The sequence below is a fragment of the Micromys minutus genome (assembly GCF_963924665.1).
Source record: "Micromys minutus genome assembly, chromosome: X".
Classification (NCBI taxonomy): Eukaryota; Metazoa; Chordata; class Mammalia; order Rodentia; family Muridae; genus Micromys; species Micromys minutus.
In genome coordinates, this window is record NC_137970.1 from 49,282,587 (window position 1) to 49,354,675 (window position 72,089).

Here is a 72,089-nt window from a genome sequence, read left to right on the forward strand (position 1 = left end):
CTGTGTAGCCCTGACTGTCCTGGAACTCTCTCTGTAGATAAGGCTGGCCTCAAACTCACTGCCTCTGCCTCCTGAGTGTTAGGATTAAAGAGGAAAAGAAAGGTCTTGTTGGACTTATACTTCTAGGTCACAATTTGTCATGTTGTATTGAAAGACCCCCGGAGGGTATCTTCCGCCTGAGGAGACCCCTCCCAAGGAGCAGCGAGACCACGCAGTTCGGATGCAAACAGCAAGAGGTTTATTTACACAGGTACCTGTGGGCACACAGTCTCTCGGAGGACTTGTGCGCTGGACAAAGGGGCAGTCCCCTTTTTATAGGGCTTGGGGGCAGAAGCAAGGTACAGAAGCAGAAGCATAGCAACAGGGTTCTAATTGGTTAGTTTAAATGAAACCAGGGTGAACTGGGGACAAGCCCCAAGTTTTTGGAAAGGGCGGCCTTGGCCCCTCCTCTGGGACAGGGTGTTGTTTTTCGTCCTTGCCTCAGCATGTATGGCAAAATATTGTGTCTTTAAAATATTGTGTCTTTACCCCGGTCCAGGTGGTCAACTACAGACATCTTGTTTAGCAAGGACTGTGCTATTTCTTGGCTGACTCTCAGTTTAGTATTTTTTTATCCCTGTCTAATTTAAGCCTTATACAAAATGGCGTTACTGCAGCTAAGGCAGACGAGGGGTCTTTCAGTATAATAAAGTTAATTTATATTAATTTTACACAAATTTAGACCTTATGAAACTATCACTATGATGGTGATCATCAAATGTATTCTCAACCCCCTTTGGTAACAATCTAACACCATCATAACTCAACAAGCCAGGTATAGAGGCACAGACCTCTAATCCCAGCACTTGAAAGCCTGAAGCAGGAAGACTGGTAAACTCAAGGCCAGCATGGTCTACATAGCAAGTTCCAGGCCAGCTGGGGCTAATAAACAGGCCTGAAACTACTGATAACAATACTAAATTGAAAGACCCCCGCTTAGCAACAGTAAATGCCATTTCTGTAAGGCTGTGCACACACGGGGCAGGCTAGGTCAGGGTCCCAGGTGGCCAAGCAAGATACCGGTGGGCAGCCAGCTTGCAATAGACAAAGAAAGGGAGACACTCAGACAAGCCCAGCTTTCAGATAAGCTGCAGCCCCCGACTGGTACCAAGAGTTGTGTCCTTGGAGCCATATTTCTGCCACAGTCCCTGCCAAACAAGATGTCTGTAGTTGACCACCTGGACCTGGGTAAAGACACAATATTTTGTCATACATGCTGAGACAAGGACGAAAAACAGCACCCTGTCCCAGAGGAGGGGCCAAGGCCACCCTTTCCGAAGAACTTGAGGCTTGTCCCCAGTTCACCCTGGTTTCATTTAAACTAACCAATTAAAACCCTGTTGCTATGCTTCTGCTTCTGTACCTTGCTTCTGCCCCCTAAGCCCTATAAAAAGGGGACTGCCCCTTTGTCCGGTGCACAAGTCCTCTGAGAGACTGTGTGCCCACAGGTACCTGTGTAAATAAACCTCTTGCTACTTGCATCCGAAGTGAGTGGTCTCGCTGCTCCTTGGGAGGGGTCTCTTCAGACGGAAGATACCCTCTGGGGTCTTTCATTTGGTGCGTTGGCCGGGAAACTGAGACCCCCTACCCAGGGACCACCGACCCACTATCGGGAGGTAAGCTGGCCAGCCCTTGTTTGTGTTTGTGTCTGATTGTTTGTCTAACTGTCTGCCGCGCAGGGAACTCTGTATTTTCGGTACTTGGCGCCAAGTAATCAGGTAATCAGTATTAGTATCTGAATCAGTATCTGTATCTGGCGGACTTGGAAGGAGCTGACGAGCTTGGACTTCCCCTCCGCAGCCCTGGAAGACGTTCCATGGGCATCTGTCTGGTTCCACTGTACGTGGAACTTCTGGGAGAGGAGGGATCCAGATCTGGACCCTCATCTGTATGGTCTCCGTCTGATGCTGTGCGCTCTGTGTTGATCTGTCTTTGTCTCTTATTCGTTTGTTCTGTGTTTGCCGTTGCCTTGTTTAAAGCCATAGGACAACTCGCCCTTGCCTTACCCTCCCAGTCCTCCCTTTATCCCGCTGTAACCCGAGGTCCCCAAACAGGAACAAAAGAGAAGCCACCCAGAGATAATTTATTGATTGACCTCCTGACAGAAAAACCCCCGCCCTATCCAGAGGAGGGGGCACCCGGGGAGGCTGACCCAGCACCTGTGGCACTTCCGCTGGCGGCCCCGGCCGAACTGGCTCCATCCCCAGTGGCCGGACGCCTCTGTGGAAGAATAGAGCCAGCCCTAGACCCTACGTCTCAGGCTTTCCCCTTACGACCGGGGCCAAACGGTCGCCTGCAATACTGGCCCTTCTCGGCTTCTGATCTGTACAACTAAAAAAAAAACAACAACCCCCCCTTTCTCTAAAGACTTCTGTATGCTAACCTCTTTGATTGAGTCTATTCTAGTTACCCATCAGCCCACCTGGGAAGATTGCCAACAGCTGCTGCAGGCACTCCTAACCTCTGATGAGAGCCTACCTAGAAGCCCGGAAAAACGTTCCTAGAGAAGATGGGTGCCCCACTCAGCTACCCAATAAAATTGATGCTGCCTTTCCCCTTACCAGACCAGACTGGGACTTCACCACGGTTAGAGGGCAGTAAAGGCCTTTGTCTTACAGGAAGGACCTGGATCGCACCCTGGAGGAGTTCAGCGGGAGGAGGCTTGCATGCAGAGCAGAGGCTGCACGGGGAGGGAATGAGTGCAGGGAGCGGTAAGACCGGCCTGGGGCAGAGACAGAGCCCGAAAAGGTTGGTGGCTGTAGCAAAAAAAAAAAAAAAAAAAAAAAAAAATTGCACAGTGAGACGGTGGGGAGTCTGCCGGCAGTTGCTAAGCTGCAGTGACCATATATGTAGTGATGGTGTAGCTGAGACAGCAGGCGGGAAAAGAGGCCAGCATGGCCCATGCCTCCGGAGCAGCTAGGTGCTATGGCTCACTGAGGGGCGTCACCACTGGCCCCCAACACCCCGAGAGGCCACTCCCACCAGGGCGGCCTGAGTAGTGCTAAATGAGTTCAGGGCACCCGCCAAAAAGGTGGCGCTGCTAGAGCAGAGCCGCGGGTACATTGAGGAGCTGGAGCTGAAGGCAAAAGAGCGACTGCCCGTTAAGCCAGAGACTCCTCGGATTGCAGGCTGGGGTGCACGGAGGTGGCAATGGTAGTGGGGGAGGGCTACGTGGCTGGCAGGCTTGGGGCTGGTCCAATTGAGTCCGCTTGGAGGCAGGAGGAAGGGAGTGACTGACAGTCTGTTGCTGGGCTCTCTGGCAGCAGGTCTTAAAGGGACCGAGATTTGGCTTAAATAAGAAAAACTGGGAGAGAGAGAAAAAAAAATACGTGTCTGGTCATAGAGATAAAAAAAAAGACTTAGTGTACAAAGAAAAATAGACAAATAAGAGGGGCAGAGAAAGTGATTAGACAGCAGCAGTCAGGTAGGGAGAGGGACTGAGAAAAGTGACATAAGCAAAGGAGAGAGAGATAGACAGAGACAAAGAGAAAAAAAAGCGAGAAGCAGAGAAAAGAAAAGATAGAGAGATCATAGACAAGAGAGAAATTTGACTGAGATTCTGGGCACAGTGATAAAAATTAAGTCTGGCACTAAGAGGGAGCCTCTTGACAAAGATCATTCTGCTTACTGTAAATTGTCCCAACAAGAAGAAAAGGGGACACCAGCAACAGGAGCCCTGGACATGTGGCTCCAAAGTTTTAAATATTTATGGACTACCCGAAGATCTGTGGATCTCGGAGTGGGCTGGGTATCCCACTTATTCATAGTAATGCCAGACTGTCCCTGCCCCCTGTTGAGGAGAGACCTCCTGACTAAGATGGGGCACAGATTCACTTCCACTCTGATAGACCACAGGTTAGAAGACCAGAAGGGGAGCCTGTGCAGGTTCTAACCATCCAGTTAGAGGACGAGTACCACCTCTAAACAGCCTGCCTCAGATCAGACTGACTGGTGGCTGCAGGCATATCCACAGGCCGGGTCAGAGACTGCAGAAATGAGAGAGGCTAAGAACCAGCCCCCACCCAAATGGAGCTGAAAGTCCAGGCCAGCAGTGCGTTAGTACCCCATGTCAAAAAAGGCACGAGACGGGATCAAGACACTCATCATTCGGTTACTCCAACAACTTCGTAAGTGTCCATCAGCTTAAAGTGTGCCTCTCCTACTGGTGCGGAAACATGGAACCAATGACTGCTAGACAGTTCAAGATCTCTGAGAGGTAAACAAATTGGTGGCAGAACTCCACCTCACAGTACTTAACCCTATAACCTGTTGAGCTCATTGCCCTATCCAGGACCTGGTGTACAGTACTGGACTTAAAAAAATGCATCAATGGACTCATCTAGAGGTAGACAAACTTGTAAAGACTGTCTTGAGGTCAAATTCTTTTGTGCCAGATTTAAATAGATAACTGTGTGCCATGCCAGAAAGCAAATATATGTAAAAGGCCGAGAAAAAAAAAAAAAGATAAAACTGAGGTTTACTAGAAAGTAGATTTTACAGAAACTGAGCCAAGAAAATATAGATATAAATATCAGTCTTTTTAGATACCTTTTCTGGGCGGGTAAATCCTCCCCACAAAGAGAAACAGCAGTGTTCATAGCTAAGAAGATTCCAGCAAAAATTTTCCTTAGGTTTGGCACCCCTAAGATAATTAGATCAGATGATGGGCCATCTGTGTTGCCCAGGTAAGTTAGATATTAGCTTATTTATTAGAGACCAATTAAAAATTACATTGTGCTTACCCTAAAAGAGACCAAAATTGGCCTTAGAGACCAGCAAGAGTAACTGGACAGCCCTCTTTATCCTCCACTGCCTTCAATCATAAAAAGGTTCAAAAAAAAAAACTGGTTTCTTTAACTCTAGCCCTACTTCTTAGAGAGATAACTATGAGAGGCATTGCTGCCGGGGTAGGCACAGGAACCACTGACCTAATCAATCTAAATCATATAGGGCAACTACAGGCAGCCATACATAATGATATTAAAGCTCTTAAAAAAAAAAAATCAGTGACAGCACTAGAACAGAGTCTTACTTCCTTGTCAGAGGTAGTCTTGCAGAATAAAAAAAGACTAGAGATATTTTGTTCCTCCAAGAGAGAGGTTTGTGTGCCGCTCTAAAAAAATGTTGTTTTTATGCAGACAAGACAGGATTGGTCCTAGATAACATGGCCAAACTCAGGGAACGACTAGCCCAGAGGCAAAAACTGTTTAAGAGCAATCAGGGGTGGTTCAAAAGTTGGTTTTCTAAGTCTCCCTGGTTGACCACCCTGCTCTCCTCCCCGATGAGACCCATAGAGATCTTACTCATGATTCTGACATTTGGGCCCTGCATCATCAACAGACTCCTGCAATTTGTCAGAGAAAAAATTTCTGTTGTCCAGGCACTGGCCCTGACTGAATAGCACTACCAAAGATTACAACAGCAGGATACAGAGGTACCCTGATGCAAATAAGTGAAAGATTTCCCTTAATGCAGAAGAGAAAATGGGGGAATGAAAGACCCCCGCTTAGCAACAGTAAATGCCATTTCTGTAAGGCTGTGCACACACGGGGCAGGCTAGGTCAGGGTCCCAGGTGGCCAAGCAAGATACCGGTGGGCAGCCAGCTTGCAATAGACAAAGAAAGGGAGACACTCAGACAAGCCCAGCTTTCAGATAAGCTGCAGCCCCCGACTGGTACCAAGAGTTGTGTCCTTGGAGCCATATTTCTGCCACAGTCCCTGCCAAACAAGATGTCTGTAGTTGACCACCTGGACCTGGGTAAAGACACAATATTTTGTCATACATGCTGAGACAAGGACGAAAAACAGCACCCTGTCCCAGAGGAGGGGCCAAGGCCACCCTTTCCGAAGAACTTGAGGCTTGTCCCCAGTTCACCCTGGTTTCATTTAAACTAACCAATTAAAACCCTGTTGCTATGCTTCTGCTTCTGTACCTTGCTTCTGCCCCCTAAGCCCTATAAAAAGGGGACTGCCCCTTTGTCCGGTGCACAAGTCCTCTGAGAGACTGTGTGCCCACAGGTACCTGTGTAAATAAACCTCTTGCTACTTGCATCCGAAGTGAGTGGTCTCGCTGCTCCTTGGGAGGGGTCTCTTCAGACGGAAGATACCCTCTGGGGTCTTTCAAAATCACTTTGTAGAGATCATTATTACTTGAGGCTTCCTTTTAATGGCAATACTTTGCATATTTCCTTTCCACCCATTGGGTAGTATTGTGTCTTACTCTATAACTAATTTATGCCATATACTGGCTTTGGGAACCTTCATTATACCCAGTATTTGACATATGGCTAAGTAGAAAGCTGTTTTTGAATGACCTTACTAAACATAAATATTTAAGCAAGGAGTGTGGAAATATGAAGGCACTTAGCAAGTCCTGAGTCTTACCAGCAAGTTACTCCTTATCAGCATCTTCTACTTAAGTTGTGTTCAGGTGGTTAATATCTAGCCATACTAGATTTTTTAAACTGCCTTTGCAAAATTCATCAAAAGTAGCAAAGTAAGGGTTAGAAAGATGGCTTAGTAATTCAGAGCTCAGCTTTCCAGCCTCCATAGGTACACATGAACTCTCAAAAGAACACACACAGCACATAAAAATAAATATGTCTAGTTCGGTCGATGGCAGTTGTTGACAATGACAGCTTTTAGATGAAAATAGCAAGTTGAAAAGCTCAGCAGTGGTGGTGCACGCCTTTAATCCCTGCACTCAGGAGGCAGAGGCAGGAGGATCTCTTGAATTAGAGGCCAGCCTGCTCTACAGAGTGAGTACTAAGACAGCCAGGGCTACACAGAGATCCTCTCCAAAGAAAGAAAACACATACAATTTGTAACACAATAGAAACAAATCCATTGGAAACAGTCTAGAAAAGTTGGTGTGAATGACTTTCAAGGGCTTATGTCCGCCTCACAGTATAACAAAACCCTAAAATAATGGAGCCCAACTGATTAAAACTTGCCCAGGAACCACATGCTGGTGGAGGAAGAGATTTCCCACTGTTCTAACAGCTTACCTCCGAGTCAGGTTAACATATGCATATTTGCTGCTTTCTGTTCACCATTTCTATCAAAGTTTAAAGCAGCTGTAAGGTAGATAGGGTTGGTAGCCTTGACCTTATTGAGGATGGACCTTTTGGGCGTGGTCAGCTTTTCGCCTGTACTCCCATTGCCTGACCTTTACAATTTACAGCTACCCACCCTCCTTACAATTTACAGCTCCCTTGCCCAGGTGGAGATTTCCTTTAAGTGAAAGCTAAACTTCCTCCAGGTGGATTCCGAGCTCGGCCTCCGGCTCTAGGTGTAAACTGACATTCTGATCAGTCCAAAGATTAGAAAACCGCTTATTAGTGTCCCCACCCTCAAGAGTTAACCCAGGGCTGGAGAGGTGGTTGAGGGTTTATTGCTCTTGGAAAAGACTCATATTCAGTTCTCAGCCCCCACATCAAGTGTCTCCCATCACCTGTAACTCAGGGTCCAGGTAATCCAATATGCTCTACTCCCCAGGGGCATGGGGTGTACACACAAGAAGTTAATAATTTTTTTAAAACAAGTTAATCCAGGTGGGCCTGGAGACCATCCCACAAATTCTTGTCGACTTGCCATCTTAGCTTCGACCCTAACTCAAAAAGCCAAGGCTTCCTCTTTCCTCCCTCCCTCCTCCTGGCAACTGCTGAGATTGACAGTTTACATCCTGTGTGTTTTTGCTTATCTCCCCCCCCCAATTCTAGTAAAATGGTCCATGAGGCTAGTCTGTGGTGGGTTATTGTCTGTTGTTTGAATTTTTTTTTATTTTTGGTCTGTCTTTTTGAGGGAGAAGAGGTGAAAGGAACATCGACTCACTATATGCTCCTGTGTGGCCTGAAACTCCCTATGTAGACCAGGCTGGCCTCACAGAGATAAATCTACCTACCTCTGGCTGCCAGGTGCTGGGATTCAGGGCGTGCACCACCACGCCTGGCTGTGAATCTTTTACTAAATTCTTTTGTTAACAAGATTGATTCCATACTGAGAACCCTGAATTTCCATGACACTGCTACAAGAAAGAGACAATGAGTCTTTCTTTCCCTTCCTTGTCCAGATTATAATTGAATCCATTTTCCTTTGCCAATTTCCATTCTCAATTCCTTTTGAAATAAAGAGAAAAAGTCACAGCCTAAGTTTTTAATTTTGGGAATCTTTTGGGACTTTTTGGTTTTGGGTGTCCCCTCTTCTTGGGTTTTTGTTGTTGTTGTTTTTGTTTGTTTGTTTTTTACTTCTTTTAAAGGTGGCCAGAGCACAGTCACACACAGGGTAGCTTGAAACCCACCAGGCTAGCTCCAAACTCACATGCAGGGTTCTGCTTCAACCCCCAACTTACTTGGATCACAGGAAGGCGCCATGCACCATTCCCGTGGCTGCCATTCTCTGTGCCTGGGTGCTGGGTAGCAATAAATGCTTAAAGTCTTAACTGTTTCAGTATTGCTCAAAAGTCCAGTCCAAAGTCTTCTAAAAACACAGCTGTACCTCTTAAGCAATGCACCCCTATAAAACATCAAAAACAAGTTGCATACTGCCAGAACACAATGGGACAGTAAGCATTCCTGTTCCAAAAAAGAAAAGCGGGGGAACAAGGAATTGAATCAAAACTGGGATCGATATAAGGGTTTATTTAAGATTAGTGTTAATCTCAAACATGGGAGGAGAGAGGCCACCGACTCAAATCATCAGAGCCAAATTAATTAAAGCAAACAAGCAAGCTTTTTTCATTTATATATACAAGGTGCCTCCCTGTCCTAAGGCAGGGTTGGAGAGGTCAGAGTTGGATATGAAGAAGACAAGGTTTTTACAGTTTTAGGGACACAGGGTTTCCAAATAAGGAATTTGGAGGACAAAAGACAGAATTACAGGAACAGAATATAAGCATATCAAGTTAGTCCCTTGAAACAGAAAAGGTTGCAAGGTGGGCAGAACAAAGGAGTCATAACAAGGTAGTCATAGGCAGTCAGATAATTTTTTGAAACAAAGTTAGGGTTGCAAGATAGTTACAACCTTTGAAACAGACATGATTCCTGGATCAGGCAGTACAGAACCATTTGTAGTTAAGGTTGCAGATGGGGCACAGCCCAACCCTTAAGAAACAGATGTTTAATGTAAACTTGAATGAACCTAGTTTGTCTTTACTATAAAATGGCTTTTAAGCCTAAAACGGAGAGACTGGTTCTTTGCTTACAACGCTCAGGTCACAGTCATCACTGAGGGAAGTCAGAGCAGGGTACTGAGACAGAAACTGAAGCAGAAGCCTTGGAGGCTGTTTAGTGGTTTGCTCAGCTTACTTTCTTATACAGTCTTACATTACCTGACCACAGTGAGCTGGGCCCTCCTTTTTTATTTTTTACTTATTCACAGTCTCCATACCTGGTCACCCCCTCCCACAATCCTTCCCCCATCTTCCCTTCTCTGAGCCAGTGGGGGTGTCCCTGGTATCCCCCCAACCTGGCACATCAAGTCTCTGTGAGGCTAGGTGCATTCTCTCCTGCTGAGGCCGGACAAGGCAGCCCAGCTAGAAGAACATATTCCACAGACAAACAACACCTTTTGGGATAGGCCCTGCTCCAGTTGTTCAGGACCCACATGAAGACCAAGCTGCACATCTGCTACATATGAGCAGGAGGCCTAGGTCCAGCCTGTGCATGTTCTTTGGTTGGTTATTCAGACCCTGTGAGCCCCAGGGGTTCAGTTAGTTGACTCTGTTGGTCTTCCTATCCCTTCTGGGACCCACAATCCTTCATCCTATTCTTCCATAAGAGTCCCCAAGCTCTATCCACTGTTTGGCTGTGGGTGTCTGCAACTGTCTGAGTCAGCTGCTGGGTAGATCCTCGTAGAGGACAACATGCTAGACTCCTGTCTGCAAGCATAACAGAGTATCATTAATAGTGTCCGAAATTGGTGCTTGCTAAGGTCACCCCCATTGATTCTTGGGCACCTCCCTTATCCCAGGTCTCTGTCATGCCCCAAGATGCCCCCACCTCCTCACCCCTGTCAGTTGCAGATTTCCATTCTCATGGCCATCTGTCCACCTCTCCTGTCCCTCCCCACACAGAGCCTGAACCCTTCCCATCTCCTCTCCCAGCCAGTTCCCTCCCTTCCTCTATCTGCCTCTTCTGTTTTATTTCCCCCTTATAAATGAGATTCAAGCATCCTTGCTTGTGTATTCCTTCTTGTTTAGCTTCTTTGGCAAAAGACAAACAAGGACATTAGGCATCCTTACATGATTTAGTGGTATACTAGACTGAGCCTTTATGAAAACCAACGTTCAAACCTTGTTTTTCTGTCTACTAGCTATGATGTATTAAACAGTGTGAGCTTCCGTTTCTATACTGTCAAGTGAGCAGTTTCACGACTCTTACTGTCTTCCCAGGCCTCCATTTTTAAGCACACATCATTTAACATTGTAAGGGTAACACTGCATCTTTACTGATTCTTTTTTTTTTTTTGTTTTGTTTTTAAATTTTATTTATTTATTTATTTATTTATTATATATAAGTATACTGTAGTTGTCTTCAGACACATCAGAAGAGGACATCAGATCTCACTAGAGATGGTTGTGAACCACCATGTGGGTGCTGGGAATTGAACTCAGGACCTCTGGAAGAGCAGACAATGCTCTTAACCACTGAGCCATCTCTCCAGCCCTTACTGATTCTTTAAGTAGCCTAGATACAAAGCTCATCTGTTAACCATTACGGGAATCAGAAAGGTCGTCTTGCTTCTTCTTTCATCCTAGTCACACATTGTACAACTGTCAAATCTGTGCAGGCAGATAGAGCTCTGTGAACATAGAGTGGATGTTCTGGAGACTCAGACAGGAACTATGTGGAAAGATGAAGTATATATGACCTCAGTATACTGTTCTCTGATAAGATCTAGCATTGTTTTGCATCCGTGAACTGATGTAGCCCTTATAAGTAAAAATACTTCTGGCATGTCCACATCAAGTCACATTGTCTGCTGCCTCTTTTGTTACCTAATTAGCAATCTCGTATGGTATATGCTATTTCTGCAAATGTGTTTCCTATTATAACCATCCAGGGTTTTTTTCTTTTTTAATTACAGTACACACTGGGGCTGTTATTCAAGTGACTGTTTTACCACCACAACTAAAACATTATCACAAGACCAAAAAAAAAAAAAAAAAAATGGGAGCTGGAGAGATGGCTCAGTGGGTAAGAGCACTGACTGCTCTTCCAGAGGACCTGAGTTCAAATCCCAGCAACCACATGGTGGCTCACAACCATCTGTAATGGGATCTGATGTCCTCTTCTGGTGTGTCTGAAGACAGCAACAGTGTACTTATACATAATAAATAAAACTTTTAAAAAAGGACAAAAAAAACATGTTGTAGATTTCTCTGTTTATATAAGTATAGCACATAAGATAACATAGTGAGTTTTAATCAAGCAAAATTATCAGCAGTTGGATTAGGAATAGGTTAATTAAATTTAAAGACTTTCCAAACAGGAGCAGGCCTCCTAGGTGTGTGGCATGTGACAAGAGTGCTTGAGTTCACAAAAGCCACCCTGCCAAGGCATTTTATGTATAATTATTAGGGGCACACAACACACTGAGGAAATGCTTTGGGATCCCATTTGCTTACATGCCCTTCAGTCCCTCACACCTCAGCCCAGTCACATTTTACATAGCTATAGGGCTTTTAAAATTCCCACAGCTTTCTGCTTTCTCTCAAAAATGCTCACTCTCCAAAAGCTCGGGTTTTATAAGTAGGCATACAGATCTCTAACTTGAAGATATAGAACTCCTTACTGAGGGGGAAAATTAACTTCCCAACTGCTTGCTTTGTCTTAAAGCTCACTTCATCCTTTTTGAAAGCTTATTCTAAGCTATCCATTCTCTATCTGCCCCATTTTCTAGACTCCGAAGCTCTGACAGTCACAAAGCAGCCATGTGCTTAGCACAGTACTTAAGAGCATTTAGAGTTCATCTATGCCCATTTTCAGGTTGGGTAACCAGGGAGGCTAAGGCTTAAACCAATGCAAAAAAAAAAAAAAAAAAAAAAAAAAAAAAAAAAAAAAAAAAAAAACTTCAAATGGCCACTAATCTTTTTTTAAGATTTATTTTTATTTATGAGTGTGTGTGTGTGTGTGTGTGTGCATATGAACATATGTGCAAGAGTTCAGTGCCCACAGAAGTCAAAAGAGGGCATCAAGCCCCTAGAACTGGAGTTACAGGTAGTTGTGAGAAGCTCAACATGGGTATTAGGAGCACAACTCCAGTCCTTTGGAAGAGTGGCAAGTGTTCTTAACCACTAAGCCATCCATCCCTCCAGCCAGGCTGCAGCTTAGGCAAATCGACTTGTCAAATGCTAAACATAAATTAAATGACCACTAATCTTTTAATATAATGTGTTCATCAATTATTTGAAATTTTTTATACAGTGTTCTTTGCTCATACTACTCCCTACTCCTCTTTTCAACTCCTCCCAGACCTACCCCTAACCTCTTTATCCCTTCCCAACATTGAGTTCTCTTTTAAATAGATAGACAGACAAACCACAAGTCCAGTTTGTGCTGGTCAAATATTCCTGGGTATGGGCCCATTCACTACCCAGGGTGATACTCTTAAAGAAAGTTGAATTTCCCTATGCCAACAGCTGCTATCAACTGTCAATCCCTCCTTGGGTAGGGGTAGGGTGAGGATTCAGAGCCCCTCTTCCTGCTGCCACTAATACTTTAAATACCTATCAACAGATCTTGAACTGCCTACTTAGCTGTTTTGCTCTTCTTTGCCTGTCTCCACTTGCCCGCCATCTTTGCTAAGAAATCTGTTTTCAGACTTTTTGGGCTCTAATACTGACATGACTAAAATTCAGATCCAATAAAGTAAACCTCATATCACTGGTCAACGTTCTATCATTTTCCAGCCAAAGAAATACAGAGAAGCAAGAGACCAAGGGGAAGAGAAGAAACTGGGAAACTCTAGCTTGTGTGTATTCAAAACGGATTTACCAATGAGTGGAAAGAGATCTTGGGTATGTTTCAGTTCCTCATACAGAATCTGGAACTTGAAAGGGCTGCAAAGGATCAGCAAAGGGCCTGGAATGAGAAATGACAAAATGCATGTAGTGCCATTAGGTGAGCTGCTCAGGGGCACTCTTGATTTTCAAGCCTTTGACATATAGCATTATACAAGATTGAAGAACTACAAAGATATGAAGAAATCGAACATATTTTTCTTTTTTAAAAGGAGGGTATGGCTACACAGAACTTTAATCCCAGCACTAATGAGACACAGGCATTCAGATCTCGGTGAGTTTCAGGGTAGCCTAGTATAAACAGCATGTTCCAGAACCAGAGTTAGACGGTGAGATCTCGTCTCAGAAGGGGGGAGCAGACTACATAGAAAGTGAATTGCAAATTGGGAGCTTTTGTGAAGGTAAAATTGTGCGACCTGAGTGATGAATAACAGGAAGTAAAATGGAGAGCCGGAGAAAAACTTCCCTGTTACCCTCCCCCTTCCTGCTTTTTCTCCGGATCCTCTTTTTTTCCATAATTTTCATTCTTTGTGAATTTCACTTCATGCACCACAATCCCACTTGTCTCCCCGTCCCTCGATATCAAGCCTCCACTCTTGCAACCTCCCTTGACACCCCCCAAAACAAAAAAATATTTTAAAGATTTATTTTACACTGTCAATGTCTTCAGACGCATCAGAAGAGGGCATTGGACCCCATGACAGATGGTTGTGAGCCACCATGTGGTTGCTGGGAATTGAACTTAGGACCTCTGGAAGAACAGACAATGCTCTTAACCGCTGAGCCATCTATCTCTCCAGCCCCAACAAAAAATATTTTAAAAATTAAAAAAAAAAAATGTTGCTGTGGAAGCTGCAGTGTGTCACAGTGTGTCCCATACTATACCCTTTTGTTCACACATCTTTGCTTATAAATGTTTATTGCAGTGAGTCACTGGTCTGGCTGAGGCATCTGGCTTCTGCTACACTATCAATACCAGACCCTCAAGGAGACTTCTCTAGGATATCCTGCTGTTGCCCTGTGTCACAAAGACTCTGCAGTTTTGGTTCTGCAGAACCAGCCCCTTCACACGCTGCAGCAGATAATAGATGGGGTAGCTGTTGGGATGGGCCTCAGTGGTAGCTGAGTTGGTCGGCCCACCAAACCTCCCTCACTGCTAAGGCAAGGGGCGGGGCCACCTCCCCCAAGTAGCAAAGGGCGAGGCCAGCTCTCCCGGGTGCCTCAGCGAGCAAGGGGTGGAGCCAGCTCTCCCAGGTGCCTCAGCGAGCAATGGGTGGGGCTCCCAGGTGCCTCAGCGAGCAAGGGGTGGAGTCAGCTCTCCCAGGTGCCTCAGCGAGCAAGGGGTGGGGCCAGCCATCCTGCACTGCCTCACACTGGGGTGAGGTGAGCAAGGGGTGGGGCCAGCTCTCCCAGGTGCCTCAGCGAGCAAGGGGTGGGGCCAGCCATCCTGCATTGCCACACTGGGGCGAGGCATGCTCTCCCAAGTGCCTCAGCAAGCAAGGGGCGGGGCCGGCTAGAGACAGCCCTCAAACATCATTTCCTCAGATGGCATCGCAGACCATGGACGCCAGTGTGGCCTTTGTTGGTAATATGAGCCATGGTCAGTGACACTGATGCCTGTTGCAATAGGGCCACATAAGCAGACATGGCCCTTGGCGGCAGCACAAGCCCAGACATCATCATGGCCTCAGGTGGTTGTGCAAGCCTCTCAGATCAGGCTGTTCCTCATATTTCCGTTTCTCTTCATAGTGCAGAAACTCTCCTGCTTCTCCCTGTCTTCCATCTTTTCACCACATACTTGCTCATATATCCCAGGCTGGCCTTGAACTCACTATATAGCTGGATTTCTGATCCTCCTGCCTCTAGCTGGGATTACAGTTGTACACTATCAAAGCCAGTATTGGCACAGTTGATCTATATAAACTTGGTTTTCCAGGTTATCAAATGTGAGAGTGGGCTTAAATGAACAAGCACTCTACCAACTATGCTATACCCAACTCACTTCCACCATTTCATCTAGTCTATAATCTGTCCCCAAAGCTTCTTTTGTGAATCTTCTTGAACAGAGTTTATTTATCTTTAAAACTGCCTCTCCCCAAAGGGCCAACTGATAGACTCCTATAGAGTTCAGTGTTCTCATCCCCAACTTGTGAGATCTAATTGGGGAAAGTAATAAACTTAGGTATTTGAGACCTATCCCAAAACAGAATATGATGTAGTGATCAGGCATCTGTTTTTTTTAGCCCTTCCCCCTTTCCCACCCCGACCAGGTAATTCTGACGTACAGGTTAACTGATTTTTTTTCCAACACCCCAATGTGCTAGGTAAGAAAACTAGCTGATGCCTAGTAAGGGGGCAGAGTTCAAACCTAGAATGACAGTGTCTGTAGTGAATGGAGTAGTATCAGAATCCCTTAGCCCGTTTGTGTCAATCTATTTTGTGCTGTTATAACTGTTAACACAAAATATCACTCTCGCCTCAAAGAAAATAAGACAGAGCTTTTTCTGGAGCCAAGTATAAATGATTGCAGCCCAGGAAGAAAAAAGTCACAAATCAAAGCACTTTTAAACACATTGGTGAGGATAACAGGTTAAAGACAGTGAAGAAATCTAAGCTATAAGCCTCAAATGTTATTTGATGTTTTGGTTCAATCATTTTGCCTTACAGAAATCGAGGGTTTGTATTCTAAATGGGTTTTTATCTGACAGTCACAAGGATATTGGATCAGAAACTGAAGTGGGTAAGAAATAACTATTAAGGAAGCTAAATATATATCAGGCTGGAGAGCTGGCTTAATATTTAAGAGCCTTGAATTTCAGAGGAGCTGGGTTCCATTCCCAGCACCCACTGGGTAGCTCACAACCAACTGTCACTCCAGTTCTAGGGGATCTGATGTTTTTTTCTGACTTCCTCAAACACCAAGAAATCATATGGTACATAGACATACATGAAGGCAAAATACATAAAATAAAATGAATAAATCTGTTTTTAAAGAAAAGCTTTTTCAAGGAGGCTAAATAGAGCCCGAGCTAACCAAATTAAACTATGAGCCAACAGCTTTCCAACTTCTCCATAATACTTGAAATTCTAATCAGTTAATCAGCCTTGAAGAAGTTTCAATGGAAGGTGCAGTTTCTTTCTAGTAACTTTCATTTATAGTTCCTCCTATAAGTCTAGCATCACATTTTGTGCATATGGGGGGGCAAATATTAATATTCCATTGTTATGAAGACTTGTATATGAGTCTGAGATGCAGTTAGGAAGATAGTCTTTGAGAAAGGAATAGTTGAGAAAGCCATTAAGGAAGGTGCCCCTAGGTAATGTTATCAAACCCTGCTAGTCATTAAGATCCCGGTAAATAAAAGGTCAAGACCTGTTAGGAATCAACATTTTGCCTTACAGAAATAACCACATCTTATCTTTTTATCTTAGTAGTCAGAAGGAGAAAAGAAACTCTTGTAGGAATGATTATGACATTGCCCAGTTACTTTTTCTAAAGCAAAATATGCATATTGCTTAACAAATTTTTGTAATTCCACCTAATTATACCCTAATACACCTTAAATACTCATGTGTATTTGACTCTGTTAAACATTTGAGCATGGTACATAGGACTTTTTAGAGTGTTTAATTCATCGTTTCTTTTTAAGATTTACTTTATGTATATGAGTCCATTGTAGCTGATTTCAGAAACATCTGAAGAGAGCAAAGGATCTCATTACAGTTGGTTGCTGGGAATTGAACTCGGGGCCACTGGAAAAATAGACAGTGCTCTTCTTAACCACTGAGCCATTTCTCCACCTCATTAAAATACTTCTTAAAAAGTATCTCTATCATTTGAAACTAGATATGTTCATTCCTAATGAATTTAGTGGGAGAACTGTGTCTTCGACTTCCAAGACATGTTGTACAAGAAACATAATGGGGCTCAAGACACTGGATGATCAATTTTTATGAAAGTCTTGTTAGGTGAGCCAATAAAGTTCCATTCAACTCACCATCACAGTATTGATGAGTTTCAGGGATTTTTGTGGTTGATGCTAGTGGCCTTACCAAACTCTAGGTAAATCTTTGGCCAGGAAGACATAAGCAAAATGTTCTGGTTACAGCAGACCACAATGGGCTGGGCTCTCCTGCATAACAGTTAATAACAGTCAAGATAATTCCTGGTAGACATACCCAGAGGCCAATCGGATCTTGACAGTCCCTCAATTGAAAATCCCTTGACAGAGACAACTAAAACACTCTAATCCTTGTCAATTTGACATGTGAATCTAACTCTTTTGTTTGTTTTTGTGACAGATTCTCTCTATAACGCCTTGGATGGCCTGGAACTTGCTATGTAGACTATACTAGCCTCAAATTCACAGACAACCACCTGCCTCTGCCTCCCAAGCACTAATATTAAACATGTACAACACCATGTCTAGTTCAAATACATCACTTTAAAACTGTAACCCTCCATTCTTTTGTTCTAAAGAATTCATGTTAATATCATGATATAAAATACAGTCCAGTGTTTTTTAATGCTCACATTCTTTTTTTTAATCCAACATTTACTGGGCAATGGTGGGACACATCTGTAATTCAAGCACTTGGGAAGCAGAGGCAGGAGGATCTCTATGACTTCTAGGCCAGCCTGGTCTACAAAGCGAGTTTCAGGACAACCAGGGCTACACAGAGAAAACCTGTCTTGAAAAACAAAAAACAAAAAGGAAAGAAGAAGAAAACAAAGGACCCAGACAGGTGTCTCAGTGGTTAAGGATACTGGTTGTTCTTCCAAAGGTTCTGGGTACAATTCCCAGCATCCACATAGCAGCTCACAACTGTCTGTAATTCCAGTTCCACTGGATCTGAAACCCTCACAAAGACATACTTGGAGACAAAACAATATACATAAAATAAAAAATTAAAAAAGTAAAAGAAAACAAAATAATCAAACTAAACCAAAATCTAGCGGTATAGATCTAAATCCTGTGGCCCAATGAGATTCAATCATTGTGTCTCTAAAAGGTTTGGTCAGTGCTTAGGAACTTGGACAGTTCCCTGACAGGCAGATACATAGGCAAAGAGGCCACATAGATCAGTAATAAAGATGGCAAATTTCTAGCTTTTTCCACACCCACCTGATCTAAGACAAAGACCTGGTGGGTTTTTCTCCTGATAGTAGGGACTCCTTTCCCACTAACTAGAACAGACTGGCCAAATAATGTTCAATAGCCTTTAATATGTTTACCTGAAGCTCTGGACTTATTACCTCCCCTTTCTTTGTCTAAGTTAAACAACCCAAAAATAGGGGAGGGAGACCTACCCTATATTATCATAAATTCATGTTTATCTGCAGCTGTGGTCAGGGACCCCATCTCGGGTCACTTAAAACCTCCAGCCCATCATCAGATCCTACTACAAAAACCTATACTCAACAAAACTGGAAGATCTGGAGGAAATGGATGAATTCCTAGGCAGATACCAGATACCAAAGTTAAACCAGAACCATATAAATCATCTAAATAATCCCATAACACCTCAAGAAATAGAAGTAGTTATCAAAAGCCTCCCAAAAAAAAAGAAAAGAAAAGAAAAGAAAAAAAGCCCAGAATAAGATGGTTCAGTGCAGAATTCTATCAGACATTTATTGACGACATAATACCAATACTCTCCAAACTATTCCACAAAATAGAGTCAGATGGAACACTACCTAACTCATTCGTCAAAACCACAATAACCCTCATTCCTAAACCACACAAAGACCCTACAAGGAAAACGAACTTCAGACCAATCTCCCTTACAAACACTGATGCAAAAATACTCAACAAAATTCTTGCAAAGCGAATCCAAGAACACATCAAAATGATCATTCACCATGATCAACTGGCTTCATCCCTGGGATGCAGGGATGGTTTAATACACAGAAAGCCATCAACTTAATCCACCATATAAACAAACTCAAAGAAAAAAACCACATGGTCATCTCACTAGATGCTGAGAAAGCATTTGATAAAGTTCAACACCCCTTCATGTTAAAAGTCTTGGAAAGAATGGGATCCAAGGCCCATACCTAAACATAATAAAAGCAATATACAGCAAACCAACAGCCAAGATCAAACTTAATGGTGAGAAACTTGAAGCAATCCCACTAAAATCAGGGACTAGACAAGGCTGCCCACTCTCCCCCTATCTATTCAACATAGTACTGGAAGTCCTGGCCAGAGCAATTAGATAGCAAAAGAAAATCAAAGGGCTACAAATAGGAAAGGAAGAAGTAAAAATATCACTATTTGCAGATGACATGATAGTGTACTTAAGTGACCCCACAAATTCCACCAAAGAACTTTTACAGATGATAAATAACTTCAGCAAAGTGGCCGGATATAAAATTAACTCAAACAAATCAGTAGTCTTCCTCTACTCAAAGGACAAACGTGCTGAGAAAAAAATTAGGGAAAAGATACCCTTCACAATAGTCACAAACAATATGAAATACCTTGGTGTGATTCTAACTAAGCAAGTAAAGAACCTGTATGACAAGAACTTCAAATCTCTGAAGAAGAAAATCAAGGAAGATCTCAGAAAATGGAAAGGTCTCCCATGCTCATGGATTGGAAGGATCAACATTGTAAAAATGGTCATTTTACCAAAAGCAATCTACAGATTCAATGCAATCCCAATCAAAATTCCAACTCAATTCTTCATAGAGTTGGAAAGAGCAATTTGCAAATTCATCTGGAATAACAAAAAACGTAAAATATCTAAATCCATCCTCAACAACAAGAAAACATCTGCAGGAATCACCATCCCTGACCTCAAGCTATATTACAAGGCAATTGTGTTAAAAACTGCATGGTACTGGTACAGAGATTGGCAGGTAGATCAATGGAACAGAATAGAAGATCCAGAAATGAACCCTCACACATATGGTCACTTGATTTTTGACAAACGAGCTGTGCACATTCAATTGAAAAAGGACAGCCTCTTCAACAAATGGTGCTGGTTCAACTGGCAGTCAGCATGCAGAAGAATGAAAATAGACCCTTTCTTATCTCCTTGTACAAAGCTCAGGTGCAAGTAGATCAAAGATGTCCACATTAAACCAGGTACACTGAAACTATTAGAAGAGAAAGTAGGGAAAACCTTAGAACACATAGGCACAGGAGAAAATTCCCTGAACAGAACATCAATGGCTTGTGCCCTAATACCAAGAATTGAGAAATGGGACTTAATGAGATTGCAGTTTCTAAAGGCTAAAGACACTGTCAAGAAAACAAAACGGCAGCCAACAGATTGGAAAAAGATCTTTACCAATCCCACATCTGATAGAGGTCTAATATCTAATATATACAAAGAACTCAAGAAGTTAGACTCCAGAGAATCAAACAATCCTATTAAAATGGGGTATAGAGCTAAACAAAAAATTCTCAATTGAGGAATATTGAATGGCTGAGAAGCAACTAAGGAAATGTTCAACATCCCTAGTCATCAGGGAAATGCAAATCAAAACAACCCTGAGATTTCACCTCACACCAGTCAGAATGGCTAAGATCAAAAACTCGGATGACAGCAGATGCTGGCAAGGATGTGGAGAAAGAGGAACACTTCTCCACTGTTGGTGGGGTTATAAACTGGTACAAGCACTCTACAAATTAGTCTGGTGGTTCCTCAGAAAATTGGATGTAGTCCTACCTGAAGACCCAGTTATTTCACTTCTGGGTATATACCCCAGAGATGGTCCAACATACAATAAGGGCACATGCACCACAATGTTCATAGCAGCCCTATTTATAGTAGCCAGTAGCTGGAAAGAACCCAGATGTCCTTCAGTAGATTAATGGATACAAAAATTCTGGTATATCTACACAATAGAGTACTACTCAGCTATTAGGAACAATGACTTTACGAAATTCCTAGGAAAATGGGTGCATCTAGAGAATATCATCCTGAGTGAGGTAACCCAGTCACAAAAGAACAGACATAATATGCAGTCACTGATAATTGGATACTAACCCTAGAAAGCTCTGAACACCCCAGAAACAACTCACAGGCCATATGAAGCTCAGCAATAACAAAGGCCAAAAAGTGAAAACCTCAGTCCTTCTTAGGAAAAAATAAATGTAAGCACCATTTCAGAGTGTGGTACACCTGGACCTTAAATCATTAATAATTCAAGAGCTAAGAATATAGCCTTGTGGCAATTTTTGGTATTCAAAAATCATTGTTTAATCTATACACACCAAGAAAACTCTGACTATTTCCATGTTACGTTCTGTTCTACATATACTTTATGCTTATGGTAACTAGTAAGATTTCAATGCATACTTTCAAACCTTTAAAATAATTAAGCACTGACAAAAATATATTATTACAGTTTTATGCCAAAATGCTTTTTAAAATCTGTACATGTATCTCTCTTTTTAAAATAAAGTCCTAAGAAAAACAAAACAGAAAACCTCAAGCCCAGATTTAAAAAAAATAGCAAATTTGGCTTTTCACATCCCTTCTCTGCCTTGTAGAGACTCTTTTCTTCATGTATACCCCTCTCTACCACCACCTTTGTCTCTCTGTCTCTCTGTCTGTCTCTCTGTCTCTCTGTGTGTCTCTCTGTCTCTCTCTCACATGTGTGTGTACATGTGCATTGCTTCACTTATATTTAATAAAGAGTGATAAATGTTGTTGCCTGGTGTGTCTGAGTTCTTTTTCCTGCCGTTTGATGATAGTAATGGTACTGTAACTTCTCCAGCTGTTCCATCCACAGCACATCCGGCCTAACTCAGGGGCTTAGGCTAGCTCCACTTCACACCTACCACTGTTTTGGATTAAGGCAAGTGCCCATTGTGTTTTTCCACATAAGCACTGAGCTAGATAAAAACAAGAACCCCAGCCAGATATGGTAGTGCATGTCTTTAACTCAAGCATTTAGAAGGCAGAAGCAGGAAGTGGATCTCTGTGAATTTGAGGCCAGCCTGGTCTACATAGCAATTCCTGGCCAACAATGGCTATATAGTGAAACCTTGTCTCCACAAAAACCAGAAACATTAAGGGGGGGGAGGGAGGGAGAGAGAGAGAGAGAGAGAGACTAAAGGAAAATGGGCAGGAAGTTTTCTTCCTGAGGAGCAGCAGCGATTGGCCAAATGGGGGGCAAGACACTCAGCTCTCAAGAAAGACTGAAAGGGACAAGAAACATGGTGGTTTCTGGCCAGCCTGACACACATCAGAGTCATCTAGAAAAAAGAAACTTCAGTGAGAAAATTCTCCCATCGGATGGATCTGTAGACCAATCACAGGGGCATTTTCTTGTTTGATAATTGATGTGGGAGAACCTAGCTTACCGTGGATGGTACTTGCTACTCTAGGACAGGTAGGAGGTCCCAGTCCACTGGGCTGTATCACACCAGGGCAAGGGGCTCTGGATTCTACCAAAAAAAAAAAGCAAATTGGGCAAGCCAATCAGCCGCATTTCTCTGTGGTCTTTGCTTCAGTTCCTGCCTCTGGGGTCCCTTCAGCTTTAAGCTTCTGCCCTGGCTTTCCTTTATGATGAACTATACATAGTAAGGTAAAATAAATCCTTCTCCCCCAAGTAGGTTTTGGTCAGTATTTTACCACTGAAAGACAAAGCAAACTAGAATAGAAACTTATACCAGCATGGCCATTGCTGGGATAGATTTGCCCAGATTTGGAAAGGGTATTGGTAAAGTGCAGAACTTTGGGCTAGAAAAGCTATTGAGTGGCCATTGCTTAATGGACCTGGGAAGGTAAGACCTTGGAAGGTAGGAATGCTGAAAGAAATGCAGGCAACGAAGGCCTGGTTTGTGAGGTTTGAGAGGGAAGTTTGAAAGTACCTAAAAGGATGAAGTAAACCTTATCTCCTGTGCAGCTAGTTTTTAACTTAACAGGCCAAGGCCATCCTCAAGGTACAAAATTCCTACATCAGATTGCCCATAGGCAAGTCTGTAGGGCATTTTTCCCCTAGAATAAAGATTGCTGTGAGAGGGCCCAGCCCATAGTTGGCCTTGACTCCCTGGCCAAGTAGGTGCTCCTGGGTTCTGTAAGAAAGCAGGCTGAGCAAGTCATGGGAGCCAGCCAGTAAGCAGCCTCCAAGGCCTCTGCTTTGGTTCCCACCTCCAGATTTTGGCCTTGAGTCTTACTCTGACTTCCCTCACTGAGAGTAACTTGAGAATTGTAAGCTGAAATAAAACCTTTCTTCCTTAAGTCTGTGTTAGCCACAGTGTTTTATCATAGTAGAAACCCTAAGATGATTCTTCAGCTGCTTATCAATAGAAAACAAACTAGAACCCAGAAGAACTGCAGAAATGTCTGCCTAGGAAAAGACTGCAGAAATGCCTATTGGGAGCAAGCTGTTAGTTAATGTCGATGAGTTCAGTATGCTTGCTTGATTTTTAACTGTCAGTAAGAGCACATTCTGTATGCCAAACCTTCTGGGCTTGACAAGTACAACTGGGAAATCTAATGGTATGCACAGTTAGTTGGGAGGAATAGTCAACCTCTTCAGTAAGATCTTGGTAACTGTTGCAACTTAAGGAGACCCAGTACCAGACGCAGTATGGATCACCTCCTATAGCCCAGTGAAAAGAGCAAAAAACAGGCCTCTCTCCCCACCAACATGTATATATACATATATAGATATACATGAACTAGATCACAGACATTTTTTTAGCTTTTCGTCCTAGCTGGGGGAAAGCCTAGGCACCAGTTTTTTAAAATTTCCAGTGGTCATGTGACATAGATATTCAGTGGGCCACTAAGGTACTACAGATGTCTGACATTATTTCATCATCCCCCCCCCACACATCTGCACCCTCTTGATCCACATCCCACTCTCTAACCTGCCCCAATTCACAACACACCTTGTATGCTCTATGAGTAGTGTTAGGAAATCTAACAGCCTGTGCAGGTCCATGGGAAGGAAAACCAGGGTCAGAAATGAAGTCGTGGTATCTTTAGGAGGCACAAAGAGGTCTGTTATAAAACCCAGAGAATGGAAGAGCAGAGAGCCAATCCAGTCCCCCAATACTAACTGGGTCCCAGCCATTTTCTTCACAGTTTTACCTAGTTGAAAGAGAACTTAGCACCAGTATTTTCTAGGCCTTCCAACCATCATGTGAACTTCAAGATGTGACAGAGACACGACTTTCTCGTGTCTTGTCCTCCTGGAACTCCCATGCTACTCTCACCCCCCCAGCCACACCCCTCCTATCTCCCTCCACTGCACCCCGGTTCCACTTTCTGTGTTCCTCAAGCACTACTTAGAAATCAAATGGTAAGATAAGTTAAGGTCAGCTTAGGTGACTTGGCTTCATCCTGTTTGGTTTCTGTTTGGTTTAGAAAGACAATCAATATCCCCAATAAGGTATTAAGATCTTTACAAGGAAGAGAGGCCCAGTACTTAATCTAGTAGAAGGACTGTAGACCCAAACCTCCACACACACCACAATAACAAAAACCAAACAATTATGTTTTCTTATCAATTCTAATCTAAGTGAGAGAGAGTGAGCATCAGTGTTTTCTGGGTCCTCCAGTGAATGTGAGCCTTCAGGATACATTAGAGGCCTGACATTCTCCAGTACTATATCCCCCACCTGGCCCCATCACACACACACACACACTTGACTTCCCCTTCCCCACCACCTTAGCCCTGCCCCCACCTTCTTCAAGTGCCTGTGTCGCAGGTTTGGAAGGAGAAGCTCTCCAGTGAAGTCTTGGTGCCTTTACAAGGTAAAAACTAGTACCTGACCCAGCGAAAAGCCAGTCCCTCTCCTCCCTAATAGTAACTAGATCATGGATATTTGTTTTGTGTATCCATCTGAACTGAGGACAAGTCTGGGAGCCAGTATTCCCTAAGTGTTCCAGTGTGGATGTGACTTTCTCCCTAAACTCCTAACCTCCCCCATACTAAACTCCCCTTCTCATCTCCCTGAAGCCACATGACCCTGAGCTCACTGTCTGGGCCCCACGGTTACTGATGGGAAATCTAAATTAGGTCTGCGAAGGTTTCTGAAAAAGAGTCATGCTCCACGGTGTGAGGTCTTGCCATCTGTACAAAATAAGGTGACCCGACATAAGAAAAAGCAGAGGAACAGCTGCCCCCTCACGAAATAGTAACCAGAGGACAGTGTGGCAGTGGACTTCTTTAATGACAGTACTAGGGGAGGCCAGAGACAAGTTATCGGAACTCTGTGAGTTGGAGTCAATCTGGTATACATAGCAAATTCAGGTCAAGCAGGGCTATATAATGAGACTTTGTGTGAAGAATGTATTCTCTAGAGCACAGACATTTTGTGTGTTTCTGGGGTAGTTGAAGGAAAAACAGTGCTGCTGTTTTCTAGTCTCATCCCTCAGAGAGCATCAATGAGCATTTAGCCTGCTGCTATAAAGACGTGACAGTCTCTTCTTACATCACACTGCCCCCTCCACCACACCATCTCACTTTGCAGCCCCCCAGTCCTCCAGTCCCCCAGCACCACCATACACCAAGCCCCACTTCAGGACTCCACAAGGACTGTTTGGAAATCGGATGCTCGGTAGATCTGCCGGAAAATCGAGTCCAGTTGTAAAGTGAATTCTTGATGGCTTTGTAAGGTTGGAGGATTCAATATTTAATGCACTAAAAGGAAGAACGTAGGGTAAGCCCACCTCCAAACCTTAACTAGATCAGACATTTTTTTTTGCTGCTTCCCACCGAGCTGAAACCTAACAGCGAGTGTATTTGTTCTAAGCCCTCTAATGAGGAAGCACATTAAGAGTAGGAACTACCAAAGCGTGGCATTCTCTAGTTTCTGTCCCACCTCTCTGCCCATCACCGTCTTACTCCACACACCCCCACAGCTCCTGCCACGAGCCCCACCCGTTATGGCGCTGGTTCCAGCCTCATTCCCCCCCCCCCCCCCCCCCCCCGCTATCTGTGCTCCTTGAATACCGCTGGGAACAAACAGTTGCTGTGGTCGCTGTGGTTGATTGATAAGGAAAGTCAAGCTCTGGGAGTTCCAGTATCTGACACAGTGAAAGGAAAAGAGTGCAAATGCCTCCTACACCTCAGCCTTCGCTCAGATATTCTTAAGCATTTCTACCCCAGCAGAGAGAGAACCAGACTCCAGTTTGTTTCTGTGCCCTTAGAGAATAGGGGTATAAGGTACCACGAAATTCTCTTATGCTACACCTCCACAGAACTCCCTGCCTGCTCCCAGCCCAACCTCTCCTCCATCCATCTCCCACTTACTGCTTCCCAGACACCGTCCCCTTCCTACACCACTGCCAACCGAGCCCACCCAACCTCCTCTTTTTTTTTAAAGATGTATTTATTTATTATATATAAGTACACTGTAGCTGTCTTCAGACACACCAGAAGAGGACATCAGATCCCATTACAGATGGTTTGTGGGGGTGTGTGGTTTGTGGTTGCTGGGAGTTGAACTCAGGACGTCTGGAAGAGCAGTCAGTGCTCTTAACCACTGAGCCATCTCTCCAGCCCCTCAACCTCCTGTTCTATACAAGTGCTGGAAGCTGGAAGGGTAGATTGGGAAGGACAAGTTCCACGGCTGGAAGATCTGGTACCTGATCCAGTAAAAGGAAGTACACAGGACCCAGTCCCTCATCCCAGTATTAACTAGATCACGGGGGTTCTTTACTACTTCTACCCTAGCTGAAGGAAAATTTAGTTGTCAGCGTTTTCTAAGACCTGGATGGAAAATAGGCATTTAGGGTACTACTGAGGTGTATCTTCTCTGGTTCTAACCATTCCCAATACCGGAGCTCTCCAGACCCCGCCCCTTCACCCTGACCCCACCCTAGTCCTACCCTCCATGCCATCACAAACACCCCATCATAGGCAGGCTGTGATGAAAGCTTGAAGCTCTGGCCCAAACCCTCAGGCCTTCATTCACAGCACCCATCTAGACTTGGGCATCAGTTTCAACAGGTCTCCTCGGACAGGACCTGAATCCCGGAGCTATGTCTGAAAATCAAGAGCCCAGGACCTCTGAAGCAGAACACAGTGCAGTGGACTTCCCGGAGTTCAAAGATGAAGAATGCTGGCTTTTTAAAGGTAAAGACCTACTTACATTTTTATAGTTACTAAAAGGGGGGAAATGACTGCTCTGGGCATGAGTCCAGGGACACTGTTTCTTTCAGATTTCCCAGGAGCAAAGAGGAAACCATCTCCTTTCTCCCCAGGTTTCTCATTTCGCATGCCACCTCTCCTTAGATATCTAATTAATATCCTTAGTTTTCTCCAAAGCTGTTAAACTAAACCAGAGAGTCCCTTTAACTGGAGGTAACCAGAATGATGAACAACACAAACTTTTACGAAAAGAACTAGGTCAGTATTACATAGTAAACCGTGTGGACCTACAGGTGGGAGACTGTTGGAAAGAATTGCTGTTATAGATTAGAATGTTCCAGTGTCAGCTGGCAGTTACTGTCCTCTTTCTACGTCCTCCTCAAATGTGGGTCATCTGCTATTGCTCCTAGATAAAATTGAAGGACCTACTCAAGAACAATAACAAAACCCCTATAAACGAAGACATTTAACATATACTTTAGATTCAGTTTTCTTCTTAAGAAAGTAATCGGGAAGCCTGGCAATGGTGGCACATGCCCTTAATCCCAGTGCTCAGGAGGCAAAGGCTAAGTACAAGGCCACCCTGGTCTACATACTGAGTAAAAGGAGAGCCAGGAATACACAGAGAAAGAAACCCTGTGTTGGAAATAACAAAACAAAACAAGAAATAGAAAGTGAGCTGGATGTGGTAGCATATACCTTTAACATCAGCCTCTTGGAAGGCAGAGGTAGGCGGATCTCTTCGAGTCTGAAGCTAGCCTGCTCTACATACTAGCTATGAGAACTCTAGGCCAGCTAGATCTATACAGCGAGACGCTACTTTAAAACAAACAAACAAACAAACAAACAGAAACATACAGTTGCTTAGCCTTTCCCCATAACCGCCTCACTGGCAATAAAACCTGCACATTCTTGCTCCTGTACCTCCTAAAACATGGAATAATACATGTAAGGATATTTTCAAAGTGCTTTGACTTCTAAGATGTTAAATACAAGTTTTATTTACATTTGAGTCTGTGTATGTTTTAATTCTGTTTGCCTTCTCTCTCTCTCTCTCTCTCTCTCTCTCTCTCTCTCTCTCTCTCTGCCTCTGTCTCTGTCTCTGTCTGTCTGTCTCTCTGTGTCTCTGTCTCTCTGTGTCTCTCTGTGACTCTGTCTCTCTCTCTCTCTGTCTCTGTCTCTTTACTCTCCCTCTCTCTTGTTTCTTTCACAGTTCTGGGCATCTAGTCTAGGCTTTTGGGCAAGTATTGCACCTCGGAGCCCACCCCCTTCATATTTTTGGCTCTGTTGTTGTTGTCATTTTGGTTTTTATTTGTTTTACCTTCATGTTAAGCCTTCATGGGAATGAGCTCCAGCATCTCAGGTTCTCTCCCATTAGCACAGAAGTGCCTCAATCATTTCAAGGATCTAACTTGTTCAAAAGAGTGCTAAGTATGCTCAAATTAACTTAGGGCTTAAGGAATTGTTTTGCAAGTTTACTCACATGTAGTCAAAAGCAATAAATGAAAAAATACTATTTTTTCTTGGTATGTATAAACACAAAATTTAAAACACTAAAAAAGTAGTAAAAGACAACTTAAAATTTTTTCCTTTTATAGTCTTCTTAGTTTAAAGGGTCCAATCTCCAACTATTCCATAGGTTGTTAACAAATATCTCTGGTTGTTTTTAGCTTCAACAATATCATTGAGTATGTAGGGATCTCCTGTCCCCAGCAGTTCAAGCTCAAGAGGCCTTCCAACCCAACTTCTTCTCCTTCCTACCACCCTTTGCTTCATATCTGCATTTTCACATCTTATTTTTCATGATTACAGATGACACCAATAAACAGGAAGATGAGTCACTGGGGTAAGTTGTGCAATGCTTCATTCACATGAGCGACGGTCATCTTTGTGTCAGCAGCTGATTTTCACCCAAGTGAACAAGAAGCACATCCCACACTACCTTGCTACATGATCTGATGTACAGCAGAAATGTATACTTCCATGAGACATCCTAGAGCAGTAGCTGGGAGTATATCACACTTTTTTTAAACCCAATAGAAAAGAGCCTTTGGTCTTCTCATGGATTGAAACTGGTAATTTGCTATGACTTTAAAAAAAAAAAAGTGTTACTGCAATAAGGCTAAAAATTTTACTTTGGATTTTTATTTCTCAAAGTGTTCTAAAGCCCTTGTTATGAACATGGTAGATAGCAATTTCTCTTTTGTAACCAGTTTTCAGGGTGTGGGGGGATGTTGCCAAGGTCAGGTGCGGTCTAGTTGCTAAGGCTAGTGAATGAGGCATAGTGTCCCAGAGAACTGATAACTGAACTCCTAGAAACTCTAGGAGGAAAATGGAGCCTATTTATTTCATGAGAACAGAGAGTGGGAACACAGCACAGCCACCCTGACTCGCAGAATCCTGGTCTAATTGCCTTGCAAAGCACACATTCTCTGCTGTGGATAGTCTAGCCGCAAAATTTCAACATAGTTAAATCATTTAGTGACCACTGACGAATCTGTTCCTGTTAGAAATATTGGGAATCAAAATTAGGCTAGTAATTGTGACCTGAACCAAAACCAAGAACAAACTGTATAAAATTTCAAAACTGAAGCTTTTAAAAGAAAAGCATTTATGGAACAAAATATATCTATCAGGTAAGCTGGCAGAAGTGTAGTAATGTTTGGGGCAATTAAACTAGTACAAAGTGTGGTCAAAAAACACTCACCTCATTACTTCAGTTCTTTAATTTATACAGTACAAAGGTTGCTCTAGGTGCCACCCTTCAGCTTTTATATTTTGTTCAAGGCATTTTCTGAAGTCAATCATAGTTATTCAATCACTTATCTTGTTTTCAGCCCCTGCTTTTACTTTAAGTAGCAGATTAGCATGTGGGTTTCTGAATTGCATGGAATCTAGTGTTGAGACAAATAACGAACGCTCCAGTATATTTATTATTATTACACTTTTCTCTAGCCACACTGAATTTCTTCACCTGCAAGATATTCTTCAAGAGGACAAAGTCAGCAGTACCAGTGACAGTGACAACGGCCAAGCTGTAAGTGCTCCAAGGAAGTTTTCCAAGGAAGACAGAAACACACCAAAATGGGACCCTGAAAAACAAATGTCAAGGGTGGATGAGCTCTAAGCATGATACAACAGACATGGTATTAGGATAATGATGTCCACTGAAAAATGAACCACACTGAAGATGTATTTAAATGATGGCCAATTGTTTTCCTCCCATAAATCCTTCTTGGGGCCTTTAAAAGGAGAGAGAAGGGAGGAGTGGAGGGAGGGAGGGAGGGAGGGTGTGAGAGAGAGAGAGAGAGATGATACATAGACAGTTAAGTACTTAGAGAATATGTGTATATATTTCTATTAAATTTCATATTTTAAAATTGAGCCCGTTCAAAACTGACAAGAGTTTTTGGTCTTACTAAATTAGACATACCTCCTTATATCAATCACATAAAAATGACATTTATTTATGATAATTATGTGTTCAGGGCCAAGGAAATGGCTTAGTGGGCAAAGGTGCTAGCCACATGTGCCTGGCAAGCCAAGTTTGGTCCTCGGAACCCATAGGCAAACAGAAAGATGTGTGGAGCCAGCCAGGTGACTCGGTGGTGAAGGCACTTTCCACAAAATCTGACAACCCCAGTTTGATCCCTGAGAAGCACCTGATGGAAGGAGAGAACAGACATTTTTAAGTTGTCTTCTGACCTCCTCCCAAATACCCAAGTATACACAAAGACACAGAAAATAAATAAGTACATGTAATTTTAAAAGATTTTATCTTTAAGATTTATTTTCCTTTGTGATTGTGTATACACAGGAGGGATAGTGCCTTCTGGGAGCAGAAGTAAGATTCTAGAGTTAGAAGTTATAAGAGCCTGTGTGCTAGTTGTACAATGTAGGTGCTGGAAATTGAGCTCATGCTAACTCTCCAGCCCATATTGCAATCACTTTAGAAAGCCTCACTTTAAAATTTTCCAAACAAATCTGGGGGAGAGGGGAGGTCATGGGAAAATGGGGGGAGGGGAGAACAAAAAGGAGTAGAAGGAGGGGGAAATGCAGCCAAAATGTTGTGTATGAGAGAAGAATTTTTAAAAATCCAAACAAACTGATAATGTGTTTAAAGAACTGGAACAGTGGGAGACTATGAATCAAGTCATATATGAATCAAGGACTTGTGATGGTGTGACCCACCCTGGAGAGGATTTAGAGCTAATGAGGAGGCTTGGGCTAGAGAGATGGCCCAGTGGTTAAGAATGCTGTGACTCTTCCAGAGGACCAAAGCTTGATACCAGCACCCACATTATCTGGCTCATGACAAACTATAACTCCAGCTCCAGGAGTATCCAGTGCCTTAGGTCTCTTTGGGCCAGCTAGCCTGCACTGTGCAGTATGGCAGAAACAAGTGGCTGCTATATGCCTACCCTGAAACCAGGACACTAGCCCTGGAGAGCTAAGGTGAATGAGACCTGAACAGATATAATCCCCCCCGTTCTTTGCTTATTTATTTCTAAGATAAGGTCTCACTATGGTAGACCAGGCTGGTCTCAAACTCACAGAGATCTGGTTACCTCTGCCTCCTGAGGGCTGGTGGGATTAAAAACTGGGCCTTGAGGCCTCAGTCCTGCTTCCACTTTACCAGGGCTGGGACTGAAGATGTACATCACCACATTGACTTCCTTTTGGGGTTTTGAAAGAAATAAAATAAATGTAAACAGTGATAAAAGTCAATTGAGGATTATAGTCAGCAAACAAAGCCACTAAATTATTCTAGAACCAACTCAAATTTCTTCAGGGTATCTGGTACTTTCATTAATGTGAGCAATCTACCACTACAAGAGCACTGTACCCAAGGCCCACTTTCTCAAAACTTATCAAGGTATGTACACTAATGATCTTGATGTGGGAGAGAAGCAGCGATCTGGTTATAAGACACAATGGTTTACCAAGCTTTGGCCCAGCTTTATTCTCATCGGTTAAGACTATCAACTCTAGGATTAACATTAAGACAAAAGTCCTCTTTTGATGGCCAAAAATTTGACTCGCCCCTATGTCGCTATCACCCCATAGGGATGGACTGAAGAAAATGATGAGACCAGTCACAGTGACAGCGACATTGATGATGATAATGTGAAAGTCATCATTGGTAACATTAAAGCATACTCCTCCATGTATATGTATGTATTCTTAAGTGTCCTTGGGTTGTGGGATATCCAGAGAGGAGAAATGCAATAGGAGTTGGCTGTTCATTAACTGTATTTAGTCTTATCCTTGGTATCAGTTAAAAAGAAATGTCTGAAGATGATGAAGTCTGTAGTGATGTGTTTTAGTCTAGTTCCACACACCAGTTGCAATATGCTGCTGCTCCTTTATGGGATACACTGTTTTTGTCTACTCTATTCTTTGTGTATCTTTTCTCACAGATGAGTTTGGTATAAAATGATTTAGGATTTTGCTTTTGTAGGTATGGCTCTCATTTTTGTAGGAAGTCAGAGAGTTCAAAAAGTAAAAGAGACCACGAGTCTATTTCTACTAATGGAGCTTCTCGTGAGTACAAGCAATGGCCTAGAGAAGAACTTTCATGTTCTGTCCTTTCAGTACTTTTATCTGTCATATGCTAGTGAAGACACACATTTGAGCTCTCTTTTTCCTTTAAAATGGGGATATAGGCAGGTGAAATAGTGCACACCTTTCATTCTAGCACTTGGGAGGAAGAAGCAGGAAAATCTCGGAGTTCTAGACCAACCTGCTGCACATAGTAACTTCCACTTGCCTCTGCCTCCCAGAGTGCTGGTGGGATAAAGGCTGGCCATGAGCTCCCCATCAGTCCTGCCTCCACCTCACCAGTGCTGGGACTATAGATGTGCATCGCCACATTCAGATTTCTTCTTGAGAGCTATGCAGAGCCCAATAGCTTCCAGGATGGTTAGGACTACATAGTAAGAGCCTTGTCTCAAAGAAGGTGAGTGTAGCTAGACTGTCTTAGTTCAAATATAAATGGGTTCTATTTTCATGTGTGTGCATGAATGACTTTCATGTCTCTTTAAATTGTTGGATTTAGCTTATTGTTAATTGATTACGCTATCTCTATATTCTAGGGAGAGGTTCACTAATCTGAACTCACAAGCTGTCCAAGACCTGGAAGTAACTGAATCAGGTATCTTTCTTGCCCTTTGAAATTGTTATTGAAGTCACACATTGCATCCTTTAAAGGCAGGTGTAGCGGTGCACATCTTTAAGCCTAGCAGTCCAGCACTCAGAGAGGCAGACAGACAAGAACCCGTGAGTTCAGACCAACATGATCTACATATCAAGTTCTAGGTAAGCTAGGGCTAAATAGTGAGACCCTATCAAATAAAGAAAGAAAGAATAAGCCAGTCAAGGGAAAAATCAGGATGTAGCTTACTAGGTATAGTACTTGCCTTGCACGAATGAAGTCCTTGGTTAGAGTCCTTAGTACTACAAAAGCAGAGGATAATGTAATTCCAGTATCCAAGAGACAGAAGGCACCTTATCTCATTCCAAGGATGGTCTAGGCAGTCCAAGAACATCAAAGGTAAGGAAGAGACACAAATGGCCATTGTTCCCACGAATTGCACTGTACTTCGACCACAAGGGAGAACTCCAGCTCAAGGACTGTCCCTGGTGATATAGCTCCTTTCCTCCTCAGACATCTCCAGATAAGCACCCCTCCCCTCTCCTTGGTTAACAAACCAAGTTCAAGGCTCTGCAGTCTGGTCAAGGAGCAGCCCTAGCAGGCTGGTTCAGCCAAGCTCCCTGAAGAATAGATGAGGTCTTCACCTGCAGGGACCATACTGGGAGAAGTAGTTATCAAGGTAAAGAAAAGGAAATGAGAACTGAGAAGAAACAAGTTATAGGATTATGTCAAGCTGCTCACAATCACATATCATTTCAGCTCCAGGAGACCCAACTCCCTTCGCTTCTGTAGGCACTAGTACTTGTAGACATTTTAATCCCAATTTGAGATTTTTTTAAACCTTTGATCATTTCATTTTTGAATAAAAGGCACACAACTTTTATTATTTACAATAAACCTTAAACAGCACAAAAGCTGAACAGACATAGCACTCATGTGTGCCCACACAAAGACGTATGATTTTTAAAATAATAAAACACCATAAACATGTTCCTGGGAAGAAGGAAGGCAAATAGTTATTGGCTAAGCCTGGCATTAGGTAAAACTGAGGTTTAGTAATGAAACCAATGTGATTTCTTTATTATATGTTTATCTTAAAAGGTAAAGTCACATTTCACACAAAGGAAAAGAATTTTATAGTTTCTGTAGTGCCTTCGTTCTTCCACATCATCAGAAGTATAGTTTACGAAGCAAACCATTGACAACATCCATAGGTAAAAAAGGAAACAGACATTTAACTGTTTAACATTCCATGTATTGGTGCATCCTCTTACGTGCATGCACACACATAGGTTTGAAAGTATGCCGCTTAACCAGCTGCATCCCCGGCCCCATACTGCATTTTTACTTAGGCATCTGATACATCTGAAATACTGATGATTGGCCTTTAATATAAACAATCAGCTGGATGCTGGTGGCACACACCTTTAGTCCCAGTGCTCAGGAGGTAGAGGCAGGCAGATCTCTGTGAGTTCGAGGCCAGCCTGGTCTACAAAGCAGGTTCCAGGACAGCCAGGGTTGTTACACAGAAAAACCTTGCCTCAAAAAAATAAAACAAACCACCCAAACAAAAAACACAGAGAGAGAATCGGCAAGATTTGGTAGTCCTTGGAAGGCCCCTTTTCTAAAGGTGTGTACCAGGGAGGCATTATGAAAAATAGAAAATAATTGAAAACCTTTCTTCCACAGACAATGCCATCAACCCCACTGATTAAACAAGCAAGGATCAGAAAAGTGTCACGATTTCCTATCCTTATGGCCTTGTCCATAAATGAAGTCGTAATGGAAAAATATATTTATATCCTCGTTTTTAAAGACAATGCCATCATCTTTATACACCCACCTGAAAGAAAATCTATACCAAACTGCTAATACAAATGGAAAGACCTTAATTTCAGACCTGGCTGTTTTGAAAATTAGAAATCCTCGTTCAAAATGAAAATCACCCCCAAAACAATCTAAAGTGCCAACTAGGGGAGTTTGTTGCTTGCAGAAAGTCAAATAAAATCTGCTTGAAACCTTTGTGTGACTGTTTTCTAAGCCATTGCCCCTTCCTTGTCATGCTAATTATGCTAATTACTTCGATTTTTCTCTTCCCTTCCCTTCCCTTCCCTTCCCCTTTTGTTTGGTTTGGTTTGTTGGTTAGTTGGTTTTTAGAGACAAGGTTTCTCTATGTAGTCCTGGATGTCCTAGAACTCACTCTGTAGACCAGAGATCTGTACTTCTGCCTCCAGAGTGTAAGAATTAAAAGCATGCACTTTCACAACCAACTTTTTTTCTTTTCTTAAATGCTGGCTCATGCCTTTAATCCCAGCACAAATCCAGAGGCAAAAGCCTGTGGGTCCTTAAATTAAAAGCCAGCCTGCTCTACACAGTGAGTTCTAGTCCAGGGCTACATAGTGAGATCCTGTCTCAAAATAAACTTTAATTACTTTACTTGAGTAGATTCATTTCTTATATTTTTTGTTGCTTTTGTTAAGTATACTGAGAACACAAATACTATAACAATGTGAAAAACAAAACTATTGAAGATCGAGTTGTTAGCTTCGGTGTGTAATTTTTTTATTAAATTGTTCATATGTATTTACATTTCAAATGTTATCCCCTTTTTCGGTTCCCCCTCCCCTCTGCCCCCTCCCCCTACTTCTTATGAAAGTGCTCCCCCTCCCACCCACCCACTCCCACTTTGACACCCTACACTGGGGAAGCAAGCCTTCACAAGACCAAGGGTTTCTCCTCCAATTGATGCCAAACAATGCTACATATGCGGCTGGAGCCATGGATCACCCCCCGCCCCCCCTTCTGGTGTGTACTCTTTGGTTGGTGATTTACTTGCTGGGTGCTCTGTGGGGGTTGGTCTGTTGATATTGTTGTTCTTCTTATAGGGTTGCAAACCCCTTTAGCTCCTTTCTCTAACTCCTCCATTGGGGTTCCTGTGTTCAGTCCAGTGGTTAGCTGCGAGCATCTTTATCTGTATCAGTATGGCTCTGGCAGATCCTCTCAGGAGACATCCATATCAGGCTCCTGTCAGCAAGCACTTCTTGGCATCCACAATATTGTCTGAGTTTGGTGGTTACATATGGGACGGATCCCCAGGTGGGGCAGTCTCTGGATGGACTTTCCTTCAGTCTCTGCTCCACACTTTGTCTCTATATTTCCTCCTGTGAATATTTTTGTTCCCCCTTCTAAGAAGGACTGAAGCATCTGCACTTCGGTCTTCCTTCTTGAGCTTCATGTGGTCTGTGGATTGTATCTTGGATATTCCTAGCTTTAGGGCTAATATCCACTTATCAGTGAGTGCATACCACATACCATGGGTGTATTTTTGTGACTGGGTTACCTCACTCAGGACAATATTTTCTAGTTCCATCCATTTGCCTAAGAATTTCATGAACTCATTATTTTTAATAGCTGAGTAGTACTCCATTGTGTAAATGTAACACATTTTCTGTATCTATTCCTTTGTTGAAGGACATCTGGTTTCTTTCCAGCTTTTGGCTATTATAAATAAGGCTGCTATGAACATGGTGGAGCATGTGTCCTTGTTAGATGTTGGAGCATCTTTGGGGAATATGCCCAGGAGTGGTATTGGTATGTAATTTTTTATTTGCAAGTTTTTTACAAGAAACTTTTAATTTAAAAAAAAAGAAAATACTTTAAGATGTTAGAAAAAATTTAAGAATACATTGCAATCACTCTTGCCTTACCAATGAGAAGTATTTTTCCAGATCATGTCACCAATTATAAAAATGAAAATCATTGTGCTTGCTGTTTTACAATAAATATTCAAATGCCTAGACTTTAAAAATGGATAAATCTGGGGAAGGGAAATTGCTGGAGTGAACTACCCTGGTTGGTGGCTGAACCAGTGAGAGGATCTTCAATATTTGTAGAATTTCAAAATTTTCAAATTATCCTTATTTTTATTCCATGTGCATTGGTGCTTTGCCTGCATGCAATCTGTGTGATGGTATAGGATCCCTTAGAGCTGCAGTTACAGACAGCTGTGAGCTGTTATGTGGGTGCTAGAAATTGAACCTGGGTCCTCCGGACCCCTGGAAGAGCAACCAGCGCTCTTAACCTCTAAGCCATTTCTGTATCCCCAAAATTCTGAAGTTTTAAATACCCATATAGTAGATCTATGATTTTGTTGCACACAGACAGTGGTTAGGAAAGAGCTTTTATTGTTTGGTCAGCAGTTAGAGTCAACAGTTGGTTTGGGGTGGGTGTGGGGGTGGGCTGTTCTCAACCAAGTGATTCAGAACATTTACTTTTCAAACTCTGACGTGAGGAGCTCTTGCCTTAAAAGTTACAGTTAAATCTCCTTATTATAAATGGGTGGAGTACGCAGGGCTCCTTTCTTCCTGAATCAGAAACCAGCCGAAACCAAGTAAACACCAGTTTGTCTACTTCCTCCTCTCACTTTGCAATCTTTACTTCTATTGTTCCATCTATCGGGGAAACTGCTACTCAGCCGCTGCCTGTGGTGCACAAGAAAGTTGAAGTACACAATTCACATTATAAAAGATTTACTACTGGACTTGCTTAGGAGATATTAATGCACACAAAGTAGAATTTAGCAAGGAACTGCTTCCTCCGAAACGCCTGGAAGGTAAGTGGGCTTGTTAGAGCAAAGGGGAACTTAGCATCCCTAGGATGGTGAGTTTGTTTACCAGGAGCCTTTAGGCTCCATTCCCATAACAAAGGAGATAATTTAGGAACTCATTCATTAGTCTGCATACCAAGAGGCAACGTGTGGTTTAGTAACCCAGAAAATTAGGAGCTGATAAGCAGCTCAGGCACTTCCTGGTCTCTGTGCACTCCTAACTTGCAAGAGCTTTGGAGTCAGGGCTAGATTTCAAAGGATTCCTCCATGAGCTTTGAGAGCCAAGCAGAAAACCAGAATAAGACTGATAGAAAGTCTCTACCAGCACAGTGCTTAGCGACTTTTGTCCAGAGAATAGACCCTCCTTCAACTAGAGCAATGCCCAAAAGAGCTAAGAGTACTTCTCTCAGTTATGACCCCAGAGCTACAGGGACACCAGTATGCAAAAACAGCCTGGGAGAGGTTCAAACAACAGGCTGGAACTGACAAGAAGTGCTGAGTCAGCCATGCTTAGCCTTGTGGACTCAAGGTAGTCCTTGTGTCTAGAAGGCAGAACTTGGAGCCAAAGTTTGCTCTTGAGCCAGCTCTTTAAGGGACTTAAATTCAGTTCCCAGGTGTCTCAAAATTGCCTATAACTAGGTCCAAGAAATCCAATACTCTCTTCTGGTCTCCTCCAGAAACCCACCCCTGCCATCATAAATAAAAGTAAAATTCTTAAAATATACCTATAATGAGAGGGGGAGACAGCAATTAGATCCTGGAGTCCCCTCCTCGAGGAATATGTTAGTGCGTACCTTTAATCCCAGCAGTCAGAAGGCAGAGTCAAGTGAATCTCTAATTTAGATGCCAGCCTGGTCTACCTAATGAATTCCAAGCCAATCAGAATACAAAGTGAGAGACTGTCTTAAACAAAACAAATCAACATCAAAACCTTCCCCTGTTGGGAGAAGCTGATGGTACCCCATCCCTCCCTGGCAGTCTATAGGCAGTTAACAGTTGGTGAGAAAGGGAGAGAAAATCTGAGTGTATAACTACATATAGGGAGTCCATTCTCCTACAATTAAACCCCTTACCCAGGACTCTGGAAGCAACTGGAATGGAACTCTTTGGCGCATACACATTCACAGAGAAAGAACTGTTACCCTGTCATGTCTGGGGCTTATTTTGTATAATTTATCCCTTTCTTCTTCCCTATTTCTGATTTTTAGAATAAGTATATCTACCTAATAATGTCTATTACAATAAGGCCAAACATGTGCATAGTCAAAGAGTTAGAGAAAGGGAAGGTGGGACCAGTTACTCTCCACAGGAAGATTCACACAACCACAGTGCTCTTCGTAGTTTAAATTCACATTCTTCTAATCCAACCAATAATCCAAGCAAAACTTCAGATGCACCTTATGATTCTGCAGATGATTGGTCTGAGCACATTAGCTCATCTGGAAAGAAACACTACTACAGTTGCCGCACAGAAGTTTCACAGTGGGAGAAACCAAAAGAGTGGCTTGAAAGAGAACAGAGACAAAAAGAAGCAAATAAGTTGGCAGTTAATAGTTTCTCAAAAGACAGGGATTACAGAAGAGGTGATGCACTCAGCAGCCGCTAGTGGGTTCACCAGTGGAATGGAAGACAAGCATTCCAGCGATGCCAGTAGTTTGCTCCCACGGAATATTTTGTCTCAGACAAGCAGACACGATGACAAAGACTACATACTGCCAAGAGCAGAGACTCACAGTAGCTCTACGCCAGTTCAGCACCCCATCAAACCAGTGGTTCATCCAACTGCTGCCCCAAGCACTGTTCCTTCTAGTCCATCAGTCTGATCACCAGCCAAAGACATCATTTGATGCTAATGGAGCATCCACTTTATCCAAACTGCCTACACTCACAGCTTCTCTCTACACAGAAAACAGAGAGAAAAGAATCTGCTCCAGGAGACAAATCAGTATCACATTCTTCCACATCTTCAGCCTCTGGCCTGAACCCTACATCTGCGTCTCCAACATCTGCTGCAGCAGTACCTGTTTCTCCCGTTCCACAATCAACAATATCTCCATTACTTCAGGACCCAAATCTTTTTAGACAGTTGCTTCCTGCTTTGCAAACCACGCTACAACTTAATAATTCTAATGTGGACATATCCAAAATAAATGAAGCAGCGGTAACACAAGCTTCCCTGCAGTCTATCATCCACAAGTCTCTTACTGCTGGACCCTCTGCTTTCAACATCACCTTGCTGATTTCTCAAGCTGCCCAGCTTTCTACACAAGCCCAGCCATCTAATCAGTCTACTAATGTCTCTAACGTCTGATGCTTCATCCCCAAGATCCTATGTGTCTCCAAGAATAAGCACACCTCAAACTAACACACTCCCCATTGAACCTTTGATAAGTACTCTACCTGTTTCATCACAGCCAAAGATTAGTACTCCAGTTGTTAAGCAAGGACTAGTGTTACACAGCAGCCTGTAACTGCTGACAAGCAGCAGGGTCATAATCCTGTCTCTCCACGAAGTCTTCAGCGTTTAAGAAGCCAGAGAAGTCTGTCGCCTGGTCCAAATCATACTTGTAGCAGTAATGCATCAACTACAACTGTTGTAGCACAGACTGACTGCATCTGCTAGGCTTGCGTGCTCATTAACACCGACTCTAGCAGCACACTTCAACGATAATCTGATAAAACATGTTCAAGGGTGGTCTGAAGACCATGCAGAGAAACAGGCATCAAGACTGCGTGAAGAAGCCCATGATATGGGAAGTGTTCATATGTCAGAAATATGTACTGCGTTAAAAAATTTGAGATCATTAGTTCGAGTATGTGAAATTCAAGCAACTTTGCACGAACAGAGGATACTACTCTTGAGACAACAAATTAAGGAACTTGAAAAGTTAAAAAATCAGAATTCCTTCATGGTTTGAAGATGTGAATAATTGCACATGATCTCACAGAGGAACTGTAAATCTGTTGCCCAGTCATAACCTTTTGGGTTGCATTAAGTAGGCCGTGGACTGTTAAGCTGGGCAAATGAACTGACAGGGGACCAGGTCTGTGAGAGTCAATTCAGGGGAAAGAAACAAACTTGATTTGTAAAACCCTTGAAATGTAGATTTCTTGTAGATGTATTTTCACGTTGTAAATATGTTTTTTAGCATGAAGCCATGGGAAGTCATGTGTAACAGAGCTTAGATATCTGAAACTAATCAATGCTGAGGTGGCTAAATACCTAGCCTTTTACATGGAAACCTGTCTGCAAAATTAGCTTAAAAAAAAGAAAAAGAAAAAGAAAGAATTGGGGAGTTAATTTATCATTCAGAAATCTTGCATTTTTCAAAACTCCAGTGCAAGCGCCAGGTGATGTGTATCTGAGGATGGCTTTTGAACCTTATGAGCAGTGTTCAGATATCCTGGGACAGCTGGTCAGCACTGGCACCTGATCAAGGGCAGCACTGCTCCACTTGTTCACAAAGAAATGTTTTCTACAACAAAGACACATGCACCACAATGTTCATAGCAGCTCTATTTATAATAGCCAGAAGCTGGAAAGAACCCAGATGTCCTTCAGTACATGAATGGATACAAAAATTGTGGTATATTTACACAATGGAGTACTACTCAGCTATTATAAACAATGACTTTATGAAATTCTTAAGAAAATGGATGCATCTAGAGAATATCATCCTGAGTGAGATAACCCAGTCACAAATGAACGGACATAATATGCAGTCACTGATAATGGGATACTAACCCCAGAAAGCTCTGAACACCCCACAAGCAACTCAGAGACTATATGAAGTTCAAGAAAAACAAAGGATAAAAGAAAGAAAGAAAGAAAGAAAGAAAGAAAGAAAGAAAATGAAAAACCATTATGCTTAATCTTTACACACCAAGAAAACTTTGACTAATTCCAGGTTACATCTTCTTTTACATGTACTTTAAGCTCATTGTAACTAATAAGATCTTAATGCACACTATCAACCCTTTAAAAAAAATCAAGTACTGACAAAAATGTATTTGCATACTTTTATGCAGAAATGCTTAAAATCTGTACATTTATCTTTGTTTTTGAAAATAAAGTTGTTCAATTAAAAAAAAAAAAAGAAATGTTTTCATTCCTGTATGTCCCGTTCCCTCTGGAGTCCCTTGGCTTGATTTTATCTATTTTTTTAAGGTGCCCCTGTCCTTCCTGAGGGCACCATTGCTGTGGCAACTCTTCTATAACCTCCTCATTCCTATGTACAGCATCTGGAAGTTGCAGTGGTCGAGCATGACCCACGTGTGTACAAATTATTGAATCCCTTTTCACCCTGTAAGGATGGACTCCCACGTACTGCTGGGCAGGTGTGCTGAAAGCGCACTGACTGCTCTGATATGTGAAGTGGCCCAGTGAACACACTGTGGGAGGGAAAGGAGAAACCAAGCTAGTCAGATGTGAGTTGTATCTGTTGTAATAAACATGTTTAAACAAAATAAAACAATGTAATTTGATCATATGCACCCGTCTACTATCCTTTCTTATCCCTCTTACTTTCCCCCATAATTTGACCATAAACTAACAAGAAGTCCTGACTGCTTGCTAAACGCTTTCTGTTACTGAGGTAACTCATGGCCCAGCACCGCCACAGCCAACCTCAGGCAATGCTGGTCAGAATAAAAGACCACACATCCCTACCCTAACCCTGAGATTCACTCTATGTTATCCTCAGGTAGTCTTGAGTGGGTGACTGTCTGGATCTGCACACATTTCGCCTGTCACTGAGCATTTTGTATAGTTGCAGATACTATGTTCACATTCTTACTTATCTTCCATTGCCTGACACTTAACAAACGGAAAAGACAGCAAATTCTAGACTTTAGCTAAACATGGCAACACTTCAGAAGTTTCTAGCTAACCGACAATGGTTAAGTGATAAACAGCTTACTTAATTTTAGCAATATTTGAATTAAGAAGAAACATCTTTAAAATGAAGCTGCCAGATATGGTGGAGTGAGGAAGATGGATCTTTCTGAGTTCAAGGCCAGATGAGGCTATATGCTGAGGTTCCACCTCAAAAATAAATAGCTCGTAGATCAAAGCATGCCTTTAAAACTATTAAAGATTACAAAAAAAAAAGACAGACAGAGACTGAGTTCTATGCCAGCCTGAAACAGATAGAACCGGGCAGTGGTGGCACAAACCTTCGATCCCAGCACTTGGGAGGGAGAGGTAGGCCGATCTCTGTAAGTTCGAGGCTAGCCTGGTCTATAGAGTGAGTTCCAGGATAGCCAGGGCTGACATATATACATATAACCAAACAGATAAATATATGTATATGTACTTTGTTCCCACATTTTATATTGTCTGATTAGCATAGATACAACACCTTTTACTTAAAATTTTCATGTTCTACCACGATCCCACCATATTTTAGTTTTTGAATTAAACAACTTTATTTTTAAAAACAGAGATAAATGTTCATATTTTAAAAGCATTTTTGCATAAAACTACATGAATATATTTTTGTCAGTACTTGATTTTTTTTTTAAGGTTTGATAGTATGCATTGAAAACTTACTAGTTACAATGAGCATAAAGCACATATAAAACAAAATGTAACATGGAAATAGTTGAAATTTTCTTGGTGTGTAAAGATTAAACATAATGATTTTTAAATACCAAGGATTGCCACAAGGCTGCATTCTTAGCTCTTGAATTATTTAATGATTTAAGGTCTAGGTGTACCACACTCTGAGAGGGTGCTATATACTTATTTTTTTTTTCTAAGAAGGACTGAGGCTTCCACATTTTGGTCTTCCTTCTTTTTTAGCTTCATATGGTCTTATAGTTGTTTCTGGGGTGTTCAGAGCTTCCTGGGCCTAGTATCCAATTATCAGTGTCTGCATATTATGTCTGTTCTTTTGTGACAGGGTTACCTCACTCAGGATGATATTCTCTAGATGCAGCCATTTTCTTAAGAATTTGGTTAAGTCATTGTTTCTGATGGCTGAGTAGTACTCCATTGTGTAAATGTACCACAATTTTTGTATCCATTCATCTTCTGAAGGACATCTGGGTTCTTTCCAGCTTCTGGCTATTATAAATAGAGCCGCTATGAACATTGTGGTGCATATATCTTTGTTGTGTATTAAAGTGTCTCTGGGGTATATGCCCAGAAGTGGAATAGCTGGGTCTTCAGGTACTACTATATCCAATTTTCTGAGGTATCGCCAGACTGATTTCCAGAGTGGTTGTATTAGCTTGTAACCCCACCAACAGTGGAGAAGTGTTCCTCTTTCTCCACAGCCTCTCCAGCATCTGCTGTCACCTGAACTTTTGATTTTAGCCATTCTGACTGGTGTAAGGTGGAATCTCAGGGTTGTTTTGATTTGCATTTCCCTGATGACTAGGGATGTTGAGTACTTCCTTAGACGCTTCTCAGCCATTCAATATTCCTCAGTTGAGAATTCTTCGTTTAGATCTGTACATGATTTTTAATAGGATTGTTTGATTCTCTGGGCATATTTTAATTTTATTTGCATGCCTGTGTGGGCGTGCCTGTATGTGTGCGCGCGCACACATACCTGTCCTCAAGCACACATGCCTGTACGCATGCGTAAATACGTGTGTGTGTGTCTGTGTGTATGTTTATGTGTTGTGTTTGTGTGTATTTGGTTTGGGTGTGTGTGTGTGTGTGTGTGTGTGTGTGTGTGTGTGTGCGGGAGTGTGTGTGAAAGCTTTCAAGTCATCAGTGTGAGTACGGCCACTTGGCCAACGCCCAATGGCGGCCGTGACAGACAGGGAGTACGACAGCAGTGTGTAGCAATCGGAAGACGACTTTCAGGATTTTACTCTGTCCTAGAAAGGTAAGGCTCTTAAGCTCACTTTTGTAAAAAAAAAAAAAAAAAAAATGTGGTGATTTATGCCTGCACCTGGCTTTATTACTTATGACTATCTATATTTGCTTATTACTGTGAATTTAACAGAAAGGAGAAAATCGGGACTCTGTCTGGACAATGGTCTTTTGTTTCACATGTGCTACAGAGTTGCCTAGATACAAGTGTTTTCTTCGTTAGTAAAGACAATTTACTGTTTTCAAAAAGCCTCCAAGTAGGGATATGTAAGCTCCTGTTTTCTCCTAATGCCTACAACAGAGTTCCAGTGTGGTATAATTTGTGATATACATTGTAAATAATTACTGTTTCTCTGGGTGTTATTTCTTATCAAGAATTCTGGCAGGAGAAAGTGTGCAGACTAGACTCTTTCTGACTTGTCAGGGTCGTCTCTGGGACCTTTTTTTTTTTTTTTTTTTTTTTTTTTGACAGGGGGTATAGATCAGGACGGTTTTGAGCTCAATGATTCTCCTGCCTCTTGGGTGCTAGGATTACAGATGTGTACTACTATGGCCTGTTTGTCTTCTCAAGGGCAGTGTTGTGGGCCAGCCACGGTCCATTAAGCCCTCCACCTAACCTTCCTTTCACCTTCATTACACATCTCAATTTCCACCCAGGAACAATAGAGCCAGATACTTGCTCTCTCACCGCACCCACCAGCCAAGGCACCTGACTGCTGGAGGACATAAAAAAACAAGTTCAAAAAAACAAGTTCAACCAGACCCACACCTTAAATTCCAGCTCTTGGGAGCCAGAAGCAGTTCCTTCCCACCAGCACTGGGAAGATCTATTCCAAGAAACAGAGACTCACTCAGGAAATTTTACTTGTCTTGTTCTTAAATGAACATGGAATGCCCTATCTAACTTGTATCTGACAAATCACCGAAGCAAATTGCTTTAAGCCAGACTTTCAAAAATACTTTAGACATTTAGTCTTGCATTTAATTACAATTAATTTATTTAGTATCGCATGACAGGTTAACCCAAGTGAGCATTGACACATGGGATACATAGTTAAAATTTGTGTCAACTTTGTGTGTGTGTGTGTGTGTGTGTGTGCGTGTGTGTGTGTGCGTGTGTGTGTGTGTGTGTGTGTGTGTGTGTGTGTGTGTGGTTTGATTTGGTTTTTGAAATAGGGTCTAATGAGCCTAGGCTAGCCTCAGACTCCTGATCCTCCTCTCTCTAGCCTCCCAAACCTGGATCAAAGTTCTACAATTAATTTGTAATTTTCACACATACAAAGAAATAAAGACTTTTAAATGTATTTATTGTGTGTTCATGTGTTTGTGATGTATGTGTGCTCAAGTGTGTGAGCTTGCACATGCATGAAGAGGTTAGGAGGCTGTTATGGTGTCTGCCTCTGTCTTGTTGATCCTCCAACCACTGCTAGTCTCAGTGCTGGGCTTATAGACATGCGATGGGCCCCACTTAGCTTATTATGTAAGTGTTGGGACCCAAACTGTGCCATTCATGCTTACCCAGAAAAATACTTTTAACCATTGAGCCATCTTTCCAGTCCCAAGAAAACTCTCAAATGCACATTGTGTGTTGTGTGCACTAATGTTTAATATCCATTTATTTAAGTCACATAATGATAGTTGATATATTTTTTTGAGACAGGATCTCGTTCTGTATCAGACTGGCCTCTAACTTGTGATGTAGCCCCGGGCTGACGTTGAACTCATCATAATCATCCTGCCTTTCTCTCCCAAATGTTGGGGTTACAGGCACGAGACAACATACCTGGGTTCAACATTTTTAATAAAAAAAAAATGCAGCTACAATTAAGCGACATTCAGTGAAACCTATATTTTTAACTGGCTGGCAAGATGTGTCCACTGTCGAACTTGTGACATGAAAGTTAAATGTTTTAGTTTGCTTCCTATTACTGTGATAAAACATTCTAACCAAAAGTACCTTGGGGAGGAAAAGGTTACTCTGGCTTGCTCACTTTGCTTTTTTATACACCCAGGACCACCTCTCCATGGGTGGCTCCACCCACAGGGCTTAAGTGGACTACCTCCCCCCTCCCCAAATCAATTGTTAATCAAAAAATGTACCACAGATTTGCCTACAGGCCAAGCTGATGAAGGCATTTTCACTTAAGGTCCCCTCTTTGAAGGATGACTCTAGTTTGTGAATGAGCACAGGGTACCAGCTATTTTTTATTTGGGTGATTAACTTCTTTCTGATTGATGTTCAGGCTCACTTCATAGGAGGAAGTTCATGCCTTGTCAAAAGCCTATATATAGCTGGGGAGGCCACAGGTTCTAATGGAGAAGCTTACTACTATTGCCTTCCTAACTGGCCAGGTTGTGACTATCTAATTTTCACATGTACCACGTTCGCTCAAACCCATAGATTAATTAGTGCTACTGTCAAGTTTGGTGAGAGTAGCTTCTGTTTATGCAGACTTTTAGCTCTGAGTACTAAGAATATGTGATTGTTGAAGATCAGTCCTAAATGAGATCTGCATCTCCTCTGTCCCAAGACTCAGGAAGCATCACAGCAGAGAGGGCAGAAGGTAGAACTGGAAGAAGGGAGGGAGGACTGTAGAACACTGTCTTCCAAACATGATGCAGGGCTTGTGCTCATAAACTTACCTCAGCCAGGACACCTACACAAGGCCTGCACGTAGAAGAGGGACCCAAGCATTCCTTAGGATCTGTGGGCAGTTAACAGTTGCTAGAAGGAGAGGCTCACAAGGCCTCATCCCTCCTTGAGGACTGGTAGACAGTTAACAGTTTCTAGGGGGAAGGGACCAAGATGCCTCATTCCTCCCTGCAGAAAAGGTATTGGTAGTTATTGTTTGCTGAGGGAGTGGGGGTGGTGGATACTTTCTTGAGTAATAATCTGCTATGTTGCTCTCTTTGCCCCATCTACTGCGAGAATGAAGACCATTCTCAGCAATCAGGCCGTCGACTTTCTAGAAAACGTCGACATCACTCTGAAGGGGTGCACAGTCATTGTGAAGGGCTCCAGGGGAATTCTGTGGAGGGACTTCAATAATATCAGTGTAGAGCTAAGTCTTCTGGGAAAGAAAAATAAAAGGCTCTGTGTTGACAAATGGTGGGGTAACAGAAAGGAGCTGGCCACTGTCAGAAGCATCTGCAGTCATGTTCAGAACATGATCAAGGGTGTTACACTGGGCTTCCGTTACAAGATGAGGTCTGTGGATGCTCACTTCCCCATCAACGTCGTTATTCAGGAGAATGGATGGGTCTTTGGTTGAAATCTGAAATTTCTTGGATGAAAAATACATCGGCAGGGTTCGGATGAGGACGGTTATTGCTTGTTCTGTCTCTTAAGCCCAGAAGGATGAATTAATCCTTGAAGGAAATGATATTGAGCTAGTTTCAAATTCAGTGGCTCTGATTCAGCAAGCCACAACAGTTAAATACAAGGAGATCAGAAAGTGATTGGATGGCATCTGTGTGTCTGAGAAGGGAACCATGCAGTAGGCTAACGAGTGAGACCTCAGTTTCCTAGCTCCAGAAACAAGATCCTGATCACAAGTACAATTTGGGGACAATAAAAGACTTACATATTGAAAAAAACTGCCATATTCCTGTAAATAATTATTTTTCCATGCTCATGCAAGAAACCAGAAAGCAGAAGTGAGTGGGAAGAGTAAGGAAATCAGTAAAAATGAGAGGGAGAGAAAAAGAGGGTAATGGGGTGGATATGAACAAAATACATCTGTATGTGTATGGAATATCATAGTGATACCCATATTGTGTATAATATATCCCAATAAAAATTTAAAGGGTTTTTAACTGGTTCTTACAGCTCATACATGTAATCCCAGTACTTGAGAGGACTGCTGTGAATTTGAGGCCAGGCAGAGCTACATAGTGAGTTTTGCTGGCACAGTGTTAACTCATAGGAGAGTTGGGGTAGGGAAACAGCTATTTTGCTCAATATCTAATGTACTCACAACAGCAATCAGGTAGATGCTAGGATCATTTTATAGCACCCTCTTCTTCAAATCAGCCAGTCTCTTGAGAAGTTAATTAAACTCTCTTAAAGTCGCCACCACCTTTCAGCACCAAGAGTCAACAAGAGACTTGTTAGGAGTAAACCATGTGTTTAAACTCTAATGCCAAGTTTGCTGTGGCAGTGCACACTTTGAATCCCAAGGCTCGGAGTCAGAAGCAGGCAGATCTTAAATAAGTTGGGGGCCAGCCTGGTCTACCTAGTAAATTCCAAGCCAGCCAGGGCTGTATCAAACATAAACAAAAAAAAAAAAAAATCACCAATGAACAAAGGGTATCTTTGTATTTAATTACATCTTATTTACTCTCTCAATGTGGAGAGAAAAGGGTTTATTTCAGCTTACGGTTTGTAGTCTGTCACTGAAGGAAGTCAGGACAGGAACTCAAACAGGGCAGGTACCCAGAGTCGGAAGCTGATGCAGAGGCCATGGCGGGGGGGGGGGTGCTACTTACTGGCTTGTTCATTATGGCTTGCTCAGCTTCCTTTCTTACAGAACCCAGGACCACAGCCCAGGGATGGCACCACCCACATGGACTGGGTCCTCCCATCAATCATGAAAATGCACCAGAGGCCAATTCTAATGGAAGCGCACACATACCACCCCCTTTCTTTTTCCTTTTCTGTTTTGTTTCACAGGGTTTCACTATGTAGCTCTGGCTGTCCTAGAACTCACTATGTAGACCAGACTGGCCTTGAATTCACAGCAATCCTTCTGCCTCTGACTCCCAAGTGCTGAGATCAAAAATCATTTGCCCCTATGCCTGTCTTGGGGGCATGTTCTTAATTGAGGTTCCTCTTCCCAGATAACAGTAACTTGTGTCAAGTTGACAAAAAAAAAAAAAAAAAAAAAAAAAAAAAAAAAAAAAAAAAACTAACCAGGACAAGGGGCTCTGGCATGCCACAGGATACATATGGAGATAGAGGACAACTTGTGGCTGTTGGTTATCTCCTTCCATCATGTGATTGTTATTGATGAAACTCAGGTTTTCAGGCTTAGGGCCAAGTGCCTATAATTGCTCAAGCCATCTTTGTGGCCTTCAACTGACTTTTGTATGCTCATTTTGTACCCTGTAACTTTACAGCTAAATTACCCAAGTTGTAAGGGTTCTTTGTTTATTTGTTTGGTTTTTTGTGGAGGCTTTCACGTAAATGATCATAGCATCTGTGAACAGAATACTCCAGTCAGTTACAATTCAGATATCTTTTAAAAATAAATAAATAAAACTGTCTGTAGCCCAGGGTGGCCTTGAATTTGTGATCCTGTGGCTTCTACCCGCTGAGCATCAGGGTGATAGACTTGTACCACTCTGCCTGGTTTATACAGTGCTTGGGATTACACATAGGGCTTTGTGCATTCTAGAGAAGCATCCTACAACTTGTGGTACATTCATAGCCCTGGATTCCTTTTCTTGCCCAACCGTTCCACACAGGACTTTCAATTCTATTTGGATTAAAAGCTGAGACAGTAAACATTCTTGGTTTGGGCTGGAGAGATGGCTCGGTGGTTAAGAGCACTGACTGCTCTTCCAGAGGTCCTGAGTTCAAATCCCAGCAACCACATGGAGGCTCACAACCATCTGTAATGGAATCTGACGCCCTTTTCTGGTCTGTCTGAAGACAGCAACAGTGTACTCATCATACATAAAATAAATAATTCTTTAAAAAAAATCTTGGTTCATTCCCATGTTAAAGGGAAAACATTCAAATTTTCACCATTTCACCACTGACCATGTTAGCTGTGGGCTTTTCAGATGTACTCAGACAGTTCCCTATTCTTGGTTTACTGGGAGTTTTTTTTTTTTTTAAATATTTATTTATTTTATTTATATGAGTACACTGTAGCTGTCTTCAGAGATGGTTGTGAACCACCATGTGGTTGCTGGGATTTGAACTCAGGACCTCTGGAAGAGCAGTCAGTGCTCTGAACCGCTGAGCCATCTCTCCAGCCCTACTGGGAGGTTTTAATCATGAGTACATTGACTTTTTTTTCAAGTAGTTTTTATGCTCTCAAGATGATCCTCACTGTGCTCTGCTTGTGTACCTCATTCACTGACTTTTGTATGGTGAATCTTTCTTGCATTCCATGAGTAAATCCCACCTGGATTTCTTAAAGTCTATCAAACTTGGGTCACCGATATTGTGATGATCATCAGGGATGTAGGCTCTAAATTTTAACTTTCTTTCGTATCTCTTTCTGGCATTGCTATCAGGATAACTCTGACATCATGACATGAGTTGAAAAACACCCATCCCCTTTAATTCAGCTTTTGAGAGATTTTAAGTATTGCTTGGAAAGCCTCCTTTTGTAAATGTGATTTTTTATTAATTGAGTTTATTGGTGTAGCTTAGTTTTGTCGGCTTCTTAAAAAACCTTTTCAAGGAAAACAGCATTATTGGGTTTTTCCCCCTCTATTTCCTATTCTATTTATGCTATAGTCTTTGTCATTTCTGTTTTCTGCCAAGGTTTTCCTGCAGGTGGTGAATCTACCTTAGGAATGCTTCTCTGGCCTTGTTTGTTCCTTTGTTGTAAGAGGGAGATTCTCCTTACTCATCCCAGGCTGCCTTTGAACTTCTGATCCTCCTGCCTCTGCTTTCCAAATTTGGGGATTACAGAGATGCTCCACCCATGACCAGCTAAATCCCTAACTAAATCCCTTCCCCTCACACCCCATTTTGTTTTTCTGGAGTGGGTTCTGGAGTGTTAGCTTCCAAATCGTTGTGAACGGTCAGTTCTTAATGCTACTGATTTTGAGCGTCGTTCATGGTTTTAAGCTCCTGTTCCGTGCCTGTTTTCTATGATAAATTATTTCTCTGCCGGTGAAACGAGCCAAGTCAAGCCAGACTATATTAAAGGTAAATTTTATTGGGGAACTGCTCGCTCTGAGTTTACTGTCCTCAAGGATTGAGGCCAGAGGGGGTCGCCGTGGGGAGAAGGCAGAGGAGAAAAAGGGACAAAGGGTACTCGCGCTGAAACAAAAGAGAAGGGGGTGGGGCGCAAAATGTCTAGATTACTTAAGAAAGAAGGTCTGGGAGTATGGCAGCCCAGCCCCTGGGCTGGAAAGTTCAAGGTTGTGGACTGGGTTTGCCAGATAGGGACTGAGGATGCTGGGAGAACCTGGAGGCCAGGCCTGCTTTGATATGTAAAATATGCACCTCCGTCCCTCGTCTGGGAGTCTGAAACCAGTCTACTGTTTTGTCTTGTTTTAGCACTTTTACCATGTTAATCATAATTAGATTTTCCATCTAACCACTGTAGATGTCTACTGCACCTGAGTTTGGTTCTGATCTGTATTTTCTGAGATGTTTGTGTTTTAGTACATTTTACATACAGTGTTCGCTGTGATTGGAAACGAGGGCAATATCGTGTGCTCACTGATACAGACTGAGGGATCCGAGGTTGGGGAAATCTTCCGAGTGCCTTTATTTTTCCTAATTTGCTGTTTTGGTTTCCTTAGAGACTTCTTGGGTTCGTTCTGAGTCGTATGATATGTTATTGTATTTCTCTGATATTACAAGAAGCTTTAACCGTGGCAGGGTGTTCATTAGCTTTGTCTACACTACTGAACTGTGGTCATCAGAGTGGTTCTTCTTGGGTCTTGTACAGATTTCCCTCCCGTCGGTTAGGTAGAAGAACTGTGGCGGACTAGAATTGGGCGCCCCCTTTTTCCCTGAAGGTCACTTAGGGTCTTCTGAAAGCTAAGGTGGGGCAGTGTTTGAGCTCAGGAGTTGCGGGACTCAATTAAATTTCTAATGAGTCTCCATTATCTGAGGCTAGAGGTAGGAGATCAGACTGACTGCTCTGGGAATGTTTCACAATGCTTTCTTTTCTCTTTTTTCAACTGGATAGTTTATGTATTTATATTTTAAATGTTATCTCCTTTCCTGGTTGCTCCCTCTCCCACCCACCCCTGCTTCTATGAGGATGCTCTTTCTCTCACCCACTCCCACCTCCTTGCCCTGGCATCCCCCTACACTGGGAAAACGAGCCTTCACAGGACCAAGGGCTTCTTATCCCATTGATGCCGGACAATACCATTCTCTGCTACATATGCGGCTGGAGCCTTGGGTCCCCCCACCATGTGTACTCTTTGGTGGGTGGTTTAGCTCCTGGGAGTTCTGGGGGGGGGTCTGGTTGGTTGATATTATTGTTCTTTCTATGGGGTTGCAACTTTCAGCTCCTTCACTCTTTTCTCTTAACTCCTCCATTGGGGACCTCATTCTCAGTCCAGTGGTTGGCTGCAAGCATCCGCCTCTGTCTTGGTCAGGCTTTGGCAGGGCCTTTCAGGAGTCAGCCATATCAGGCTCCTGTCAGCACGCACTTCTTTCTTTTCTCTTTCTGTTCTGATCCCTACCAGACTATGAAGGTAATTTTTACCACAAACATGCTGTAGGACTCCTATGAAGAAAAGTCACAAAAGTGTACTGGTAACCCTAAGCTGAGATAGCCTGAATTATTTTATTATTAAATTTATTCAAACTGACCTTCCAGAAAGTGTCAGTTTATGTTTTCCTATGCCCCGCACTGTCTGCAGGAAGGGGCTGCTTGTACACTCGTCAGCAAGTCACTGCTCTCTTTAATAGGCATTTTAATTTTGTGGATGCTATTTCCCTGATAGAGTCAAAGTAATTGTTTTATTCATTTTTTTTTGTGATGCTAAAAATTATGACTTTGGCCTGGTGTGGTGGTTTTTAAATTGTGTTTTGGTTTTTTTTTTTTTTTTTTGTACCACCCATCCATATATACGTGGGTACGGAGTCATCCATTGCAGGTTGAGGGACCTATCAGTGGACCACACTACTAACTCCCACTAGCTCTTCAGCTCAAGGTTGAGGCCCTCCCCCAGTATTGGAATGAGGACTGGTTTGAACTTGTACCAACAATCACAGCTTCTGTGAGTTCATGAGCATCAGTCCTGTCATAGCCAGAAAATGCTGCTTCACCCCCAGCCTGGATCTTTCTTCCCCTTTCTTCTGTGATTTTCTCTGAGCTTTGCAAGTAAATGTGTGATACAGAAGTCCCGTTTAGGGCTGAGCGCTCTACAGACACTGTACAAATACTGTTCTCTCCATTCTGACTACTTGTTAGTTTCTACATTAAAGCCCTGGTTAGTACACAAAGAAGCTTCTCTGGTGAGGTTTGAGGGCTACCCTAATCTATGGGTCTAGAGGCATGTGTTTAACGATCATTTATGTATTTGTTTATTTACTAACTTAATGTATATGTGCTCTATGGACAATGAAAGAGGGAATCAGATCCCATTTAGATGGTTGTGAGCCACCCTGTGATATGAGCTACCATGTGTGTGGTTGCTTGGAATTGAACTCAGGACCTCTGGAAGAGCAGCCATCTCTCCTGCCGGAGGTCTATATTTAGAGAGGAGTTAGACTCTGTGTCTGATAAGCCAAATAATAATGGTTGGTCCACCACAACCTCAGGGGTCTTTGAGTTCCCAAGTTATGGGTTCTTGGTCAGATTTATAGCACTCATGTTTTCTTCTTGTCTTGATCCTTCTTTTATGTCAGTATTTACAAGTATAAATTCCCCACTACAACTATTACTCCATTCTGCAACTTCTGATGCTTTTATCCAGCCTTGTATTTTATAATCTCCCAACTTTGATTTTTTTTTGGTTTTTTAGGCAAGCTGCATTTCAATGTATTTGTGAATTTTTCCTATATCTTTTTGTTTTTATTTCTTGTACAAGTCTATGTGGTTAAATTTTTTTTCATTTTTGAAAATTTACGAGAGCTGTATTCATAATATTTCTCCTTCTCTCTTCTCCCGTTAAAGTCTCCCATGTCTTCTCAACTCATTCATAAGCTCATGACCTCTTACATACTTATATATAACACACACCACACACATAAATCACACACGTATACATATATATGTGTATGTGTGTGTGTGTGTGTGTGTTACAACTTTGCTGTGTTTCAGTTCAACCTTTTAATAGTTATTGAGAACCTCTGACAAGAAGCTATGGGACTGTTGGAATGAGTTTCCCTACGAGTGGAAAAGAAACATGTAAACAAAATAGAATGGTGCCAACAGCCCAAAAATGTATCCATGCTAATCCAGTCTGATTTAAAATGCCCTTAAATAAAAGTTACTTATAAGCCATAGAGCACTACACAGGACTGTATCTACCTTAAGGTACTACAAATAAGCTACCAACCATCCAAGCTCCTTACTTTTTTTATGGCTTTAAGTCTGTAGCACAAACGTGGGCTTATAGTGCCATCTAGTGGTCAAATAACAAAACACCAAACACTGAGCTTGTTTTCCTAGCTAAATAAAGAGGTTGACTGCAAAATGGAGCCGGGATACCGGACCAGCACCAAGCTTAGCACATCGCAAGGAAACACTTGGGTTTTGCCCTAGGATACAGTCTTCCCTGAAGACTGGGGCCTGCAAACGAGAAGCTTGCTTTCCTACTGTTGTGCCTTTGTATTGTTGTGTGTTGTACAGTCAGATTACAGTATCATTTAAGTCCTTTCTTTGATTGACTATCTTCTAACTAGTTACACACTGGATTTCCAGGAGACGATTTTTATTCATTTCTATTTTTCTTTTCTTTTTAATTTAATTTAATTTAAATTTTGCTATTCACTTTACATCCTGCTCACTGTCCCCTTCCTGCTCACCCCCTCCCACAATCCTTCCCCCATCCCTCCTTCTTCTCTGAGCAGGTGGGGGCCTCCTGGGTATCCCCCCACACCCTGGAACTTCAAATCTCTGTGAGGCTAGGTACTTTCTTTCTCACTATGGCCAGACAAAGCAACCCAGCTAGAAGAACATATCTCATGTATAGGCAACAGCTTTTGGGACAGCCCCAGTTTTAGTTGTTCAGGACCCACATGAAGGCCAAGCTGCACACGTGCTACATATGAGCGGGAGGCTCTATTTTTCTTATGTACAAATCTTACATTCCTATTTGTTTGTCAGTCTGGTCATTTTTGGTTGAAACCTTGACACTTTGAACTTTATAATCTTGCCACATAGGAAATAAGATTGCCCCTTAGAGTTTTGACCCCACCGCTCCCCTCCCCCCCAAGAATGAGCAAGTTTATTTGTGTCACTTGCTACAACTTCTCCCTGTTACATAATTATCACCAGGTCTGTCCCCAGGCAAATTGTCACTTACACAACAGAGCTGGGTAAAGACGGCTTCCGGCAGCGAGTTCAGTTCCAAGACCTGTATGCTCTATAATGTCCACACCCTGTGTGGGCTTGTCCCCACACCAAAGATTTGTCCCACTCCCATTGTGCATTTACTTGAAGTTTGTTTGCAGATTGGAATTTGAGGTGTAGATTTTTATAAAATCTGCACTCTTTCTTTTGTGTGGCCATGGGGGGGGGTCTGTGTTCTAGAGCTGACAGAATTTCCTTAAAGATGTGATACAAAGGGGCTGAAGAGGTGGCTCAGTGACTAAGAGCAGTGGCTGATCTTACGGGGACTTGGCTGCAGTTCCCAGCACGCACATGGCAGGTCATGGCTGTCTGTGACTCCAGCCCCAGGGCATCTGACTCCAGCCTCTGACCTTCCGGATTACTAGCCGTTCAGGTGCTGCACGCATTGCACATTCGGGTGTTTGCCCTGCACTTTATTTTACTGCCTGTGTTGAACCTGAAAGTCAGTTAAAATTAATTAAGGACTTTAACTTTTCTCCCCCTTTTTCTCCGGAATATGACTTGAGTAATGGGATTTGGTAGTTTTCCCCAGAATGTGTAGAAGCAAAAGTTCAAGGTTCTCTTCCCTATCCTCACCTCAAAGCATCCCTTTTGCCAGCTTTGACTGTGTTGTCATCACCTAGACAACAACACTATAATTCCTTTTTAAATGTCTGCCTGAGAAAATTCGTCTAAGTCGCACCAGTCATAATGCCTTAAACTGATCTTCAGGGACCCACCGAACAATCAAAACACATAACCACAATTATTTGAGGGTTATGTCTGCATTTCCACTCTATCAGCAATGTGAATCCACTTCCATATACTTTTGATCCCTGCAGCTTTGTAGGAAGTTTCCAAATCAGCACATGTGTGCACAGTGTTTTTTTTTTTTTTTTTTTTTTTTTTTTTTTTTTTTCTTTTTGTAGTCCGGGTCCTTTATTTCTCTTTGTACATTAGGCCATGAATTCATAGGGAATGGGCTCCGGCAGCTCAGGCTCTCCCCTTAGTCCTCACAAAGTGGGCTTCTCTGGGTGGCACAGGCTGGCACTTCAGCTGAACCCAGGTGCCCTTCTCCTTGGCTTCCTTTTTCTTCTGATCGTTCTCCTTCACCTGCCTCAGGAAGCCATCTCTGCTCTTCGAGTGCTTGATGTGCTCACTCCGCACATTGATCCTCTTGGCCAGAATCTTGCCCTTAACTTGCTTGTTTACAATGATGCCCACGGCATGCTGGGTGACACTGTAGACTCTTCCAGTTTTTCCGTGGTAACACTTATGGGGCATTCCTTTTTGAACAGTGCCCATTCCCTTGATGTCTACAATATCACCCTTCTTGTAGATTCACATGTATGTAGCCAAAGGAACAACTCCATGTTTCCTAAAAGGCCTAGAGAACATATAGAGACTGCCTCTCCTCTTTCCTTTTGTGTTTGTCATGTTGGTGAGTTAACTGGAAGATGGCTGCCCGCACAGTGTTTTTTAAATCTCTTAATTCCTCTGCAAATCTCTCTTATTTCTTTTTAAGGCCTTGGCTATTCTAGTTTATCCAGCAGAGACTACCATCTTAGCACCCAGCTGTCCCCTTGCAGCATACTTTCCTGTTCCAAAGTTATGGCCACTGCTATCCAAACTGCTCTCAGCTATTTGCTCTCTGATTTAGGCCTCTCCAGATAGCGCTCAGATAAGTGTGGATCATTCTCCTTCCCGACAAAAGAAACTGCTTCCTCCGATGTTGTTACATCCCACCAGACAGTGATAAAGCCGGGAGCAGGATGGTTTCCACAGACTTTCCCTTTATTTGTCTGGCCTTGCTATTATCATTATTCTCAAGGAATCTCCTATGACTGTCATGAAATCTAGGGGAGTTTTCAATGACAAGGCCAACTTCACAACACTTTTTTCTTCTGGTTAAAATTGCCACTGTTCTTACTTGACCTTCAGTCCCTGTCCTTCTATTCAAAGAAATTCCATAACCCACTATAAAAATGGATTTTCCTAAGGTAAAGATAATGGCTTCCCAAATGAAAAATGGCCACTTCGCTTTCACAAAGCAAATAACAACAGCAAACCACAAGAACTGTGAAGACCTCTATTTCTACTATTTTAAATATGTTCATCTTTATTGAGCGTTTTCTCAGTGGCTCTTAATGTTTTAAAATTTTTTTAGAGTTCCTCTAAAATCAGTCAGCTTATAGCTGTGTCTTAAATATTCCCTGTGGAAAGAGGGCCCCTAAGCTTCCTCTTCTACCTAATCTAGCACCTTGTCTCCGATGCCGTCCTGTGGGCTTTTTGCTACATTACAGAGCTTTGAATATGGGGGTTCTGGGGTCCACCATGTTTGCTATTGAAGGCTTATACTGCCAGCACTTGAATGGTGGAGGCAGGAGCATAAGTTGAACAGGACATCCTAAGCTACCTGAGACTCCCCCTCCCCCAAATAAACATAAACAAGTGATTCTGGCAAATTTTTACTTTTGCTGGACATTTGAGTGCTCCCTACACTCACACTGCCTCCCCCAACCCCTATTGACTTGTGTTTTTACACTGATTTCTAGGTATTTTATATTGTTATATATTTGGGGGGGTTGTTATTGTTGTTTGTTATTGTTGACTGGTTAGCCTTTTTGTGTTGTTTTTTTTAATAAGATGTATTTATTTATCATATATAAGTACACTGTGGCTGTCTTCAGACACACCAGAAGAGGGCATCAGATCTCATTACAGATGGTTTTGAGCCACCATGTGGTTGTTGGGATTTGAACTCAGAACCTCTGGAAGGACAGTCAGTGCTCTTAACCGCTGAGCCATCTCTCCAGCCCATATGTTTGTTGTTGCTTTTTTTTTTTTTTTTTTTTTTTTTTTTTTTTTTTTTTTTGAGACAGGGTTTTTCTATGTAACAACCCTGGCTGTCCTGGAACCTGCTTTGTAGACCAGGCTGGCCTTGAACTCTCAGAGATCCACCTGCCTCTGCTTCTCTACCTCTGCCTTTCTGCCTCTCAGCGTCTGCATCTGCCTCTGCTGTTGCTTCCTGTGTGTTGGGATTACAGGTGCACCACCACCACTTGGCTTTATTTTATATAGTTTTAATGTAGCCATTTCTCAGTTATATTTGAATGTTCTCATTTCTAAAGTGAGTATTTCTCTTTGATTGCTGTTTTATATTATTTGACCTCGAACTGATCATTTTATTACTATTTCTTTTCCTGCAAAAATGACTCCAAAAACAAAATAAGAAAAGCATATAATAAAATACTTAATAACCATACTCCCCCAAATGTTAAGGAGAGAGGTACAGTAAACAGTTCATAGATTATGGATTTATCTCTGACACCAATGATTCTTAGAATCCAGAAAACCTTCTCTACAAAACATATACAGGACAAAGATTGAGCACAAGGTCTCACAAGTTCAATGGGCCTACTGAAGTCGATTCATAAACTTCATTTTTAAAAGCAGTCTCCTCTCCCCAAGGACCAGTGACCATGGCAGAAGAGGAAACAGAAAGACTTTATGATGTAGAGGCAAAACAGTACCTTCTAGACAGGTCAAAACTGCCACACTTGCGAATTCAAAGCAGCTATGGCTGCCTGAATAAGCTTGTGTTGGTCAGCATTCCAGACCTAAGGAGGCACTATTTAGAGTTGATAGCTTCTGGGAGAGGAGAGTCAGGCTTTTTGGGTTTTTTTTTTTTTTTTTTTTTTTTTTTTTTTTGACTCCTTGGTAGGCATACTGCCCCAGTGGATGGCTCACATCCAGGCATAGCGGGCAGCACAAATTTTACACTGTGTTTTTTTTTTTTTTTTTTTTTTTTTTTTTTTTTTATGAGGAGATTAAGTTGAGAGAGGGGGGCAGGCAGTGGATCTGCAAGGGGTTAGAGAAAGGACTGGGAGTGATATAATCCATATGTCACATTCCCAAAGAACTTAACAAATATTTTAAAAATGTGGTGATAGTTCCTGAAATCAGTGTTTTCTCCTGTACATCCTAAAAATGCTCTCTTCTCACTGTCAACTGATTTTGTTAGGTTCTCAATGTTATCAGTTAACAACTATCTATAATGCTAATCAATACCAGCATCCATCTTTAATTTTTTAAAAGATTTATTTATTTATTATATATAAATACACTGTAGCTGTCTTCAGACACACCAGAAGAGGACATCAGACCCCATTACAGATGGTTGTGAGCCACCATGTGGTTGCTGGGAATTGAACTCAGAATCTCTGGAAGAGCAGTCGGTGCTGTTAACTGCTGAGCCATCTCTCCAGTCCCCTAAATTATTTTATTAAATATTTTGGAGTATTACTTTCTACCTTTTAAAGGTAAAAAAAAAATGCATTCTAGTAACAACATATGTACACTGGACATTTTCATTCATTTGAAGAAATATAAATATAAATGGATGGGCATTGATACTTAAAAGTTAAGTATCTCATTGTTAAATTTTTAAATATTTTGATGTTAAATTTTTAAATATTTTGAAATCTCAATAATTTATGGTTTTCAAGACAGGTTGTTTTCTCTGTATAGCCCTGGCTGTCCTAGAACTTGCTTTGTAGATCAGGTTGATCTCGAAGTCAGAGATCCCCCTGCCTCTGCCTCCCAAGTGCCGGAACTAAAGAGTCTCATGTATCTCAGCCTGGCCTCAAACTCGATATATAGCCAAAGAGGATAAGCTTGAATACCTGAAACGTCTATCTGTACCACATACACACAAGTGCTGCAATCACAGACCTGTGCCAAGCACAACGAAAAAACTGTAAAAATTCTAAGAACATGAAGCTATTTCAGTATTCTTGGGAAAGGTAGGTGATTAGCCTAAGTGCAGCTTAGTATGGGCTTCCATAAATTTTCATGAACAGGCTTTTTGAATTTCTATTGAGAATTGATGGCTTCTGGGGAGAAGCCATTTGCCAACATTTGTTTGAATTCAAAGATGGTACTAAGAACATGACAGGGTTTCATTTCAGCTTTTCTTCGGTACTTTCTTTTGTATGTGAAAGATGCTAGAAGTCTTAAAGGCTCTAATTTCTTTAATATTTCAGACTGTCTGAATGGTATAGAGGGCTTTTGCCAAAACAGCACGTTCTCAGACATTTTTGTATTCATTTTACTTGAAGAATCTGCCTTTTGCACTCGGGGTTTTTGTTCCCTACTGTGGGCTTCAGTAGTGCTGCGTCCTAGTTCTTTGTAATGAACCTCCCTTCGTTTTCTACTCTTATAAAATCTGTATCACGTACGAGCAAAGTTTTGGCCACTGAAAACTGACATGGGGCTAAAATGATGGCGCAATGGCTAAGAGCACTGGCTGCTTTGCAGAGGACCCAGGTTAGATCCCCGAGCACCCACGTGGCAGCTCACAGTCGCCTGTAACTCCAATTCCAGGGCATCTGATGCTCTCCTCTGGTCTCTATGGGCTTTGCACACACCCACATACATAAAATAAAAAGTTTTAAAAATTCTTTGAAAAGAACATTGGCTTATTATGTGGCAGGAGGTCCAATCTAATTGACGTTCTATACGTTTCTTGTATGTTTATAGGCATCTAGGCAGGCTGCTCAGTTTACATTGATACTGGCTGTTATTTTTTTTAGAAATTTAGACATGTACAGTTTAAGGGAAAATTTTCTAGGATATTAAGTCTCTTGTCGATTGAAGGAGAGGTATATCAGTCTATTACAGTAGGTTTTCCTCAAATTTAGTCGTTGAGAACCATGTTTAAGAGAGGGGGCAGGAGGAGGCAAGACTGGGAAGGAAAGGGTTGGAGTGTAGGCAGTCTCACAAACACACACACACACACACACACACACACACACACACACACACACACACACCAAAACACCAAAATAGAGAGCCAAAGTGTAAACGAGGCTGTTGGCGTCTTTGGTCTCTGGGCACCCAGGATTCCAACACTCACTAAGGGCCAAGCAACCAGGCAAGGTGCTACCTGCTGGCCAGCCAGTGCCCAGAACTGCTTTCCCGGCTGCCTCAAAGGCAAATGGGTTCAGGATGCACCCGTCCTTTTCTGCGCCTCCCACAAGGTTCATGCTCTGCTCCCCTAAGCTGTGCTCTTCTAAGCTGCACAGTCTGGTCAGCCTGCTGGACACGCCCTCACAGCAGGACCCGCGCCTCAAGAACCCTAGGTCCCTCCCAACGCACCGTAAAATTCGGTTGGTACTGCCTCCTCCTCAGTGCTGTGGGTGTGTCTGTGTCTGTCGCAGTCTGCAAGACCCCTGGAGGCACTAAGTAGCACTCCATTTGGTTCCAAAAGGACCCACACACTTGCGCTCCGCACCCTTTCTTCGTTCTTTTCGCTTTCCGTGCTATCCCCGCTTCTTGAGTCCCGCAGTAGTTCGGATAAGACCGGTACCCACGCCCGGGAAGCAGCTGCAGCGAGCGTGTGATGGAAGAAGCCAGGCAGGTGGCCAGAAAGGAGCGGTGGGTGAACTGCAGGCTGGGGGGGGGGGGGATGCAAAAGTGCCTGCGTGACAGTGGAGAGGTGGCTAAAGTGTTTTGTGGGACAGTGGAGAGGTGGCCAAAGTGCTTGGCGGGGCCGTGGAAAGGTGGGGCCGTGGAAAGGCGGCTAAGGTGCTTGGCGGGGCCGTGGAAAGGTGGGGCCGTGGAGAGGCGGCTAAGGTGCTTGGCGGGGCCGTGGAAAGGTGGGGCCGTGAAGAGGCGGCTAAGGTGCTTGGCGGGGCCGTGGAAAGGCGGCTGAGATGCTCGGCGGGACCGTGGAGAGGCGGCTGAGATGCTTGGCGGGGCCGTGGAGAGGCGGCTGAGATGCTTGGCGGGGCCGTGGAAAGGTGGGACCGTGGAGAGGCGGCTAAGGTGCTTGGCGGGGCCGTGGAAAGGTGGGGGCGTGAAGAGGCGGCTAAGGTGCTTGGCGGGGCCGTGGAAAGGCGGCTGAGATGCTTGGCGGGGCCGTGGAAAGGTGGGACCGTGGAGAGGCGGCTAAGGTGCTTGGCGGGGCCGTGGAGAGGCGGCTAAGGTGCTTGGCGGGGCCGTGGAGAGGCGGCTAAGGTGCTTGGCGGGGCCGTGGAGAGGCGGCTAAGGTGCTTGGCGGGGCCGTGGAAAGGCGGCTAAGGTGCTTGGTGGGGCCGTGGAGAGGCGGCTGAGATGCTTGGCTGGGCCGTGGAAAGGTGGGACCGTGGAGAGGCGGCTAAGGTGCTTGGCGGGGCCGTGGAGAGGCGGCTAAGGTTCTTGGCGGGGCCGTTGAGAGGCGGCTAAAGTTCTTGGCGGGGCCGTGGAAAGGCGGCTGAGATGCTTGGTGGGGCCGTGGAAAGGTGGGGCCGTGGAAAAGCGGCTGAAGTGCCTTGCGGAACAGTGGGGAGGTGGCTGGAATGCTTTGCAGAACTGTGGAGAGGTGGGCAAAATGCTTGGCTGAACAGCGAAGAGGGGGGTTGAAAGGTCTGCTGGACAGCAGACAACAGCAGGTTACAGCGCGCAGCGCAGGGATCGCTAAAATGCCTGCCAGCTTCGCGGAGACCCAGGTAAAATGCCTGCCGGGTCCCGGGTCCCGAAGCGATCGTTAAAATGTTTGCCAGGTAGCAGGGGAGATAGCTAAAATAATTTCTGGGTCCTGGAGACAAAAATTAATATGTCCCTTGTTTGTACAAGTGTCTAAATTATTAGACAGGACGTGGAAAAATAGCTAAAATATCTGTCCGGTACCTGCCCGGACTGAAGGCTGAAATGGCTGCCTGGGGCCTGGAGACTAAAATGCCTGCCCGTCACCTGGTGAGCTCACTAAAATGCCTGCCTCACCCCCTAGAGGTCAACTAAAATGTCTGCCGGACAGAGCAGACGTGCTGAAATTTTCTGGGATAGTGTAGAAACGGGAGCAGAGGTAAGGGAAATTTCTGGGATAGTGCAGATAGGAATGGGTGGCTAAAATGTTATAGGTAAATTCGCTAAGTGATGAGTAAGCGTAGCACATTGCTAAGATGCAGTCTAGAGCAGAAAAAGAAAGCTAAGGCGTGGTTTGCAGCCCGGGCTAGGATCCTCACCCTCAGCGGCGATCGGAGAAGCCTCGTGGACTAGCCGTAAGGACATTTTAATCTTGTTCAAGCCGAATTCACCAATATTATGTCACAGTAAGTGTCTTTTTCGTGCAAGATCTTTGCTCCTGAGTATATTCTTTTGTAAGTAGAGTTTTACCACCATGTGATCATACTAAAACTGTGCTTTTACCTCCAATTTAATGGGCTTTTCTGCTTGTATGCCTTTGGATTTAAGCGGATGAAAATTCAATGTGGTGAAGGCACTCTTAGCCAAACCAAAGTATAGATTCGGTAAAGTCGGAAAATTACTGGTAGCGTGTAAACTAGTAACTAAGTCTATGCTAACTTTCTTTGAGAAGCTCTGGAAGTTGAGACCTAAAATTTTGGTTCTGCGTTCCGTTTATTTCCGACTTGATCTCTGGTATCGCTGAAATTCAAAATTAATCTGAGTGCTTTAAAAACCCATTAATATATCGTCTCTGCTACCTGGGACTAGGAGTATTTTTGGGGTGGGGGTGGAGGGCGAGAAAAACAATTCTCAGTGGAATGGTTTGTAACTGGAAAATCATATTATTTACCATAAGCATGGCAGATCCCGGTAGGGTTTATTCCGTGTGTCCAGATGAGTCTACAATAGCACTAAGAAATTAATTCAGTTAGAAAGGAGGGAAATTAACTATTAACTTTGATTTTGATGCGGTTCTGGGGTGAATTTTGTTTTTTGTTTTTTTTTTTTTTTTTTTTTTTTTTTTCTTCAATGATTGTCTGGTCTCAGTAAACAACCCCAAACTCACAAAGATCTGGATGCCTCTGCCTTCAGTGGAACAGTAGTGCTGGTTTTAAAGGCTTCTGCCGCCATGTTTGACTTATTGTTCAGTTTTCAATGTGGAAGAGAAAATTTGGAAAGTACTGATTTTTGTAATACCTATGCAAATTCTTAACTGTGTTAGTAGGCAGACAAATAAACTTCCAGAAGAAATGCACCTCAGCTGATAATCTCAATTTCAACTGGGTGGCTCACACTGAACTTCTAACTTCTAAAATTATAAGGTTATATAGATCTTTGTTGCTTTAAGCTCCCAAGTTTGTGGTGATTTGTTATAGCAAGTAACAACTACAGCACTCTAGTGCTCCCTGTATCTTTGTATCTTCTTAAGAGTTAAGGTGGTTATGGAAACATTCAGAAAAAGAATCATGAGATAGCCTAAGGGACTGTGTGTTTTGCAGGTTTTTTTTTTTTTTTTTTTTTTTTTTTTTGTAAAACATCTTTTCCTAATGTCGAAAATCAGCATTAGCATAATAAAATACTAGATTGGGCAGTTAGGGAAAAGAACAAAAGAACAGTGTCTCATAGCTCTATAGGCTAGACCTCTCTAAAATGGAGTTTAGGATCTGGTATTATCCCTTCCTGTCTTCCTGGATTGTAAATGGCTGCCTTCTGGCTGCCCTGCCTCTCTGCTCTGGTAAAGAGACAGGTTTAGGCTCCAGTCTTGAGATCTCATGTGATTTGAAATTATGTCTTTTATTTAAAGGCTTTATGTACGTAAGCTTAAATCCGAATGGATGGTTCTTTTTTGCACGCGTTTATTTTTTGTTTTCTTGTTTTTGAGACAGTATTTCTTTGTGTAATAGCCCTAGCTCTGTAGAGCAGGCTGGCCTCAAACTCACCAAGATCCTCCTGCCTCTGCTTTCTTCTCTTGCGCTGATGAGTAGAAATAGCCTCAGATCTGGTGAATAATGAGTGGGTTACTCAAAGTTGTTAGCTTGTTTAAATGTACTGGTATTGGCATGCCTGAAGCAGCTAGACCACCTTTTCTGTGAAATGTAAGTAGGGCCTTCCATTGAGGTCCACGTGGAACTATACTGTATAGGCCTACTTTCGTATCATTATTATGATTAGATATTATATGTATGAGTGTTCTGTTTGTTTGCATGTTTATGTATCACATGTGTGCCTGATGACCACCAGTGTCAAAAGAGGGTTTGCTAAAATCCCCTGTAAATGGAGTTATGGATGGCTATGAGCCACCATGTGGGTGCTGGGAATCAAACCAGTTCCTCTGTAAGAACAGGAAGTGCTCACATTAAAAATAGTAATGGGGCTGGAGAGATGGCTCAGTGATTAAGAGCACTGACTGCTCTTCCAGAGGTCAAAGTGGAACTCAAATTACATTCTTAGCTTGCTTTAACCTCCACTCTGAGGCACATGGAAATCTAATGGAGATGAGTTAGTATCAAGCACATGGTGGCTCACGACCATCTGTAATGGGATCCGATGCCCTCTACTGGTGTGTCTGAGGACAGCTACAGTGTGCTCATATACATTAAATAAATAAATCTTAAAAAAAAAATCATAGCTGGGCATGGTGGCTCACACTTATAATGCTAGCATTCTAAAGGCAGAGGCAGGAAGATTGCAGCTAGTTCAAGACCAGCCTGGGCTACATAGTCACTTCCTGTTCAACTTGGCTAGAAAACACATGGTCTTAAAAAAAAAAGTAAATATCTGAGCTTACTATTTAAATACACACACATGAAGACATAGCCAGCATTCATAGCAAATAATAGAACTCTATCGGGTCCTTGTAAAATGAAAATGAAAGTTAACTAATAAATATGGAAGCCCAAGAAATTAGAATTAGGCTGGAAGTGAAAGTCCAAGGAAAATGGAATTATAGGAAAAAGGTGATGGTTGGAATGTGGAGACTACACATAGAAAACCCTTGAGGCAGGCATTGGTATAAGTGAGGACTTGGTTGTGAAGACCAACTCATTTTAGACGAATGGATGGTGTCTTTAATAAACACATGCTTAAATTCACTTCATTCTCAAGATTTTTCTGTGCCAGTAATTGCTACTTTTAGTGTTGGATTTCACTACGAGTGGTAAAAATATAAATGTAGGGTTTTTTTTTTTTTTTAAGACAGGGTCTCACTGTGCACCCCTAGGTAAATTTGAACTTATATGTAGGTCAGGGTGGCCTTGAACTCACTCGAATTAATGGTGTACATTGCCAGTCCCAGTGTGAATGTACCTTCTTTAATGAGAGACCTGAGTGGAGTTCTTGACACTAACAGTTCTCACTTTCAACTTTGCTTTCCCAGATGCTAGCTTTTTGTCTGACTCCCACCAACACTCAAAGTGAAACTGAAATTATTCTTAGCTTGTTTAACCTCCACTCTGAGGCACATGGAAATCTAATGGAGATGAGTTAGTATATCCTATTTCTTTTGAGACCATTAACTCAAATATTTCATTACCTGGAAACCCTTTGGGGTTTTACATAATTTTTTTAAAGAATTTACTTATCTACTAAATATAAGTTCTCTGCAGCTGTCTTCAGACACAGCAGAAGAAGGCATGAGATCTCATTACAGATGGTTGTGAGCCACCACCACGTGGTTGCTGGGATTTGAACTCAAGACCTCTGGAAGAGCAGCCAGTGCTCTTAACCACTGAGCCATCTCTCCAGCCCCCTTAAATAAAAATTTTAAGATTTATTTATTTTGTGTGTGTGTGTGTGTGTGTGTGTGTGTGTGTGAGTACACTGATAGCTATCCTCAGTGTACTCACACCAGACAAAGCCATCAGATTCCATTACAGATGGTTGTGCGCCACCATGTGGTTGCTGGGAACTAAACTCAGGAACTGTGGAAGAACAGACAGTGCTCTTAATTATTGAGCCATCTCTCAAAGTCAGACAGGTTTTTTTTTGTTTTTGTTTTTTGTTTTTTTTTAAAATATTTGTTTATTTATTGTATATGAGTGCAGTGTAGTTGTCTTCAGACACATCAGGAGAGGGCATCAGAACCCATTACAGATGGTTGTGAGCCACCATGTGGTTGCTGGGAATTGAACTCAGGACCTCTGGAAGAGCAGTCAGTGCTCTTAACTGCTGAGCCATCTCTCTAGCCTCCAGACAGGTCTTTTACATAGAGTTTTTGTTATTTTTGTTCTTTGACTATTTCATAGGTATATAGAATACATTGTTTACTCTCCCCATCTTTTTTTGAATATAGGATGTTTTATGGAAGTTAATACACATAAACAATATTTTATATGGGTTCTGACCAGTCTCAAAACAATTGCTTGGAGCTAGGCAGTTGGATCATTGGGTAATAAAGGTTTGCATTCAGGAATGAGAACCTAGGTTTGAATCCCCAGGATTATATAAAGCCAGGTATGATTGTACTTAGATGCCTCTAACTCCAGAGGCAACTGGCTCCCAGGAGCTCACTTGTCAGTCAACACAGTCAAAATGGTGAACATTAGGTTCACAGTCTGTTTCAAGGAAATAAGGAGAGAGAAATAGAAGACCCCTGATATTCTTCTTTAACCTCCATGTGTGCACACCTTTTCTATTTTTTCCCTTACCACTTTATTTTATTTTATATTTTAAAAAAGAGGGATACATATGCAGATTTTTAAAGGCATTTTGGCATAACATTATATGAATATTTTTGTCAGTACTTAATTCTTTTAGAGGTTTGATAGCATGCATTAAAATCTCACTAGTTACCATTAGCATGAAGTACATGTAGGACAAAATATTACATGGAAACAGTTCTTGTTGGGTATAGATTAAGCATAATGATCTGTGAATACCAAAAATTGCCACAAGGCTATATTCTTAGCTCTTGGATTATTAATGAGCTAAGGTCCAGGTGTACCACACTCTGAGAGGGTGCTATACATTTTTTTTTCTAAGCGAGATAAAGTTTAGATAAGCTTTGATAATCTAGAACCCCTTATCTTTTACAAAATGTCTTATGTCATATTTGCTAGTTTTATTTTGTTTAGTGTTTCACAGTTTACCTGGGACATCAGTGTGACCTGAGTTTGGAACGAAAAGAAACTGGTGAGCTCCTCATCAGTATACATATAAGTGCCAATAATATGTGGTAAGGTTTCATGGGCTTCTTGGAATTGGGCCAATGCTTATTTTCCAAAGATGTTAACAGATTCTTGAACCTGCCTCACTCAGACTCACATACCTGTCTATCTTTCTCTTCTTACCAATCAGGTTGTAGATGAGACTTGTGTGTTTCGTTGGCTCCCTGTATTAGCAAGAGGTGAACCGATTTCAGGTAAAAACATTGTTGCCTCTCTGGCCCATTGGATGGAAATGAAGGCCCTATTTTATTTTGTTGGAGCACTTCTATGGGTTAGGGATGGCTAGGCAGAGCCATGTTTAACTGTGGCCTACTTACAGTATGAACTTTGCTGTGAGAACTTATCTTTTGTCATAGGCAATTTCATTCTTTTGAATTCTAGAACTATCAGAGACTCTACTCAAGGACTTCTTTCTCATCAGCCATGCCTTTTCATTTCCACGATCTTCCCAGTACCTCCACCATTAAGGCTCAGCATTTTGCTTCTCATGATTTTATTGGATTTGTGTTCACAGTATCTTTCTCCCAAGAAACTTAAGCTCTAAGAAATGAGACTTCTTGCTAGTGGCCAAACAGAGTGGTTAAACCATTTGTTTTTTAAAAAGAACAGGCTGGGCCTGGTGGTGTAGGCCTAATTTAATCCCAGCACTCCTGGGCTAGCCTAGTCTAGATGGATTTCAGGCCAGCTAAACAGCCAGGGCTACATAGTGAGACCCATTACGTAGGGAATTTAAACTGAAGTATCTGGTATGATAAAAGGGCTGCTGAGTAATTGGGAACTGGGCTTGGCTGTGCAAGCCTGGATTTAATCCTAACTCCCTAAGATCAGAAGCTCAGAGTCATTTTGGCTACTTAGGGACTTGGAGGCAAGTTACACTCCTGCTACACACAAAATGGCGTCTGTAACTTTGGTTCCATGGGATCCAACACCCTCTTCTGGCCTACAAGGGTAAAACACCCAAACCTAATGCATGGACTTGCATATGCATAAAATAAAATTTAAGGAAGGAGCACATACACAGCACATGACATACAAAGCATTTTATTTAACAGCAAACTACCCCCCCACCCCCAACCCTACCCCCCAACCCTCACCCCCACCTCCCCACCCTCCACACTGATTCATTGTGACGTGTTAGTGGTCATTCGTGCTAGGAGTCCATGAAAGTTCTGCAGTCCTCATGAGTTGAGAAAGTCCATGTGTCTTCCATTCTCCATCAGTCCACAGACCCGGGTGTCGTCCATGTGCTTCGGTTTGGAGCTCTTTTCCATTTGATGGGAAGTCTTTCCATAACAGATTTGTTTGCAAAGTTCATTTGTGTGACCAACGCAGATGATGGTAGGATGTGCTTAATCGGTAGCAAGATTGATGTCAGAAACTGTGAAAGGAAGGCTTTGTTATTTTTTTCCTTTGTACTCTCCAGAAATGCAAGCTCATTCCTACCCATACAAAGGAATATTACTACGGAGTCTAGCCAATACCACAAATTAAAAACTAATATTAGTAACACTTCTGATACTCAATTGAGTTTTAATAAAACTGAAAAAAAAGTTTTTTTAAACTCCCAGACCTCTTCAACCTGGCTCCATCTACTCTGTCGTTGTTTGAGAATGTAGCAACTGGCTTGCTGAGTGAAATCTAGATACTTTGAAAGTATGCATGCATGAGCTACATTGAACAAGCTTCTTTACAGCTAATTGTGACTTCAGCTTTGAGGCAACGTGGACAAAGAGGTCACATTGACTGAATGAGTCATTGTCATCTGACTCAAGGCTTAGCTGATAGCCATTTGGATGAAAATACATTTTCAGAAACTTTTGACAAATTAATACCAGTTTAATTTAGTGGAACTGCATTAGAGACAAAGCAGTCCCAGCTTAGGTTCCAGATAGATATAGGTCTGACCCTTTCTTTCACTCGCCCTCCTGGCCCACCCTCTGAGTGAAAATAAAATTGAAAGGGTTCAAGCACAGTCTGTCCTCCTTGTAGAAGGCATTTGGTTTTTTCCAAATTTTTTCACTGTGGTCTGTCCTTCAGTTTTTTGATTGCTTTCTATTTTATTATACTTAGATTTCATGCAAGCATGTTAGACTTGAATGTTCATCCACTGGCATTATTTTACCAGAGCAGCAAACCGCCTTGAGTACATAAACTTTACAGTAAGGAGAACCTTACTTACTGTGTGCTAACTGCCACTTTATGAAAGAGACTCACTCAGGCAAATTACATGCATTAGCATATAAAAAGGCAAAAGGCTGAACACAGACCAAATTGGTCAATGTATTTCAAAGCCTGCTGCAGCTCAAAAATGGGTTGTTTGCCCCAATATAATGCAAAACAGATTGTGCAACTTAAGCTGTTACCCTCCTGGCCAGTAGAGGTCAGTCATGGGCAAAATAGGACATGAGCTAGATAGAAAGTTGAGTTTCTTTGCATGGAGGGTTTCTGTAACTTTAGGATCAGGCTTGCTATAAAACCCAGCTTCCCACTCATTGTAGTGGCCAGAGAAGAGAAGAGGACAGGGGCTAAAGTTACATATTACTTGGGGACTAAGTCGTGCCACTACCCAGAAAGCAGTTCCTAAAACATTCAGCACTTTCCTGGGAGGCTATTTGTTTCCTTTTTTCCATGTCTCTGGAGCCAAGTGAAGGCTTAAGAAGAGACATGCTTGTAGAACAAATGAATAACTGAAGAAAATGAATGAAATACTAACCTTCCTCCTATTCTTACCTCTGAGGCAATTAAAGGCAAGTGTCCTTCAGTCTAAAAATTGTTTGAGCTAGTATTTCTCTTTAATAAAGAGCATCCCTCTGCGAGGCATCTGTAAGTGCCCTTTGGACCAGATGTGTTTCATTTAACATCTAATAGCATCTTCCGCAATGTGTGGAACTGAGGAAAGAGAACCTCTTTTATTTCAACTCTACCAAGCAAGCCCATGAGAAGGGGAGCAACTTAGTTTTATTTAACTCTTTCTCCACATCTTGATTTTTTCCCAGCTAAAGTGAGAGCAGTAGTCTCTTATGTGTTACTGCAGCCCCCTCATAAACTGAGGAAAGTACACTTTGCGTTACATCCTTTAAGTATCTTTGTTCTTTTCAGTACTTAGAACTGCATTTTAGGTTAAAAGTATGAGTGTGAGAGTATTTTCTTATTGCTCACATGACTGAGCCAGGCAACGAGCAAATATATTTGGAGTTAATTATTGATTTATCTTAATTCTCCCTTGAAACACTTCAACTGTAAGAAAAGGAGAATGGGTAATAAATTAAAGGAGA

At 42.5% G+C, this 72,089-nt stretch overlaps 1 protein-coding gene, 1 long non-coding RNA gene and 2 pseudogenes across 4 annotated transcripts in view; 2 read left to right on the forward strand and 2 right to left on the reverse strand.

Annotated features, from left to right (window-relative positions):
• Nucleotides 1–27,019: 27,019 nt before the first annotated feature.
• LOC308414934 (testis-specific protein TSX-like) lies at nt 27,020–32,568 on the forward strand (the record flags this gene model as incomplete). The annotated part of the gene is made up of 5 exons (XM_080910096.1): nt 27,020–27,113; nt 28,941–28,974; nt 30,084–30,165; nt 32,196–32,271; nt 32,549–32,568. 5 exons carry the CDS (start codon nt 27,020–27,022, stop codon nt 32,566–32,568), a joined length of 306 nt encoding a protein of 101 aa, XP_080766222.1.
• Nucleotides 32,569–32,591: 23 nt separating this feature from the next.
• Nucleotides 32,592–41,359, forward strand: LOC308414935 (WW domain-containing adapter protein with coiled-coil-like; annotated as a pseudogene). Its single transcript has 4 exons — nt 32,592–32,722; nt 33,224–33,282; nt 37,832–37,894; nt 39,103–41,359. The product of its transcript is annotated as a WW domain-containing adapter protein with coiled-coil-like (transcript).
• Nucleotides 41,360–56,877: 15,518 nt separating this feature from the next.
• Nucleotides 56,878–57,358, reverse strand: LOC308414705 (large ribosomal subunit protein eL21-like; annotated as a pseudogene). Its single transcript has one exon. The product of its transcript is annotated as a large ribosomal subunit protein eL21-like (transcript).
• A 12,564-nt stretch (nt 57,359–69,922) lies between these two features.
• Nucleotides 69,923–72,089, reverse strand: part of LOC308414418 — a 20,912-nt gene continuing 18,745 nt past the window's right edge. The window contains exon 8 of the long non-coding RNA XR_013974877.1: nt 69,923–70,192. This is a non-coding gene — a long non-coding RNA (uncharacterized lncRNA). The remainder of the gene's footprint in view (nt 70,193–72,089) is intronic.